This window comes from Talpa europaea (assembly GCF_964194135.1).
Source record: "Talpa europaea genome assembly, chromosome: 2".
NCBI lineage: Eukaryota > Metazoa > Chordata > Mammalia > Eulipotyphla > Talpidae > Talpa > Talpa europaea.
The window spans coordinates 151,617,131-151,689,219 of record NC_140068.1 but is presented as its reverse complement, the minus strand read 5'-3'; positions in this window follow the sequence as shown (position 1 = coordinate 151,689,219).

Below are 72,089 nucleotides of genomic sequence, written 5' to 3'. Positions count from 1 at the left end.
AAGAATGAAGGGCATATATGTAACATACATCAAATTAATGCAATATTCTAATGTGTGGCATAGTAGGTTTATTGTATTAGTAATCTATTATATTATTATTATAATACATTATATTAATATAACTTATTATAATGTTAATGAGTGAATACTTTATGGAATAAATAATTTTTTAAGATTTATTTTATTATTTTATTTATTTATGTATACAGGAGCTGGGGTGTAGGCAGAGGTGTGGGGGTGTGTGAGAGAATTCACCAGAGACAGAGTGGGGAGCAGAACAGGCAGATCTACTGAAATACACTGCTGAGGGGAGCAGTGGGTGAGACAGGAGAGGTCTGCTGTGCCATGTGGGTAGCTCCTTGGCCGGCTGGGGATTGAACTCATGCTCAGTGGCTGCTAATAGCTTGATAGCGCTGAGACTTAACCCCTTGTGCCACCGGGGAGGCCCTAAATAAATGTTTTAAATTTATAAGAGAGCCATGCTTGAACCGATGCTCTGTGTGCTGTGAACCAAGGATTATGATTAATTCAAATTGTGCATCTGAGGTTCAAAAAAGGAAAGAGTGAAGCAAGAGAAAGACACCTGCCTCCCAAAACTGTTGTTGAGTGGCTCAAGGAGAGGTGCGCAGGGTGTGGTGCTAGTAATTTCCCTTAGAACCATATAGAAATGTAAGGAACAGCTTACTGAACTATAGCGTCTCCTTTCCCAGGCATGAGACCCCAGGCCCCTAAAGATAACTTACACACTTATCTCTCCATCCTTCCAATGTGCCCTTGGCCTGCAATATATGACCGGCCTGGGTGACATTTTATTCATATTTCAGAGGGAGATGCCTGATGGTGTTTTGATTATTTCCAGTACTACACACTTAGAAATGGGAAGATCCTCTGGAGTTTTTCATTACGGGAAAGTGCTTTGCTGCCAAGTGTTTAATTCTAGCTTATAGACCCACTTTTGCTGTCATACGAAGTCTTGGGCTGTTAGAATGCACCCAAATGGATTAGATGCTTTGGGAGATGGTGGTTTCCAATAATGGGGCTGTTGAAATAGAATCAGGAGGCCATTTGGAAGATGTCACTGAGATCTGAATTGGAGACCTTTACGTAACTTCTAACTCAGGGTGTGAGTTCAAGTTCAAGCCTCTTCGAGAGGGCAAACAGAACACAGGCCCCTTTATTTAATTGTCACTCATACCTCAGGAACCTGCATGTAATTTTATCGTCATAGACTGTCCTATTGATTTGATTATAAACACAGATGAGATAGTGGCATGTGGTTATCTGAGCCTTGAAAATAAGAGTCACAAAATCACAAGACCAACACCATATTTAAGTATCTTCTACGCCCCACAACAAAATCACACATTCGCAGAAGTAAAGATGAAATATGAACGTGGTTGTTATCCTTTAGTCTGTGTATATTTTGAAGATGACAAATACTTTCAACTGATCTTGACAGACAACTATTCATTCAGTCTATTTTTAACTCCTAGGTTTTATTTGGCATCTTGTTCAGATTCCAAGTTTCTCTGGGCGAGCTTGTAATTTGATTATCTGATCAGGCAACATTACTCATTAAAAATAGATGTACAAAGAGTTTTGGAGATTGAAGTTTCATGTTTTATTTGTTGAAAAAAAAAAAGAGGTCATGTCAACTAATCAACTTCAACATTCATAAATGCAATTCCCAAGCCTCTGGATGCAGGCTTTAAAGAAAAGATTACAAATCCAACTTGTTAGCAAGTACTAAAGAAGATTCCTTGAATGTCAGGGTGTACTTGGCTCAGAGTGACCACCCACTTGGCCCTCCTAGGCTTATTGGTCCATTTGGGTTGGGTCCATTGTGATGATTGAGTTTGGAATACTTTACGAGCCTACATAGTTTAGTTGCATTTATTTTGTTGTTTGTATGGTGAAAATGGGGAATAACTTTCGGGGGGGGAAAACAATTGTAACTTTCTATTTATCTTTTTTAGTATTTTTTTTTCTCCTTTAATATGGTATTGAAGATTGGGAGGGGAAGAATAGGGTTTTAAATTATAAGATAAAAACAAAATGGAAGGCATTGTGCTAGGTGAAATAAGTCTAAGACAAAAACCATATGATCTCATTTAAATGTGGAATTTAAAAACAAACAAAACCAAGCTCATAGATACAGAGAACAGAGATTGGTGGGTTGTCAGGGGCAAGAGTTGGGGGGTGCAGGGCCTCTCCTGGTGGTGCAGCGGTTGAGCGCTGGGCTGTGAAGCTGCCCGCAGCCTCTGCAGCACCGGTTCGATCCCTGGCCACCTGCGAGGATCCCACATGACGCACAGACCTCTCCTGCCGCCTGCTGCTCCCTTCAGCAGTGTACTTCGTCAGTCTGTCTGTTCTGCTCCTGGCTCTGGCTCTGGCTCTGGCTCTGGTGAATTCTCTCACCCTCTCATGCTTCTGACTGTACCCAGAGCTTGTATAAATAAATAAATAAATAAATAAATCTTTAAAAAAAGAGTTGGGAGGTACAGGGGTGAGTGAAATGGGTGAAGGGGAGACAAAAAAGTTTCAACTTCCAGTTATAAACTAAGTCATGGGGGTGTAATGTAAAGCATGGTGATTATAATTAGTAATATACATTGTATATGTGAAAGTTGTTAAGAGAGTAGATTTTGTTGAAGTTACACTGCATCAACATTTCAGGTGTGCATTCCTGAGAATCAACATGTGTATATACTGTATTAAGTTCACTGCTAAATATCCAAATCTGTATTTAACCATGTGCCCTTTGTCCTGATTTACCCATCCTACTTCTTCATTCCCTTTTAATGGCCACTAATAGACCTTATAGTGCAAAAGTTTATTTTTGCTTTATTCAGTTCCTGATTGTTTTCATTATATATTATAAACAAGAGACTAGCTCTTAGAAGTTCTCATCACAAGAAAAAAATCGTAACTATGTATGATAACAGTTGTTAACTAGTCCTGTTGTGGTAAATATTTTGCAGTATATTCATATATCAAATCATTAGGTTTTATACCTGAAACTAATGTTATATGTCGATTATACCTTAATAAACAGAGGTAAAATGGGCTTCAGTCTAGTTCTGTACCAGTTTTGTGACATTGTAAGATATTTTATAGCTCTGTGGCTTGTCTTTGAAATCAGAAGAGTAATTATGTCTATCTTACAGGGCTGTGGGAGAAGTAAATGAAACCAGTTATTTATAGGCTTAGAATTTGCTTTCCTTTAAGAAATTATTTAAGGGGACTTATGATTAAGTATTAAACACATATGTGCATACCCATACATATCACATATAGGTACATGTGACTTATCCATTCGCCATACACAAATGCAGCGTGAGTTAAACACGCACATAAAGGATGAAGAAAAACAAAGATGGAAACATAATGAAGAGAGAAATTAGAATAAAAGTGTGAGTGGATACAAATTTCGTTCTCATCTTTAGAACAAAAAAAAAAAAATGGAAAGCGAGTTAACAGACCACTTCATGGTGTCCATAATATAATAAGGAATCAGTTGCCCAAGAGAACTACCAAATAACATTGGTTTTAAGATCAGGCAGTAAGCTTCTCCACGTAAAGAAGACTAGGTATCACTCAGGTAATAGACAAAATCTTTGACAATGATCTTACAGTAAATGAATGATGAACTTCAGAAGTCGGTTATTTATTTATTTATTTATTTTTACTATTTTAAAAAAAGACGTTTTCTAACATTGTTGTTGATTTTTTTGTACAGTAATTGGTTTCTCTCCTCAGTCTTTATTTTTGTAGTCCCCATAGTTCACCCACCACTGGATCACATGTGATCCATTGCCAGAGTCCCTTGTGCTCTTCCCTCTTCTGATTTTTATTTTTAAAGATTTATTTTTATTCATTTATGCATACAAGAACTGGGGTGTCAGCCAGAGGTGTGGGTGGGGTGGTGAGAGGAGTCACCAAAGACAGTGGGGACCAGAACAGGCAGATTTAGTGAAATACACTGCTGAGGGGAGCAGCAGGTGAGACAGGAGAGGTCTGCTGTGCCATGTGCGTCACATCCCTGGCCTGGGATCGAACTTGTGCCGCAGTGGCTGTGGATAGCTTCATAGTGCTGAGACATAACCCCTTGCACCACCGGGGAAGCCCCAAAGCTCATTATTTAAAAAAATATTCAGATTCAATCTCTATGCCTTGAGGTAGAAAGAGCTCTGAAAATCAAATAGTTGTGAGTAAAAGAAACAACAAAAAAAATGAATTCTTCAAACTGTGGGTTGCTCTGGAAAGAGATTGCCACCTGGGAAGCTGATCGATACAATCTGTTTCAATTCAGGAATGTTTGATAGTCAGGGCTGCTGTTACTCAGCTGTTCTGTGGAGAGGATCACAATAAGCAAGATGACATCTTTCAGTCCTTGCACGCACAATGTCCTCAGCTGAGGGAGACCACGATTACTTACCTGCCACTCTTTAATCCCTTATTTAAAAATATAGCAATCCCATAGTTATTTTAAGCTAATAGATCCTTTGTATTTAGCTGAAGGTCACGAATATTAACAAAAGCAAAAATCACACACAGATTGGTTCTATATATACTTCCAACTAAGGAAGAATTTTTTAGGGGCTGAAGTAATGTCTCTCTCAAGGGGTGTTGTTTTAATCAAATTTTTTTTTTTACCCATTGGACTTGGAGAAATCATTATTCACAAAGAGTAAGCATCACTGAGTAAAAGTTTGCAGAACCACTAAGTAGAAACATTCATTGATGGACCAAACTCTTTCTGAACAATTTGCTGGAATCTTGCTGAGTACAGGATGAGTCAGGAAAGAAAAAAATGAGGTTGTCAGTGATGATCAAATTAATAGCAGAGTGGGGAGCTGCCGAAAGGGCTAGGTCAGAAGGGGGTGTATCAATTGGGGAATTTGAATGGGGTAATTTAATATTAAGAGTTATTAAGCTGTGATAGAGTAATTATAAACGTGTAAAGACAACTCTACGGGAAACCATAGGTCTGAAGGAAAGCATCCATGGAAGGTCAAATTTGAGAAGTATCTTTCCCCAAGCCTGAGGTATAGAATTTTTGGAGAAGGTGTGGTGCAGCCCATTGGGTGGCAGGGAATGTTACTGGGTTGCCAGTTCCAGACCTCATCCATAGGTGCTCTCTGGGGTGCAGGTGAGCTGGGCAGATACACAGAGTGTTTTGAGGCACCATTGTGGGCACAAGGCTGGATTGTTTGGTGTCCACTTTGGGAGGGCCATGAGAAGGTGACCAGGCCCAGGTAGGGCTGCAAAGTCATTGAGGGCTGCTTATGTGCAGCTGGGGCAGACACCCCCAGGAGTTCCCACACAATACCCCACTAACAGCCGGTGCAACAGGAACAAGCGAGTTCAACAGCAAGCAACATGGAGCAAGAAGCAAGAAGAGAAATTTCCTTCTCCTTGCTGTGTTCTTGCCGTATCTCCTATTGACTAAGCTTGCATTGGCCTCTCTGCGAGAGCACTGCTTACAGAGTCCAGTCTACTCTGGCAGACCAGAGGTACTGAGGGTGAATTTGGAGCTGAGAGACTCACTTCAGTGGATACAGAGCATCTGCGAAAAGTGGTGAGGAGGTAGGAGTGGAGAGGGAGCCAGCGGTCCAACGCATCTCATATACCAAAGGACTAGACTTTGCACTGATGTTCAAATACTGAGCTTTGCAGAATCTGGTCTATATAATAAACAGGATAGAAAATAATGATGTACTGCTTGGGCAATGTATAGATTGTGCAGCCAATCTATATATTTAATGAATTACTTACCAAACAATTTTGTTTTTCTTTATTAAGGTAGCATTGATTTATGACAGGTGTGTATGATTTAGGGGAATACGTTCACACCTCCTCAGATGTATGTTATACCACCCCACCATCAAAATACCCATAGTTCTTTACCCGAAGCCACTGGACCACCTCACAACTTTGTTCCCACACTCATTTGCCCTCCCCTAGTAGCTTCAATTCTGCAGTCACATTTCTAGGCTCCCAAATGATTAATTTTGTTCCACTTAGCCTAAGTGAGAAGGGCCCACCTTGTGTATTATCATCACCAAAGAAAGAATCGATCAGATCAGCCAAGTCAGAGTAGAAGTGATGTTGGTTGCTGCAGGTCAGGGAGAAGCAACAATGAGTTGACATTTCAGTCTTAAGACAGCTGATGGAGAATTGATCAGACTGCTAACCTTTGGCAGCAGTTAAAGAGACCTCTGCCCTTTGGGAGGTCTGTAAGGAAGGGAGAGAGGGAGGACTCGAATGATTCTCACAATTGAAATTAAAACGGTCTGAGAATCAAAAGGAGTAGTTGTAACACCCACCCTGACATCTTATTATCTTGGCTACGTGGGATCACTCCACCTGTATTCCATTTGTAGACTCTCCTTGACATGGCCTAAACCTAAATTCATCTGGATGGCAATTCTAGAAGGGGAGGGAGTGGTGGTGGTCAGGACTCAGACTTGGGTCCTTATATTTCTTAGGAAATTGAGGGAAACTCACACTCTGTGTATGGATTTGAACTTTAGGTCTCCAGAAGCTATTTCTGCTCCCCAAGAGTTCTTGAAGCTACCTGTGACTTTGCCATTAAAATGTGTACTAAATTGGAAATGCATTGATTTTTAAAATTAAAATAAATTGGAAAAGTCACCAGAGGGGCTAATCATAAGCAGAACATGTGGGGAAATGCACTGCTTTCGGCAGCAGTCACCTGCCTTGGGGAGGGAGCAGAGAAATAGCCACACGCAGTTTCTGATGATAATGGGCCACAACAAACGTGTTGGGAAATTACACATCTCATGGATGCGGATCTTCCCAGGTTTACAGGTAGAAAAGTTCATACCAGCATTTAGAAAACAGTGGTAGGTCCCAGTGTCTCAGAGTGAGTCTATATAACATAAAGTGACAAGGTTTGTGGTAATTACTCCTTTAATATACTCAACTTAGGTAAATAATTTCAGATTTCCAAATTGTATGTGTACGTGTGTGTGTGTGTGTGTGTGTGTGTGTGTGTGTGGCTCCAGCATTGCCCTGACTATCCAAATAATTTCTTTTTTAAAGATTTTATTTTTGCATAGAAGAGCTGGGGTATAGGCCAGAGGTGTGGGGGTAAGAGGATTCACCAGAGACAGATTGGGGAGCAGAACAGGTGGATCTGATGAAACACACTGCTCAGGGGAGCAGCAGTTGAGACAGGAGAAGTCTGCTGCGCCATGTGTGTAGCTCCCTGACAGGGGATTGAACTCAGAACATCTGGTGATAGTTCTGAGACTTAATCCCTAAGCCACCAGAATTTGTTATTCTTCAAGAAATTCTTAACACAGAGTGGATATCTGAGTGAATAAAAGTATTATTGAAGTTCGGTTTTATCAGAGGGTATTTACAAGAAATGGTTAAGAATATTAAAAGGAATTTTTATACAACCATTAATTCAAACAAGATGAAGAAAGCCTATTTGTGTATATGTGACTTTCTATAAAGTGACTTTTGCAGTGACTTTCTGTTTATAAGCTGTGACCTGATTGATAACAGGATTTAGTAGGAACAGGGGTGTCCTTTATAAATGAATTACATTTAAAAGATAATTATGTTTAGAAGTCTTTTCTGTTTTCGGATTTTATTAAGCTCTATGGGGTCTCTCAGAATTACTTGTCTTGAATCATCAATGAATAGTAAAATGTAATTCCATGAAAGGGCTGACTATTCTTTCCCAAGACAAGAGGGTTGCGCCTGCGTGAGCTGTGCTGTTGAACTTCTGAGGGTGCTGGGAGACAGCAGCCACCAGGGAGAGTGTGCAGGAGCCCGGAGAAACTGGGGAGGCAAAGTCTGAACCATCACAGTTCCACATGCCACCCCATGTTTGAGCCTCACCACCAGTCTGAGAGGAGGTGATAAAAAAAAGCAGGAATTGTGGATTCCATTGAATGGATAAGGAAAAATTCCGAAAGGTCAAAGGATTTATATGGCCAAATTCACACAGCTGCCATGTAACAGAGCTGGGCTTAGAAACCTAGTCTTCTTCTACAAATGCTGCATTTGCATCTCATCACATGGACTCATTTCTGCCAAGTCCCATCTTGTTTTAATTTTTTTTAAGCCCATGGGTTTAATATAGGTGAATTAGTGGTGAATGGGTGATGCACTTCATTTTACAAGAATAAGTGACTTTTTTCTTTGCTAAATAATAGTAATAGATTGTAGACATTTTCATAAAAAATATTTAAATTAAAATGCCTGGTTCTTTTTAAAAAAGATTTATTCTTATTTACTTATATATATGGGAACTGGGATACAGACCAGAGGTGTGGGGGTGAGAGGATTCTCCAGAGACACAGTGGGGAACAGAACAGGTGGATTGACTGAAATACACTGCTGAGGGGAGCAGCAGACGAGACAGAAGAGGTCTGCTGCATCATGTGGCTCAGCTTCCTGGCTGGGGATCTAAGTCGTGCTGCAGTTGCTGCGGATAGCTTCATAATGCTGAGACTTTAACCCCGGGTGCCATCAGGGAGACCCAGAAGTTCTTTAGAAATCAGAATTAAATGACATAGGACAACAAAAAGGAGGGTGTTTGATCAGGCCTCACAGACAATAAGATTGGGCAATATTTCTAAGGAATTGTTAAATAAATGAAAGAGACTCTGTCTCCCTCTACCAAGTTAGCATGCTCTGTCAAAATTTAACCAAAATTGTTCCTGGAAAATAGTTGCCATGTCATGGACATAAGAAGTGTCATGTCTGGGCTCTCTTGGGATGTAGGGGAGATGGAAAAACAGAAAAGCATTTAACTCTTTTTAGTTTCTTGCATTGCTGAGAAACAAGAAGCTTGCAGAGAAACAAGCCTTCAGGAATGGCTGTAGGAAGCAGTGTTAGTAGAAACATAAAAGATACTGGTTTGCTTGGTAGTTGGAAATGAGTTGCCACCTTACTAGCTAGTGATTTTCAGAAGCAACCTGGATAAAAGTGATTTGGTCTGGACTACCACGCTGGGGGAGAAGAAAACTCAAGTCCTAGTCCCACTAACACCAGCAGCCAACAACTGCGTAGAACAAAGTGCATTTATTTAGTGCTTTCTGTATACTGGGCTGAGCCAGTCGCTTACATGGGAGAATGTGTTGACTTCAGAAGAAGCCTTTGAAGGAATTACCATTATTTTTTCCCTTCAATGAAGGAGAAGGTTGAGGTTCAGAATTGGCCTAGGATGTCATTTTCTAAAGCAGCTGGCCTATCATTTTATTTTTATAGTTGATTTAGTTTTTTTTTTTATTTCATGCTGTCTTAACAACTAGTCTCCAAGGATGTGGCAAAAACATTTGTTCTCTACTTTAAAATTAAAATATAAGTGAACTTCATGAATTTCCTACCAGGGAGTAGAATAATGATGATTGAATCTTAAAGAAATGGGAAATTCATGTCTGGAAGTCGTTTTTTTTTTTTTGAAAAAGGCGAGTTTGGGGAGAGGGTCGAAAAGTTCATGGGACTGGACTACCTGCTCTTCCATGTCCCTTCCAAATATTTGTGTTTCTTTGATTTCATATTGCTATATTCAGGATTAAAATGGAGAGTGAAGAAAGTTGGTTATAAGAAAGTGCTGAATAAATAGATGAATCACTTCCATGCAGTGTTATAAAACCAACTCATAACTTTTTTCTTGTTGACCTCCTATGGGACAATTTTATAAGAATTGAGGCTGGGAAGAGGTTGGTCAAAGGTGACTAGATGAAATTTTGGGGAAAGAGCAACCTGGGGATTCAATGACAGTCTGAAAGGGCAGGTAGTCAGGGAGGTTGGGCTGCCCCAGAAACCTGCCCCAGCCGTGGAAGTCAGGCAAAGCCAAGTCAACTGGTTCAAAGTGACAAACAAGAGACAGGACGGAGAAATTATTTGGGGAAAAAAAAAATAAAAGAGGGACTGAATGAGCCATTTGCAGGTTTCTTGTAACTTCACTTACAGAAAGAAGCAGCAATTACAGGTTCTCAGGCAGCCACATACATGGTCTTCGAAGTGAGTTTCTAATTACTGTCATGTCTAACTAATATGAACTCTGATTGCTTTTTAATTTTTGATATCTTCCTCCTAAAATAGGAGTATGTCATGACTTTAAAAAAGTTGAAGTGATTTAGACTTGCTTTGTAATGACTTCTGAGAATGTCAATATACCTTACCAGTGTCGGGACACCAGGGAAGTCACCCCTCATCCCTCTGGCAAGTATACCTCCTCCACGCATGGGGAAGACTCCACAGGATTTAGTAGCCCACCCATGTGGCTTCAGATGTCATCTTGCACAGCTCTAAGAAAGGGGATTTTGGAATGGGGGGGTAAGTGAAAATGGTTTAGGGAGGCTATTGTAGAAGGCATGGGGCAAAGCCATACAGATTAAGTTCTGCCTTCTCCATTGAATAGAGATAAGGTGATTAGGTCTTCCTACAAGGGATCCTTCCAGAAAGAAGTTTATACATAAATATATTTTTCAGACCACTCCTGTCTCGCCCGCTGCTCCCCTCAGCAGTGTTTTCAGTCCATCTGCCTGTTCTGCTCCCCACTCTTTCTCTGGTGAATTCTCTTGCCTTCCCCAGTTCTCTGGCCTGTACCCCAGTTCTTGACCTCCACCTAGCCTCCACCTAGACCTCCACCTCCTATAAAATAAACCTCTTTCCAAAAAGACATCAGTTGGGACAGCAGATTTTTGCTCTCCTGCACTAGATAACTCAAGACATCTGTTATATGTAGACTTCAAGAAACAGTTTTCCATCAGTGTTTTGTTCTTGGAAGCCATTAGTCAAACTTGATAAAGGACATCAGCATTTGAAATATTTTCACTGCTCTGTGTGAGATGGGTTGAAGGATTAAATGCATTGTTTGCTTTTCCTACCCCGAGCCCCTTGGAAGTCCTTGGAACACCTCCTAGAAACCTTAGACTCTGGGGAAAATAGTTTGAAAACTCCTTTCTTGAAGAAAGAAAATTTATTTGTTGGGTGACTCTGGAAAAATGTCTGAGAAATTATCTGTTACCTTGCCCTGAGAATTTGTACAATTTGTCTCACTTTTCACATGCCCAGAGGTATAATATATGCATAATTATGGATGAGCTGCCTTTGCATAAATTTTAAACTATTAAAGCAATTAATGATGAATGATTAGATTAGAGAAGATGCTCAGAGTCTTCTGGAATCTGAAACCCATTAGCCCTTCCCACAAACAGTAGATCAAAAGGACATTCAGGGTCTCCCTGGTGGTAGCGGGTTGAGCGCAGAGCTGTGAAGCTTCCGCAGCCTCTGCAGTGCTGATTCGATTCCCGGCCGGTCAGGGAGCACCCCACATGGTACAGCAGAAGTCTCCTGTCTCACCTGCTGCTCCCCTCAGCAATGTTTTCAGTCAGTCTGCCTGTTCTGCTCCCCACTCTGTCTCTGGTGAACTCACTTGCCTTCCTGCACCTCTGGCCTGTACCACAGTTCTTGTATAAATAAATTAAAAAATCTTTAAAAAACAAACAAACAAACCAAAGAACATTCAGGAAATAGGTGTCTGGCTAAGGGCAGAAGAGAGTTAGGAGGAAAAATTTCTGGTGTCAATGTTCCTTTTTTATCATTTTGGTGCCAAATATTTTATTTTAAGTTCAGATTTGACACATGCACAGTCTGATTAAAATAAAAAAAGGACAAACGAAAAAACAGTTACACTATCAGCCCAAGAAGAAAAGTATCTTAGAAATGACTATCTCTGTATATGCTAGCCAGATTAGATATGAATATTAAGAGTTTTAGAAATCTTAAGCTGGATTTGACTAGGCTCACACAGTGTAACTTTTACGTATCTGCATTTATTTACAGAGAATGTGTGAATACACATGTCGTTAGTTTAGTAGCCAGCCCACTAAAATAAGCAAAATGCTTCAGTTTTTTTCCTGTGCATTTTGAGTAAATAACCTGCAGATTGACCATAAACACAAGTGTTAAAATACTTCCTTATATCATAGCCAAGTTGTAGGTAGATAAGATACATTGAAGGAAAGTCACTTTTACCTTCCATCGTTTAATTTGAAAATGATTGCTGGTTCTCTTTTGTATTTGCACTTTTAAAAATATTTTGCTATTTCAGTCACACGGGCAATATTGGTGATACCACAGGTTCTTCGATACAGCTATATTAGAAGTCATTTATCCTATTTCAAACATCTGCTTTCTTTTCCATAACAAAGCCAATACAATGACAGAGTTATAAGGTGTTATTAGTGCAAGTCAATAGTCTTATCACATACCGGTGTTCCCTACAGTCACATTTCGAATTCTCCAATCATATCTTCACCTTCATGACACAAAAGAAGGTTTCTTAATTGTGTTTAGAAAGACTGGCCAGGGGTTGGTTTTCTCTCTGAATAACTATAAGCTCTCTGAGCTTCAGTTTCTTCCCAGCTGTAAAATGAGGGTTTGTGCTATCTACTTCCTACTGTTATTATGAGGATTAAATTAAATAAGGCATGTAAAAATGCCAGACACCCAAAGTACTATAAAAATGAATGGTGGAACTATAAAAGAGAAGCACAGCAGATAAGTCAGATTATAGCTACACAAGAAAAACCCCTTCAACTTTTGCTGCAACAGAGTCTGTTTCACCACTCAGGCTGAGGCACTCTAATGAAAATGTGTGGGAGACAGCTCTGGATTCCAGGTTTTGATGCAGCGTTTATGTCTTCAGTAAGCTCAGAGGAGCAGCTTGGGGAACTACTACAAATACCTCAGAACTAAAATGCTGGTCTATCTAGACAAAAGCATCCAAAGTTTTACAAGGTTTGCACAATAACTGTGTTCATTTCTGACATAAATAGAACAAGTCATGATCCAATTTCTTTTAACTCTTCCCCAAGGAAACACACAAAGTCATCTCATGAGATTTATAGAGGTTGTCTTTCAGCCTTATTGTCTCTCCCTCTCCTTTTGTCTAGTGGAAACAATGTGTTAGTCCATAAAGCAAAAACCTATTATCGAATTGATGCCAAGAATTCTGGTTTCTGTTTTTTAAGGTGTTTTCAAGTGATTATAGTAGAATATTCTGGGCTCTTCCTAGAAGAATACATGAAGTAGAAACAGAGGGAACCCAGTGTAATAGATGAATTGAATATTAGGCATTTAAAAAATTCAAGTTGCCATTTGGGGTGACCATGGTGATGAGTTTCAAAAAGAATAAGTGGTGGACCAGTTGCCTCCTACCTACTACTGTCATCTGAGTCTATGTTTATTCTAGAAGAGTTTTCTCCTGTCCCTCATGACCTGTCTAAAATTCTATCAGACTTCAAGACCCAGTTCTGGTTTCAGCTGCTAGGGCCACATGGACCTAGCATGAATTAATTCTTCCTCCTTAGAATATCAAACATTCTTTTCTGAATTACCCAGATGACTCAATCATGTTACACCTTTAATTGCTACGTTACTTTTCACATGCACATCTCTTAGCTGCTCAGTTTGGCCAAGGGTGTCTTGAGGACTGGAACAGGATATATTCTCCAAAGTTTCATATATGTAGCACAGCACACAGCCTTTACCTTAAAGTACATAGTACATGAAGTTTATAGTACAGTGGGCGTGCAATAAATAGCTCTTAAAATGGATTGAGTCAATAGAAATGTTTAAATGGTGGTTGGATAACATTTTCCAGCAGCTAAACATAAAATTCCAATCAGGATTTCACCACTTGGGATGTCAGAATGTGATCTCTGCTCGATAAAGTCATTAGCATGCAAGTCTCCCAGAGGGGACAGATAAGCAGCAGCAGGTTGAAGACAAGGAATTAAGAAACCGACCTGTTCTGCTTGCATGTTGAGGGATTGCATTTCTAACTTCCATGTGCAGCGTCAATTCCACCTTAGAGTTGGGAATAAACTGGATTTAGCAACGTACAAGGCAAAATTCTTCACAAATCTGATTTACAAGGTAAGAATAATTAGGAAGGAAACATTAAGCCCCAACTGGTTTTCTATAGTACAAATTTAAAGAGCACTGTTATTATCTGGTGGATTTGAGTTTCTAAGTGCCCATTGGAATCCGGACAAGACGTTTCCATGGAGAGTCCTGTTGAACAAGTGGTTTAATCAGAAGATCAAAGCATCCCCTGGCTTTTCAGTGTGAAGTTGCAGTTACTCGCTTTTCCTAGTGTTCTTTAGTCTCTTCATCTTCTGCTTTGTTTTCCAAAGACTTTCCAGCTCCCACTTTGATCTAACTTATGACTCTTTGGTGTAAACTGGCAGTTGATTCAGTTCAATTTGGAGCATCAGTTGACTTTTTTTAAAATTCAGATATAATTGACATGTAACATTATCTTAGTTTTGTTCCCGGAACCCAGCCACCTCAGCGGCAAGAGCCAGCAGCAGCAGTGGTGTCCTCTCACCCTGCTGCTGCACCCCAAGTCTGTTGTGTCAGTTGCTCCTCAAAGCCCAGTAACTTCCCTTTTGTCAGTGTGGCAGTTGCTCCTCAGAGCCCTTTTACGTAACTGCGTACTTTCTGGATCTTGGAATGGACCGATGAGGTGCAAGCTATGAGGTAATTGGTGCTAAATGGCCCAATCAGCCACAGGATTGAAAAATGGTCCAATCAGACTTGTGGGTGGGGCACCCTGAAAGAGGATATAAACCAGGGTCAGAGGCAACTACAAGTGAGACGTTTCTAGGCCCCAGAGAGGAGAGATGATGTCAGCCCATGAACAGAGACAGTTCTAGCCGTTGAAGGAAGAAGAAAGAGGGCGAAGACTCTGAAGAAAGAAGAAAAGAAGCATCCAATAGCCAAACTCCAAGGAGGGAAGAGAAGCTGAAACCCTTTGCAGAGACTGGCCCTCTGGTCTTGCCTCTCCATTGCCTGAAAGCAGCATCAGAGGCCCTGGGCCTGGTGTCTCAAAGAGCTGTTTGTTGGTGGTGTAGCCCAACAACTCACAAAGAGCTGCTAACACTTGCTGTCTCTGAAACCACCTCTGCTGGACCAATAGTGGCCATCACTACTGGCCAGTGCTGCCCAGGACTCCTGGTGACCCTGACACTGTCTGGGTGAGATAGCCAGCCACTTGTAGATGGAATAAACTTTGTGTTTCCCCTGTTTGTAAAATAATCCCCATGGTTGTTGTTCCTGGAGTCTGAGGTCTCTTGCAATTGTGCATGTGGGTGAGACCCACAGATAACCATCTGTATCAGGGACTGTCCTTTGGCTATAACCCATAGACCCCTATTGTGTGGGTGTTGTGTTGTTATAGCGCTTGGTTTGGGTCTGGGGCTTTTACCCTTTTGGATCTTTTTGGCAGCTCTCTTGTCATAGAGCCCGAGCAGGTGGTGGCCATTCCACCCTACTATCTGGCCTCCTGCCCTGCCTGCCCCTGGTTCAATTTCAGGTTTATGGCACAATGATCCAACATTTGTATACATTGTGAAATGAGCACTGCAATCAGCCTAGTTAACAGATTTCAAAATTTGTGTCTTTACTGTGTAATTTGGAAAGTTTCTTCTCTAGACCATTTTCCTTACCCCAGAATCTAAGAATTAGAAAGGTTTGTAACCAGCCCTGCATGATTCATGCAGCCCTCTGCCTGTCAGGGAGGCTGTGAGCCTCCAGCCCATGGGAAAAAAAAATAAAACCTATAGTAATTATATTTAGAATTACAGCTCCCCCTTCCCCCAATCCCAGAATAGTCTCTAATTAAACATTTAGCTTTCCATAGTCATAGAGAACAAGAGCACTGGAAATTCTTCACTTTTTTTTTTCTTGAACATTATTTTTTTCCTAATTCATTCTTAAACTGATGCTCTGATTTATTCTTAAAATTTTCCAGGAAAGAAAAATTTGCCATATTCTCTGGACTTGTTTTGCTATTTGACAGCACTTGAAATCAGCAATCTAAACTCTTGCTGCAGTCTGTGCTTGACCTCACTTGTTTTGTCTTAACTGGAGCCTGGAATATCAATTACTCGTGCATTAGATAGAATCAATTTGCAGGGACCTCTAGGGGTTTCAAAATTCTGGCATTGGCCATTTTGTTTGACTTTGACCTCTTCTCTGGAAATGAAGATGACTTTCTACCTGTATCTCTTGAGCTGTGCCAGACAACCACCTGCTCTGATCTGTCTTGTCTCCCCCTGTTCCCTGAACACCCAATTCTTGCTTTTTCCCCTTCTGTGCTGGGCTTATGTTATGTCCCCACTCGACACACTCTGCTTCTCTATCTCACCAGGCTGTATAGCAGGGACTTGTCTCTTTTGCTCACAGCAGCATCATTAGGAGTGTCTTTGTACATTCACACTGTACAATGTCAACGCTCCACACATACTGGAGACATAACATTTCATAATTAATATTCAACTCCTACCCAAACATCAAAGTTGTTTTGCAGAGAAAGAGAACAACATAACCCTCCATTTATTCAACACAATTAAGTGGGTGTCTACAGAATACCCAGTATTTGTGTACCTGTATTTATACTTTCAGATATATCTAGTTGTTTGGATTTCTAAATTGTGCCTCTGTTATGTTAAGAATGAGCTCCTGGGCCTCTCTGGTGGCCTAGGGGCTAAGTTTCAACTATCTCAGATGATGATAACTATCACCAATATGTCCTGAGTTCAATCCCTGGCCAGGGAGCTAAGCCACATATGGCAAAGCAGACCTCTCCTGTCTCGCCCTCAGCAATGTGTTTCAGTAAAATCCTCCTGTTCTGCTCCCCACTCTGTCTCTGGTGAATCCTCTCACCCCCTGAACTTCTGGTCCACACCCCAGTTTTTCTACCAAATTAAAAAAAAAAATCCTACAATTATTGATGAATGAAAATATCGGGCTCAATAACCCATCAAAGTCATACCCTACAATTCTAGACCCCAGTCAGAGTTAGACAATAGTCATTATTCACTGATAACAGATATATATTTATTTATTTATTTTGAAACACTCATATAGCACTTCTTGTGTGCAGACACATTTTAAAGGGCTTTATAAATATTACCTCATTTAATTATCTTAATCATCCTGTGAGCTGAGCTGATATCATCATTATTTCTGTTTCACAAGTGAGTTACAGAGAGGTTCAGTAACTTGCCCAGTCACATAATTATACAGGACTCAAACTCAGACAGATTGACTCTAAAGCCTCCACCTTCACTACTATCCTACATTGCTGCTTCTTGAATGTGACTTAAATCCAACTCTGTTGTTCTTACCTCTGCTTTCTGCTGAAGATCATTTATATGCACTAGAATGCATCCCCTCTACATGCAAGCACTGCTATTAAGACTCAAAAACTCTAAGTTGGCTGTTTCCATTCTCAACCCACATTCAACACTTTTAAGGCTTGCTTTCTTCCACTCCTTACTGTTATTTATGAACATGTGCCTCCTCCCTTCGACTAGAAGTGAATGTAGGCAGTAAATATGGCTTATCTCCCCTCCCACCAGAACAAAGTACAGTGACCTGGGCATAGGTGGCATTTAATGAGCATTTTCTAAACAAATATGTAGAGAGGACGAAATTGAACTCTTTTTAAAGCCAAACTGATCAAAGGCATTAAAAATTAAAAATGGCCATGCCAGCTGTGGGAACATAGGCCCACATAAGCATCACGAGGGCCTCTGAACCTAGAGACAGAGCGTTGTTTACAATATGGTGCCATTTTGCAGTGGTCCAGTGGCCAGTGGCCAAATGCATTTAGGGAGCAGGATAAAATACATTAGAAGACAGTTTCCTCTATGGTGGTTTTAATAACACAGTAAACAATATTTTATGGCCTTTTATGATAGTTCTTGTCTGAGAATATTAGTGGTTGGTTAAAGAGGGCCACAAATGCCACAAATGCCTTGCTTTTCCTCATTCAGCAGGGGAGTCTAATTTCCCTCTTCTTGAGTCCAAGGATGGATTTGGTGACTTGCCTGACCAGGAGAATGCAGCAGAAGTAATGGCACAGGACACCCATGTTCCGTGGAAGGAAAGACACCTTGGGCTTCCCCCTTGGCCTCTAGGAACCCTCACTCTTGGAACCAGCAACCATGCTGTGAGGAAGCCTAAGCAGCCCTGTGGAGCAGCCATCACGAATAGAAGCCAAGGCCTCTGGCTGAACCCAGAGCTGTCGTCAGCCTAGTTGGCCATGTGGATAAGTCATCGCAGAGTGGACACTCCCGCCCCAGGGGAACCATTACTGCTGATGCACAAAGAGAAGAGATACATTGTCTTGACAGAACCTTTTCAAATTCTTAAAAAGTTGCGAGCATGGGCCTCCCTGGTGGCGCAACGGGTTAAGCACAGCACTATGAAGCTATCTGCAGCCTCTGCAGCATGAGTTTGATCCCCGGCCCGGGAACTACCCACATGGCACAGCAGACCTCTCCTGTCTCGCCCGCTGCTCCCCTCAGCAGTGTATTTCAGTCAATCTGCCTGCTCTGCTCCCCACTCTGTCTCTGGTGAATCTGCTCACCCCCCGCACCTCTGGCCTGTACCCCAGTTCTTGTATGCCTAAATAAATAAATCTTTAAAAAAAAAGTTGTGAGCAAAATGAAATCGTTGTTTCAAGGTACAAGTTTAAAACATAGCAATAGGTAACACCAATGATGTCCTAAGTGGCACAGTGATAAACAGCCACAAATACAGCCCATCAAAGAGTTTTTCACTTCATATGTAATTTTCCCCAAAACATGCTCACTAGTACTACACATGTGATCTGCCCTCAGCCCTAGACCTGTGGAACTTTGGAATGAAACTCTTCACTTCATCGATCACCATTCAAAACTATGTCACAGGAAAGAAAATAAAACATGTGACTTATTCTAGAATTAAATTGTGGCAAAATTAAAATGTGACAGCCTGCACTTAAAATTCAACACACAATCCCACGGTTTCTTTAAGCCCAGATTTGTGATAATAAGAAAAATCTAGGCTTTTAACTAGATCAAATATTTCCTACCTCAATTATTTCAGAGACATGTTATAGAGCTAATGTTGGGGCACCCAGATACAATAGTCAGGACAAGAATATTTCCAGCCTCCAGTCCTCAGAGCCTACTATTAAAAGTTGAATTTTTGTCTTTATAGGATCCTCTTTTAAATGCAAATATACTGGAAGAGTTAACCCAGTAACAGCTAATAAGCTTGCAATTATTCACAAGTTAGACTGAGTTAGCAAAATTCCAGTGCATTGTGTCAGCTAAGGGAAAATGGGGTGACTGACTCTTTTTGAGGAGTCTGAGAGGCAGAGGATAAAATTTAGGAGGCAGCCAGGTGCACGAACAACAAGTGTCTGTGAATTTCTCCTACCTAACTGCCTTCTAGGTTGACAGGGTTCTGGGATTTAGGAGAAACTTTGATAAACATAAGCTCAGAAAGGACTAAACAAGACAGCCAAGAGTTCTGGGTTATTCCCTCCAATTATTACCTCTGTAGGGTCTTATAATATTCTGCCTTCTCCCGATTTCATCTCCATTCTGGCCCCTTTCAAAAGGGAGGGTCCCTTTAGTGCTCTTTGAAATTGGATTTACTTGACTTCTTTATGACTCTTATTCTCAGCTGAACAGGATATTCCTATCTTTTCTCTCTCCCCACGTGGCTGCAAATGCTCCTGGCCTTATAGTTTGTCAGCTCATTAGCAGAATATTCACAGAATAATCAGAAACCCTAAAAGAGATGGTGAAACAGATATTTCCCTCGGGCCCTGCACAAACATCTATAGATACTTTATACACTTTATATACTGCCCAAGTGCTTTGAGGACACCACAGCAAAAGTACCTAGTTATTTTTACAGAAAAGCTTAGATTAGAATATTGTCCATCCATCCATCCACCCATCCATCCATTGATCAATCAACTGGGGTTCAAATGCTTTGCTTATTGACTGTTTCATTTTCCCTTATGGCTAATTAGTCATGGGGCAAAGATTATTAAAAAGGAAAGGAGTGAATTTCCCTCTGCCACCTACACCTCATATGCTTCATGGGGGATTTTCTACAAATAGGGATCTCCTACAATGGTGTCTGTGTCTTTGAGGGAAGGGACAGGAGAAACCTGGAGTTTGAGGGTGTGTTTCTATTTTGTCCAACTTAATCTACTGTGGTGAGACTACCAATACCTGAGTTCTTCTATTTGGGGTACCACAATTCGACCTCTTTCCTGTCCTGTGGCATCTCTGTGAGGTTGTGTGACTGATTCCTGTTAGTGTATCTCCTCCTATTGAGAACTGTGGTGCGTATCCTAGACCCTCAATATTTCCTTACACATGAATTCAGAGAGTTCAGGCAGAGTCACAAGCTGCCTGGCAGTTGGGACCCTGAATGATTCCATGGAGCAGAGCTCTCTATTGACCACAGTAGAATGTGACTTGACCCAGAAACTGCACAGTATTAAGTCACATTGTTCTAGCAGTTAAGCCCACCCTGACTAGAGATTGCCAACCCTTTTCTCTTTCCTGTACCAATTCTTTTTTTATAATTTAATTTAAATTTATATATATTTTACATCGTTCTTCCTTTTTGTACAATGCATACTTTCTCCTTTAAGGCACAGTCCCTATTCTTTGTTGTTAAATACTTGTGTCACCCTCTGTGCTGAGGTTTTATTTTTATTTTTTTAAGATTTATTTACTTATACAAGCACTGGGGGGCAAGCCAGAGGCGTGGGAGATTGAGAGAATTCACCAGAGACAGAGCAGGGAGCAGAACAGGCAGAAGGACTGAATACACTGCTGAGCGGAACAGTGGGTAAGACAGGAGAGGTCTGCTGTGCCATGTGAGTATCTCCCTGGCCAGCTGGGAATCGAACTAGTGCTGCAGAGGCTGCGGACAGCTTCACAGCTCTACGCTCAACCTGCTGCGCCACCAGGGAGGCCTTGAGGTTTTATTTCTTAAATCTCCAAATGACTAACTTACCAAAAATTATTTGTTTTTGACTCTACCAAGCTGTACTGCTATCGTTTATTCAGTAATTAAATAAATGAGCGTGTAAGGTGTTTTAAATATGTGACTGAGACAGGTCCTTCTTCTGAAGTATTTAGCATCAAATTGGAGAGACAAGTTGTATACTTAGGTAAGGTAGTATATGAAAAGTGTCAATGGTGTGTACAATGTTATATATAGAAATTAGTTGCAACAGTAGACTGGAGGAGAGGATAATCAACAACTAGAGGTCATCTAGTGCTATAGGATAATTAAAATAGGCATCACAATTAAAACCTAATTGTGCATCGTTCTTCTAAAAGTTCTAATATCAGAAAGATTATTCATATCATGTTTTCACGTAATTTGGGAGTAGGCAATTCTGCTGCTTTTTATTTATATGACACACAAAGGCTTCTAGTGATATGACTCTCTACAGTGTATATGAACATAGTCTTTCCCATATGTCAGACATTTCCTCTGTTCTGTCCATCTTTGAGTAATTTAAACTTGTTGTTGCATTCCCATTGAGGATATTTCCTTTCATATGTTTGCCCCATGGATTACTGTCTGATTTTAACAACCTTTTCCCAAAGGGCTCTCATCCATCTCTCATCATAAGACATGGAGAAGTCTGAGAACAGCTATTAGAACAGAGTGTAAGCGGAGAAGATATTGACTGTCAGGGAAGACAAGAGTCCTGGGGCTGGTGGCTCACCAGGAGTTTCCAGATGTGGGATTCAGTAGGAAAGCTAAGGTCAAGCTCATCATTGTCCTAGAAGGAAGATAATTCCGTTGGAAAGAGATTCAGTCTTCAGGAGCGGGGGTGAAGGTAAAGGACTCTGGTGACTCCAAGATGAACCTAGTAAGAAACATCTTAGCAGATAGGATGGTTTTTCAAGTTCATTTTCAACCAGACCCATCCTTTTCCCATTCCCAGAAGCAGAGTGCCTCCTCCTCACCTTACCCAAAATCTCTGAAGAGCTCCAGGTTTTGTTATGGGAGCTGTATTTGGCAGAGTGTTGATAGTAGCGTGAAAACAAGAGAGAAGGGATATTTACACAGGAAACAGAGTGATGACATTATTTTCAAATTTTTATTTTATTCTCCAATGCACTTAGAAAATCATTAGTCTATTCCAGATGTGCTCAGTCCCCACAATTCCTGTCTCTTGGAGCACTTCAGATTCCTGCCACTATCTTGGCTTCAAACTTGTACTGAACTTCATTTCCTGCAAATGTTTTTTTCCTTCCTCTGTGATGTCCCTTCACCTTGGTACCTCATTTTTCTGATGCATCAGAACTGATACCAGTTTCTCTTACCAATAGATTATGAGCCTCCTTGATGGGGTGAGATTGTTCCTACAATTTCCATCTCCCCAGTTGATGGACCCCCTCTGGCTGATGATAGCACTTCAACCAACATTTGCTTTTTTTTATTTTTAAATTTTTTTAAGATTTATTTATTTATGCATACAATAACTGGGGTGTAGGCCAAAGGTATGGGGAGTGAGCGACAGAGTGGGGAGCAGAACAGGCAGATGTACTGAAATACACTGCTGAGGGGAGCAGCAGGTAAGTCAGGAGAGGTCTGTTGTGCCATGTGGGTTGCTCCCTGGTCGGCTGGGGATTGAACTCATGCTGCAGTGGCTGCGGATAGCTTCATAGTGCTGTGTCTTTAATCCCTGTGCCACCAGGGAGGCCCACCATTTGCTTTTTAAATGAGTGGTTGAAGGGATGGCTGAAAAAATAATTTCAGTTTCCTTGAGGACAGGGCTTGCGTTATATACCCCCTGTACTTTGTAGTGCTACTTAAACAGAATTTAAACTCAGCGGATGTTCTTTCAACATAATGTCCACTGGAATGCATGTTTAGGGGGGAAAATGTGAAATTTATGTGAATTATGTGAAAAATAAAATTCTTTATTTCTTTATTAATTGGGACCAACTTACTCCTCCAAAGGATTTAAAGTCTCTAAACATAAGGATTAGACTTTTTCCTCAAATATCTTACATCTTGCAGAATGACTCTCTTGAACTCTGAAGAGTCTACTGGTTTAATTGCCACTTTTATGAGGGAATCAGAAACCATCAGCTCATGAGCAATGGACTCTTGGGAGTGGGACTTGTATGTTTTAGATTTTAGCTCAAGCACATTCTACATCAGGAATGGGGCAGGAATGTGTGTAGTAAAAGGATAGTTTTTAATGTGTATGGAAGGAAAATGTAGTAAAAGGATAGTTTTTAACATCCTGACACAACTACATATTTAACTGGACTCTCAATAAAACAGGGATGTATTCTAAAAGTCACACATCAGTTTTGGACCCATTTCTATCAGCACTTTGAACTTTGAAATCACCACTTGTTCCTGAAGTAAAGCTTATTGTTTTGAGCTATGGGTGCAGTGAATGTCTCTCATCCCTTTCAAATTTATGGGATTATAAGGCCAGGTCTTCCCAGCCCTAAAACTTGGAGTCCAATTTACATCAAAATGGTTTTCTGACATAAGTCATGAGTGCTGACTGCCCAACTCACAACTTTCTCTTTTTACATGGAGTAAAATGTTCTTTATCTCAAGCTCACCCTTTCCCTTCATGTCCCTTGTCTTTCTCCTCACCTCAATAAAATCATCAACTTATTGAATAATTGCTGGGGAAACTTCATCAGGGCTGCTCCATTTTACTTTAAATATCACCCACCCAGGGCACCGCTGAGCTTCAACAGATGGGCTTTTCCTGGCTGATGGCCAGCCTCTGCCAAGCCATCGCTCCTGAGAGGACATTTTCACCTCCATGAGTTTATAACATGAAGACTAGCTCTTTCCAGAGAGTTCTTTTAATGACAGAAAAAAAAAATTTTTCTCTTTTTGCTTTAAATTGCCTGCCCCTTGTGCTGGAGCCACATCTGCATAATAGTCTCGAGGCAAGTAATGGGCTCTGTGGTATCCTGTGAGCCCCAGAAAGCAGCGATTTCATCTTCTATCTATAGGTCCAGGCACCTCCTTGCACCACCAGAAAGCGGATTCAAGTTGGATTTGACAAGCTCCCTATTTTCTCTTCTGCTTTTGCTTAGCCCTTCTCACCCACCCAGGGTTCTTCCAATCCCCTCTTGCTATAAATAGTGTCCTCCCAAAAAAGATATGTTGAGGTCCTAACTCCAGCACCTCAAAATATGACCTCGTTTAAAGACAGGGTCTTCACGGGGGTAACAAAGCTAGAATGAGGCCTTTAGGGGGGACCCTTATAAAGAGGTGAGGTTTGGGCAAAGAAACAGAGGTAGAAAAGGGGAGAAGATGTGAAGAGCCTGGAGACGGTCCAGTGACTAGCGTGAGGCTGCTATAGTCAGGCTACAGCAAGAATTGCCAGTGACACTAGGAGCTCAAAGAGGCAAGGAAGGGTCTCCCCTAAAGATGGCAGAGAGAGGAGGCCCTGCAGACACCTTGATTTTGGATTTCGAGCTTCCAGAACTTGGAGACAACATAGTAATAAATTTTTGTTGTCTTAAGCTACCAAGTTTTTGGTATGTTGTTAAAGCAACACTTGGGAATGAATACTCCTTTATTCCCACCACTGGCACCAGCCTTCTTCAAGCCTTGTTCTCGCCACCATCATAATCTATTCTGGCCATTCTTCCTGTCTTTCCTCTAGTCATCAACACCTGTCAGTCTTATGTCCCCCTGGGGTGATTAAATAATAATGAAGCAACTGCTCATGAATGATGGGCTGCCAGTTTTTGGGTTGTCTGTCCCATTGAAGTTCCTGTGAAGATATTTTCTTCCACAATTTCACCATCCAATACTAAGAACCTTGGTGTGTATAGATTTATTTAAAAGCCTCTTGTCCAGATCTCATCATAGGCAATGGAGAAAACTAAGAATATCTATTAGAACAGAGTCTGAGAACAGAAAGAGTTGACCGTATATCAAGAAAGGCCTCTGGGAGGAAAGGCTGAACGCTAACAAAGCGGGTTCTTAGCAGCAATGGGTCACCTTGTTGTTTTTCAAGGTGAAGTCTGAGGTTTCTTTGAGACCTGTTTATTTTGTGTTTTCGTCGATTGGCCAAACAATCCAACAGAATTAAATTTTAGTTCAAAAAATAAAAATTTCTGTGTTGCCAGGCTCGTTACTATTGAAATCAGTTTTTGCAGAAGACATTGTTTTTATTTGTATTTATGTATCTAGCTTTATTGAGGTATAATTGAGAAAAATTCCACATATTTGGGGTGGTCAAGGTGATGATTTGCTGTGCATGTACATTTTAAGAGGACATTATGTTTTTAATCAATTTTTGTCAAACTGGAGTTTGCAAGGCACTTTTTGTAAATGAGGTTATTTATTTCTCTGAATTGACAGACTGTTATAAATTAATAGACTGTTATAAATAAATGCCAGAAAAGAATCTGGGTTGAGAGGCCTGCAGGCACTGCCCAAGCTCAGCACTGTCCTGACACTGAGCTGAATCTTGGTTGATGCAGAGTCATATTTGTTAGGTCTTCATTATCTATTACATGTTCATATATATTTGCTTGAGGTTCTTGAAACACTATGAAAAGGTTACTCACCTGTCTTCTGACCACTTAAACTGCCTTTCTAAATGACATTCTCTTTCCCCTGCCACCTCTATTAAACAAATATGCTCTGAGTTACTTTAAAATCAATTATTCAGGGTCTTGGAGGCTGGAAGATGGAACATTAATCCCCTGGAGTATTTTGAAATAAACATCAGATTACAAATGAAGAGCTCTTTATAACTAGCCCAAGGGGGTGGGAGTTGGCACATGTGGGAATGGGCTGGACTCCAGTCCCTGCCTAACCTTCAGGAAAATTGCTCCCCCAGTATATGTCTGCATTTACATCCTGGGAAGGCACTTGGGAACCATTGGGGTAACCCATCTCTGAGTCTAAATGTGCTCTGAGGCACAAGTCATGTGCGTATATGTTGAAAGAATCTTCTTCTCCAGATGTGGTTTCCAATTTCTGCATATCATTGACCACTAATGATATTTTCTGCCTCTGCTAAGGTCGTAGGTAGGGCAGGTGGCCCAGAGCAAGGAGCAGAGGTGCACGTGTGTGTGTGCGTGTGTGTGTGTGTGTGTGTGTGTGTTTGGGGAGGGGGTGAACTTTGTTCACAAGAAGCCCTTCCTGAGGCCAGATTCCCCATGCCCATCCAGGGCAGAGTGGCCTCAGCAGCTGCCAGGAGCAAGATTTACATGAACAGGAGACAATTAGGGTATGAATATTTGATCTGAGATTTTTTTAGGGCCATGGAATGATAAGGTTATAATTAGATTCCTTCTTTTTTTCTAAGTTCCCAGAGTAGCCCAGATGCTTCCTGTGGATGAGGACTCCAGAAGGGCCTTCTAGAGGCCATTGGTCATTTGAGCATTGTAGAAGACAGTGAAGCCTGTAGGCCACCCCCAAGATGCCTTCTTACTGGACCACTGGAGACAGAGCAAATTGATTAGCTCTCAGTTAAGGAACGAGGGATTATATCATCTTTTGCCAGTGCTACTGATTCTAAAGAGTCTTTGTCTCGAATGCACCAACTAATCCCACATAAATTTGGAAGAGCCAGGGCCTCCCCGGTGGCACAGTGGGTTGAGCACAGCGCTGTGAAGCTGTCCACAGCCTCTGCGATTCTGGGACCACCAGGGAGATACCCACATGGCGCAGCAGACCTCTCCTGTCTCACCCACTGCTCCCCTCAGCAGTGCTTTTAATCCGTCTGCCTGTTCTTCTCCACACTCTGTCCCTGGTGAATCCTCTCACCCTCCTGCACCTCTGGCCTGTACCCCAGCTCTTGTATGAATAAAAAATTAATCTTTAAAAAAAAAAGCATAGTTCACTATTTAAAAAAATTTTTTGGAAGAGCCAATAACTGGTTTCAAGTGAAGACTGTGTATTATGGCTCACAAAATAGGAGAGGGGCAGCAACTGTCCTGTGTGACATTCTTGGCTGGAGAGTGGAAAAGTCCTGGTTTTATGGCTGATCACCAGCCAGGGAAGTAGGGGATTGGCTGGCTGGGATTTTGTGGTTTTCGATAACAGTAAGGTAACAACCAAGGACCAGGTTAACCCAATAAACAAGGACCCACAAACAAGGACCAGGTTCCACAGGCCCCGTAACACCAGTACTAGAAAATTCACCTTAAATACACACACACAAAATCTCCATAATGCTTAATTGAAACATAATACATACAAGAGTCCCTGTATTCTTTTATATGATATGATGTTTTCATCATGTGTATTCCATTTTAATTAAACATTAATGTGCATAAGGTTTCAGTTAAGGAAGATGGCTACTTCTGGAGATCTGCTATACAACAGTGAATGTGTAGACAGTAATATTATATTGTACGTTAAAATATTTGTTAAGTGGGTAGATCTCATGTCAAGCATTCTTACCATAATAAGACAAAGTACATGCATAGAAAAGTAAGCTTTTGCTTCTTCCAGATCTTCAAGTTTTCTCTTCAGGGCACCAATAAATCCTTCCAAATATAGTTCTATTGACAAAAAAATGTACATGCATCAGAGAAGGCATATTTTTGCACACATGGGTTCCCAAAATTTGGGATCTCACTTTATTTACTTAACATATTGCGGAACAGTTTTCATGCCTACACAGAATGATCTAACTCATTTTTAAAATCTTTTTACTGTAGTCACTGCAGTGAACATTTCATAAATACATCTTTTTTTGGATGTGCAGGTTTATTTGCTAGCTATATACCTAGCAGTGGAATGGTTTGATCAACGGCATATGAATCTTTTATTTTGATAGATACGGACAAATAGCCCTCTAAAGAGAACATGTTGATCTATATTCCTTGCCTCTCTGCACTCTTACTATTGCTGCGTATTTTCAAACTTCCTGATCTTTGCAAAATGTATACTTTAACAAATGTATCTCCAGTGATTTTCTTGCTTCCAGTCTTGCTCTCTTCAATTCACTGTCAGCCTGCAGCTAGTGTGATCTTTCTCAAATGTGAATTGACCCTATAACTCAATTGTATAAATCTCTTCCATGGCTCCTTTTTGCCCTTGAGATGAAGTTCTCCTTCTTTGACTGGTTTATGCCAAACAAAGTTCTTAGATCCCTGCTTTAGATCCACGATCATCCTCCATCTCTTCTCACCTTGCACTTCTTGTTTCAACTATTCTGCCATCCTGAGACTGGCTGTGTGTTCCTTCACCTCCACCCTGTGTTCCTTTTTGCCTGTAGACACTGTTTTCTTTTCCTTTTTTTCCCATCTTGGCTCACTCATTCTGGTTTGAGCTTCGATATGCTACTCATTAGATTATAAAGGGGTACCTCTGCAGCCTCCTGTACTTCAACTTTTAAGTTATCCAACATTTATTATATACATAAAATAACATATATAATGAGCTATATAGTATATATAAAATAATGTATATAGTGAGTTATAAAGTATAACTATATAGTAAGTCATGAAGCATAATTATAAAAACAAATACTTATGCACCTACAAACCCACCTTAAGAACCAGAAGTCTACCAACACTGTAATACATGCTGCTTTCCTGCCCATCACTAGTCATATCACATGGAGTAGTAATGACCTCTATACTTTATTTCTCATAGTAGTTTCAATCCTGGAAGCACAGGTCTGGGTCTGACTTGTGCATAGTGATATCCCAGGATCAAGAGTAGGGCCTGACAAGTTGCAATCACTTCAAAAATATTTTAACATTTAAGACTGAATTAATAATGTCCAGAAAGAAGGATATTTAACAACAAAAAAAAGTGGGCTCAGAGATAATGCGTCAGTTGTAAAGACCCTACTGTCAGTTAACTTTGGATCACTTTTCTAATGTCAGGGATTCAGATTTTGTCCAAAGATAAGCAGATTCATTTACCGTCCAAAGCTAGAAATCTCATTCTTGATGCTAATTTTACAAATTAAATGCTACCACCTACTTGAATTAAATAAGGAAACATAATCGCTCATGGAATTTAGATCAAGATAATTATAGTAACTGAAATTGGATGAGGGCTGCCCATGTGCCAGGCACACTGTAGATTTCATTTATGGATTTCATTATAATCCTACAAAGACAGGAATGGTTATTTCCATTTTCAGGTGAGATCCTGGATGGTCAGTGACTACAGGGCTAAATCAAAGGTGCTGAACTTCGGACCCAAGTCTTTGTCTTCCCCAAACCAAAACCCAATTCTTTCTCCCATATCGCACTGCAACTTAGACCAAAGCAGAACTAAAGAAATAGCACAAAATCTATTTTTAAAGTATTTTATCTTATTCTTTCCATTTGCCCTGATCCATGATTTTAAAAATATTTTTTACTATTTTTGAATCACAGTATTTGCTATTTTTTACATGGTATTGAATACTTACTAAAAGGAATAGAAAAAAGGAGAGAAAATCACTTTACTTTTACTCTTGCCTCTCTATATTGTCACTTATTAATTCATCTGACAGATATTTGAGTTCATAGTGTATACCATGCATTATTTTACATTAGTAAAACAGACAAAAATCCCTGTTCTTATGCAGCTTACATTGTAATGAGGAGACACTGGTAAAAGATCTGAAGCAATAAGTGCTAAAGGAAAAATTAAAGCAAGATAAAATGAGGAGAAAGGACAAGTCTAGATATTTCTTTTTAAAAAAGGACTTCCAAGGAGGTCTCCATGGTAGTGGAATATTTGAGCAGAGACTTCAATGAAGGGAAGGAAAGAATCAGTGTGGATAATGGAGGTGAACAGGTTAGGAAGGATTCCCTGGACAGTGTATACGAGACTCTGTGTGCACATTTTATCTAATTTATAGAATTTCCCAAACTATAATGTAGATGTTTACATTTTATAACAGATCCCCTTGTATGCTATAGAACATACGGTTTGAAAATACTACCTTACATTCTCAAAGAATTAGTTCTTTATTTTTAGGCCCTTAATTGCTCCTGGAACTTCACTGAAAATGAAACTTCACCCTTGCCTGTTGGCTTTGAATGAGAAGATTGTTTGGTCACCCACTTTCACTTACCAAGGCTTAATGAGATGGAAACCCAAGCAGACATACTTGCATGGAAGTTTATTGCTGTTTTGGTTGTCTTATGTCCTTATTCTCTGGAAGTCATGTGCACTCAGCATGGTTATATGTGCCAAACAGAAAGATGTCATCTTTTTTATTAGGAATAAAAACATTCAAAGTGCATGTGTATTTCTATTCCTCTGAGCAAGCTAGGGCATGTTGCACCAAACACCATGGGATGGTCTGAGTAGAAAGGAAAATCTTCAAGCAGTTCTCTCTATGGGGTAGTCATCAAAGACAAAGGTTGTCCAGGGCCAGACATCAAGTGGCCTGAAAGTGACACCAGAGAAAAGAAAGACAGGATTTCCACACAGGATGGGTGGAGGGGAAGGGCAGGAAGCTACTTAGTGGGAAATAAAACAAACGCATCCAGCATGAAACTGCTTAATGAAAGTGTCAACTAGACAGTGTCAACTAGAAAACAAGTGAAGTGTGCAATGCCAATTGGCAAGTCAATCAAGAAAGATTATTGACGAAAAGACCCATGACTTACAAAGTAGCTGGACTTCAGAGCAGCCAGGATGATAGAGGTCTGGCTGAAGTGGGTGGAAACTACATCCCAGCCAGGTTCACAGTCATGCAAAAACAGGTTTGGGGTGGTGAGAAAAACTAGAAAGGAAATAAACTGCTGTTCATACTCTGTCAACTCATGCATGCTGCCTCAATGCAGCCTTGTTAACAAGCACCGACCTGTGGAAAGATGAGTGGTGTTTTGCATTCAATCATTAAGATACTTTCCCAAGGGAACCATCTGTCAATAAGACACATTTGAAATGATGGGGAGAGACAACAGACTATTAAATAATGGAACCATGTAAACTTCCACTGACTCTCAAGGTCTCGGAGAACAATTAAAATAGAATATTTTTCTTCAAAGCCTTTAGGAGGCCCCACTTTGTTGAATTTCTCTCTCTCTCCCCAAGGGTTATCGTTGAGATAAATATAGTGGAAGAATACATTATGGAAATATGTGGTCTTGTTGAAGACCACAGAGTGCTTGGCTATTATACACCCCCATTTTATAGATGAGAAAGTGGTTGAAGCTCAGGTATTAGAACTTAGAAGTGTTCAGAACAGCAGAGTGTTAGCTGCTGGACCCTTTATCCCCCTCTGTTTTGCCCCCAACCCCAGTCAAGGAGTGCTGCAAGCACCAGCATGCAGCCTCACGCTCAGTTGCAACACTAAGTGTCCCAGACCACTCACTTATTGTTCCCACACATAGGAATCTCCTTATGACTCATGGGGCAGGGAGACAAAGCCATGGCTCCATCAATCACAGTAAGCCCTAAATGCCTTGCTCATAGGCAACAGTAAAAAAGGATCCCTTGACCTCTACTGTCAGCTTCCCAGAGGTTGGGGTCTTTGTTCTTAATGTAGAGTCAGGTCCCCTTGGACACCAGTTCTGTGCCCTATACTTCCTTCTGCACCCCACCCTTTTCCTCTTTCCAGAACACAAACCCTTTGAACCAGCATTTCTCAAAGTATTTAGCAGAATATTCTGGGAAGATGTCACGAGGCACTAGGCTAGTGGAGGCGTTGGTGGGAGATGTTGTGATTGAATGAGTTTGGGAAATGCTCTTAAAGATTTATATGCACATTAGTATATTAAAGTTTCTGAGAAATCTCACAGTAAAGAACTATTTAATTTTATTTCTGTGGTTCTGAGCCTCTCTTTTCTGTTACCCTATCAATGTCTAGTGGAGCATTTCTTTACTCATTAGCGAATTGTATAATTATGCAACACTCCGAAATATATCAGGGAATAGAATGTCCTAGAAATGCCTAGCTCTCTGAATATGTGCAGTAGAAACTACTTGTTGAAACTTTGAGGTATCTTATAAATCTTTAAGGATCAAGGCACACTATTTATATAAAAGAATGAAACTTTGACCAATTAAAACATATTCATTTGGCAATGGTATAGCTCAATGTTTCTCTAACTTTGTGATATTTAGAAGACACCAGAGAGCTTTAAAGTCTGTGATACTACACTGTACCCAGACCCATTAAATTAGAAGCCCTAGGTGTGCTCCAGGAATTAGCATTTTAGAAGATTATTAGGTGGTTTCAATGTGCAAGCAAAGTTGAGAACCTAAGGTACAAAGAATTATCCTAAGGCAAAGAGCAGATGTAAGACTGGGAAGAATTTCTGGGGTTTTCTTTGGGCCACTAGAAAACTGAGTTTATGAAATATCTACCCTCCTATCAAGAACAACACAAATCGTAGAGATTTGGCTTATTGTTTTACAATTCTAATTAGTAAACCTGTGTTTCTAATATGCCCTGTGACTGGTTTAATTATACACAAGTAAGTTTGGTTTATGTATATTGCAGAAGGCTGCAGTTGTGACGTCTTAATTATCACATCCACGGAAATTCAGTTCAAGGTGGAAGAATACAGATTACAATGACAGGCACTAAAGAATTGGTTTGTAAAGTGAGTGTTTTACACTATGCTACACAATTGGCTTATGAACCCACTACTAAATTTCATGTTGTATACTCTGGAAAAGATTCCCCTTCAAAAGCTACTTATAGATCATAGATACATGTTAATAGCGGCTGAAAGCAAATAATCAGTGTTTTTTGATGATTCAGAAGAGCCGTGGAGAAAGAGGAGACACTTTAAATGGGATGGGGTTAGGAAATTTATAGCACTTATAACTCTTAAGGAAGGTTAGAACATATTGACTTCTAGGTAGTCAGGCATGAAGTAACATCAGCAATAGCTAGACTTAACAGAACATTTCCTACCTGCTGGGCTGTTCCTAAGTGTTTTACCTGTCACTTCACTTAATTTGCATCTGTGAAGGATGCACTATCATTATCCCCATTTTCCTGATGAGGAAACTGTGGAGACTAAATGAGCTCATGCATGCTAAGGGTTTGGTGTTCTACCTAGCACATGGCAATATTTGAGTGTTGGCTCCAAATATTTGGATAATAGAGTGTTAAGAGTTGGAGAGACTTTAGAGATTGTCAATGAGATTCTGCTTCCTACAAAGAAGGTGAACATATAATGCAAAACTATAGCAATAGTTGAATTCCATAAGTGGGGTCAACTGGAGATTTTTTTTTTATAGATTTATTTATTCATGCACAAAAGAGCTGGTGTACAGGCCAGAGCTGTGGGGGTGAGAGGATTCACCAGAGACAGTGGGGAACAGAACAGGCAGACTGACTGAAATACACTGCTGAGGGGAGCAGCGGGTGAGACAGGAGAGGTCTGCTGTGCCATACATGGTTGCTCTCTGGCCTGCCGGGGATCAAACTCATGCTGCAGAGGCTGCGGATTGCTTCACAGCACTGCGCTCAACCCCCTGCACCACCAGGAAGGCCCCTCAATGGGACATTTAACTGTGATTAAGGGTGCTGGCAAAATGCTGTTTACTAAATACCTCCTGTAAAGATAACAGTGTTCTTTGCTCCTGGTAGCTGGTATCTCACAAATAGGGTCCCCACAAGTCCTTTAAGCTGTGACCACACAGTAACATTATTTTGACCACCAGCGTTGGGTCACCTGGGGTGGGGACTTTCTGGTGGGAAGCTCTGACATGGAAGACTGAGAAGAAATATTTCCTACTTCCCCAAACATCCATGGGGCCAAACGGACGTAATTTTAGAATGACGAAGCATAAACCGGCATGTCAGTTAACAAGGGATAAAGGAATTGGCTAATTTGTTTTTTCATTCACTCAGCAACGATGGGGCAGGGCTAACATTCATTGAGCAATCTTCATGTGGTAGATTCTGTCATTTGCCTCCCTGATCCTCCATCAGGAATGGAAGATTTATTATTCCAGCTGCGATTATTCCAGATTTGCTACTCCAGGGGTGCCATTGGTAGGGAGACTTCAACTGTCAGCCCCCTTAGCGAAGGCCTTGAATCAAAAGCTATCTTGCCCAAAGCTGTACTCCCAATCCATCCTAAAGTTGCCCTCAACAGGGCATTGAATTCAGTGACTGATTGAATGTGGGGGAGATATTGGAGAAGAAGGGGCAGGAAAAATAAAGACACTGCCCCCTTGCACATTCTGGAACAGCTCTAGAATGTTAACCAACGTTTAGAACTCTCTGGAGGGTTGGCCATTGTTTTCAACCTCTCCCCATTCCCATAAGTAGCCCATTCACTTAATCATTTATTCAAAAATTATGTGCAGGGCCTCCCCTGGTGGTGCAGCAGTTGAGCGCTGGGCTGTGAAGCTGCCCTCGGCATCTGCAGCACTGGTTCGATCCCCAGCCACCAGGTGAGGGTCCCACATGGCACACCGACCTCTCCTGCCGCCCGCTGCTCCCCTCAGCAGTGTATTTCATCATTCTGCCTGCTCTGCTCCCCGCTCTGGCTCTGGTGAATTCTCTCACCCTCCTGCGCCTCTGACTGTACCCAGTGCTTGTATAAATAAATAAAGAAATCTTAAAAAAAAAATTATGTGCAAGAGTCTGTAGGCAAAATACATCAGAAACAAAAAATGGACTCTACATCATATTTAAGATGAAAATAATCTAGCAGAATATTAATATAAATTCCTTGCTTCGCTTCATAGATTCTTGCTGGAAGAACAGAGTATACAGAGTTCTATTAAATCATCTGATAGAGACAAATAATAGGTAATAGACCATATCTTATTAAATGCATTAATTCTTCCAGAACTAATTGAAAAAGGAATTGTAAATAGACGCCATCACTGGAACATAATGACTACGTTGGTAGAGTTCCCAGGTAGCATTTGAAGTCTATTTGTGGGGGATATGCTTTGTTGTCTTATTCTATAAAAATGGGAATGTAATATTCCAAGTTCAAAGGCAAGGTCAATTGAATGCTTATTCACACTGTGAACTGTAGGAATTAATATCAGGAATAATACTAATACAAGTCTATGTACAAATAGTAGATAAAACATGTTATTATGTGTGTGAAAGTATTTTAGTAAAATACCTTAGTATATATTAAAAAATAAACATCATGAAAGCAACAATGTTGATCAACTAATATTATGATTTCTTCATAGTTTTCCCTTTTTTTTCCCTGAATTTTATGCTTCTTCATTATTTTATTTTCATAATGAATTAGCTATTAAAGTTATTCAAGGAGAGGCAAAAGAAAATGTCCATTTCATTTGGTGCTCTAGAAAAAAAATTTCTGTGATCAATAAGAAAATTTAATAGTGTCTGTTCTTAAGGATGTCATCATGAAGATGACACTGCCTAATCTTTGTATTGTAGTTTAAGAATGTTCCAGCAATTCAGGCACACTGCCAACAGTGACAGGCAACTAGAGTCGCTTTGCTCAAGCTCCTAGTGTTTCTGTCTTCCTGTGATTCAAGCTAATGGCTCTCTAATTAATTCACCCTTTCTGTAAAGAATAATAATACATTTCAAATGATGCATAAACTATATATTTTCTAAAATATAAAAATAAGCTATCTTAATGCAAACTCTACTGAAAGATAATACCTTAGAAGCAGGATTTGGAAAACTTTTTTCCAGAGTAAATATTTTAGTGCTCTTGAGTCATGCAGGCTCTGTAATAATGCAACTACTCAACTCTGCTGCTATAATGTGGAAGCAAAGGTGATGATAGCAAGGCACTATGTAATGGAGTGGGTGTTGCTATATGCCAATAAAGCTTTATTTACAAAGCTGGGTGGTAGGCTGGATTTGGCCCATGGACCAGGTTTACTGATCCCTGCCTTAAAATAAGCATTGGAAATCCAGTTGCTTACAGTGAAGCCAGTTGGGTGCGGTCTGTGACAAACCAGGGAGCACATCTTCCATCTAATAGCGGACCCCACTCAACTACAGCTGACAGTTGCCATGCAGAATAGGATCCCAGTAGGGCCAGATTTTTCTGTTTTTCAAATGCAGCTAGAAATACAGCTAGATTTTCATGGAAAGTTTCCAATTTTTTTTAAATTCGGCAATTAAGTCAGACAACAACCACCTTGGTTGTCCAGTAGAACAACTTGGCAGACTGCATTTGGCCCTGGGGTGCAGCTTCTGCTACAGAGCAATCTTGGAAATTAACCAATATGCTCAAGATACCAATGTGGGGCTTCCCCTGGTGGCGCAGCGGTTGAGCGCTGGGCTGCAAAGCTGCCTGCAGCCTCTGCAGCGACAGTTCGATCCCCCGCTGCCGGTGAGGGTCCCACATGGCATGACAGACCTCTCCCGTCTTGCCCACTGCTCCCCTCAGCAGTGTATTTCATCAGACTGCTTGTTCTGTTCCCAGCTCTGGCTCTGGTGAATTCTCTCACCCTCCTGTGCTTCTGACTGTACCCAGTGCTTGTATAAATAAATAAATATTTTTTTTTTTTAAAAAAGATACCAATGTGGCAATTTCAATTATCATCTATTGTAATAGAAATAGATACATAACACTGATTAAGTGGGAGGCCCTGTTCTAAGTGCTTTATATATATATATATATATATATATATATATATATATATATATAGTAGACCTTGAACAATGAGGGCATAAGTGGTATGGGGTCTTTAGCAGTCAAAAACCCACATATAACTTTTGATGCCCCCAAGACTTAACTACTAATAACTGCTATTGGACAGACAACATACCTATAACAATCTATTACTATATTTTGCATCCTCTATGTACTATCTATTGCATTCTTTCAATAAAGAAAGAATGGTCCACCCTGGCAGCCTCTAGGGTGGGTCTGGGGCCTTCCTTCTGGTTGACAAGGGTAGCCTCCAGGCTGGGGTGGGAACTGGCCTTCATTCAACCAGGGCAGCCACCAAGCAGTAGCTGGGGCCAGCCTACTGGTCGACCCCCACAGCTTCCAGGCTGGTGCTATGGCCGGTCTTCTGTTTGAACCTGGCAACCTCCAGGCTGGGTCTGGGCCTGGGGCAGGCCTTCTGATCGACTCTGGTAGACTCCAGGCTGAGGCTGAGGCTGTCCTTGACGTGGACCTTGACAAATCTCATGCCGAGGACTATTCAGGATGCTAGTCTATCTCAACAGCCTCTTTGCTGATCAATGTTCCAGAAGAGAACATATGTAGTCCTGTACTGTATTCACCAATATCTCATCTCTACAAAAAAATCAAGTTCAAGCACTTGTTGTTCAAGGGTCAACTTGAACACAACAACCTTGCAGAGCAGATGCTACTACTATTTCACCTCAGGCCAGGAGAGGTCAGTGACTTACCCAAGGTAGCAAGAGCTGATAGAGCAGGGACGTGACCCACTCTGTTATAATTGCCTCCCCTCTGGGGCTTTTTAACGCTGCACTGAGCTTCAGCAATAGTAAAGGAAGGAGACAGAAAGATTCTGTCCTTTTTTCTGACTGGACTCAGGACTCCAGAGTCAAGATCCCTTCCCAGTCAACTTATCTTGGCATTCTAACGTGGACTAGGTGGCTTTGGAGGAAGGTCATGTCTGAGATGCTATTGTCTCAGCCCATTGGGTCATTTGTGTCTTCTGTTTATATTTTATTATTATTATTATTATTATTATTATTATTTTGGTAAGACCCCTCTCTACTCTGGAGTTTGGATTAATTTTATTTACAGTATTTGATTTAATTATTCACTTTGTGTTTCTAACGTGTTCTGGCAAGTCCCAAGCAAAATGACTTCAGATATGTGTGGAAAAATTTCTCCTTAAAGTCAGACTAGCAAATTTTGGAAAAGTAAATGAAACAGAAATGAAAAAAATGGAACGAGCAGTAAGAATTCATACCTAACTTTACTAGTGGAAAGTGTGGTTTTTAGAGAGAAGTGTAAACTTGTATTTTCTCTAGTAAACATAAAATAAATTGCAAATTAGGTACTTATATCCCTTTTCTGCAATGTAGCTACAAGTTTTACATTGATTTTTGAAGATAGTCTAATTTCAGCTGCAGAGGAAATGCAGGAGGCTAAACAAATTATAGATGCACTTTTAAAAAATGCAAATACCTCTTGGGGGCTGAGTGGGCTATTGGTTACACACACTGTAATCTGCAGTGCCTTATTCAGCAAGGCATCCCTTCTAAAGCCCAGGGAAGCTCATTCTACTGGGAAAGGAAAACAGATAGTTTGGAGTTCAGGGGTCACGGAAGGCTTAAGGCAAGAATGGATGTGGTTCCGTAATAGAAGTAGGGTCTTCCTGGAACTGTCCCATTTTTACTTTATTGTCTTTCATTTTCTTTACTTAAAAACTCATTATGTATGTATATACATGTATATATTAATTTGTAAAATTATTATATAAATATGTAGTTATATATAAAAATAAAAATTATAATTAATTTATAAAATTAATTAAATAAATATTGATTTATTTTTAATTGAGGCGATGTTTGGATACCCTCATTAGGCATTATTACCATAGTGCAACCACCACCAAATCACCCCTAGTCCACTACCATTGTCCCAGTTTTAAAACTGAAAGTGCCAAGTCCCAGGAATCCAGAGTTTCAGGCAAAGAGGGACATTTGGTAACCTTAAAGCCTTTGGACAACTTATCTAATTTCCCATCATGCTTCCTGCTCCCACAGCTCTGTTCTCCTCACAGCCAAGCCCTCTTAACCTCTACTAGTCCCTAGGCTTGGAATCATTGACTGCTGTGTTCTCTAAACTTCCGCAATTGCAAAATCACCTGCTGCTTGTAGAAACACAGATTCCCAGGGTGTACTCCTAGATATTCTCACTCAGAGGCTTGTGGTAATTCCTGGGAATCTGTAAACACACCACCAACACATGGGAGAAGTTTGGGAAGCCCTCACCAGACCCATTTGTTACAAAGACCTTAGTTCAACAATCAGGAGACCCAGCAGCGTGCTGGCCAGACTTGGATCTTGGCCTACTGCAGGCAACCAGGTTTCCAGGTGACTCTGCACTCACAGATGTCAGACTCTGAAATTGAATCTTTGTTCAGAGGCTGACCTGCCCTACCCACAGCCAGAGTTCTCTGGTGTACTGTGCCTTTCTGAATCTTTTAAAGAGTTTGCACATGTTTTGTCCCTGTTCTCGAACATCACCTTCCTGCCCAGAAGTCACCTCCCTGTCGGGTTCTCTGTGCACAAATGCCAATGGAACATCTGCCCATCTCCACCCACCATGGCCTCTCTGTGAGAGTCTCTAGGGGTCCTGGCCTCTTCTAGCTTTCCCAGAGTGTTTAACCCTTTTCTGTCCAGATGATTTAGGTCATTCAACAATCTAAGTACAATACAAAAGGCAGGAGAGATTGCTGAAGGGGGTAAACCCCTAAGCTGACTGCTGAGCTTGAATTCCAGCTGTGTTATCTTGTGTTCTTAATTGGTAAAATGGAATAATATTAGTACTGATGTCATTACCTTGTTGACAGAGTCAAATGAGAGGATATCAATGAAGATATAGTGTAGTGTACATATTAAACTCTCCGTCAATGTTGGCTGTCATCCTCATTGTTAGCGCTAGTGTTTTATTTTCATTATTGTTGCAATTATTACATTTACAGGAAGTAGGAGAAGGGCATAGAAGATAAGGTCGGAAGGAATCCTATAACTTTTAAAATAATTGTCAAGCGCTTCCTTTATAGCTTGGAACTTTGAAGAAACATTCTCTATCCTCTTCACCTCCTCATCCTTCGTGGCCATACCAAAAAATTAGAATAGCCATATTTTCAAAATGAACATCAGGGAATATGATCTGGTCATTTGCATGGGAAGGAATTAATATCTAAAGCCTTCTAGAAATTCTGGATTGCATTATCACTGTACATTTGACTTCTGTTTGGAGGACCAAGAATTTGGGTTAAGATTATTAGTAAAGTAACAATAAAATGGGCCTCCCTGGTGGCACAGCAGTTGAGCCCTGGGCTGCGAAGCTGCCTGCAGCCTCTGCAACGCCGGTTCAATCCCCAGCCGCCGGCGAGGGTCCCACATGGCGCGTAGACCTCTCCTGCTGTGCCTGCTGCTCCCCTCAGCAGTGTATTTCATCAGTCTGCCTGTTCTGTTCCCCCCTCTGGCTCTGGTGAATTCTCTCACCCTCCCGCACTTCTGACTGTACCCAGTGCTTGTATAGAATGGGGGGATTGCAATTGTATGGGGAATATAAAAATAAAATTTATTAATTAAAAAAAATAAATAAAAATAAATAAATAAATAAATAGATCTTTTTAAAAAAAGTAACAATAAAGTAACAATATATTGAGTGTATGGAAGCATTGGTGGGGTGCTCTATAAATCCTATCCCCTTTTGAGTTGTGAAGTGCTAAGAGCCAACTAACAACTGAATTTTAAGGATATAACCTATTGCTAGACAACTACTGAATGTATTTGTATCCCTCTTTGGCCTACAACAGTGCATTAGACTGTACTTCAAAGGCAAACACATTTACATGCATCAATTTATCTTTCATTTTGTATCAAAGAAAGCCAACCAGATTATTTCACCTAGGGAATTTACAATGAGAGGAACAATTTTGCCTTTTAGCCCCTACTCATTGATGAAAAGGAGTCTTCTTATTTAGAACACTAACATGAAAGGCCCTCTGCAGATGAAAGAAAGCCAACTGCCTTGGCAGAACACTTGACAAGTGTACAACCACGGTCGGCCATGCGGCTGGTTTTCCAAAGTCTGTCTCATGTAAGGGCTAGAACAAAGCAATTACCAGTTGCACTGTTAATTCAAGAACCATCAAGTGCTCCAGAGTGTGGCTGAGCAATACACATTCTTGACCTTGTGCATTACTAATATCCTCATCAACAGGTCTGGTTTTCAATAGTGTAGAAGTATTTTAAGAATGTGCTTTGCAGTGTTCACACCACAGCTAGTCGTGCTTAGCTGTTGCCAATGTAGATGAGATCAGCTCCCCGTTGGCACAATGGATGCTCTGGTCTGTACCTTTAAGGTGAGTAAAGGAGATGAGATGATTTGGCTTCCTCTGTGGGTTCTCATGAATTCCAGATCTCAAGGAATTTCACCGAAATGACAGGCAAAGTTGTTTTGGTCAGAATCAGGAGCTGAGACACAGTCAGTAATAAGGCACGTGGGTGTCACCAGTGATGTGACAGTGTCTTTGTGGGAATGAAGAGGCTAGGCTCTTCCAGGCAGTGTTTCAGCACTGTGGGAGTCTGTGCCTCCCCTGGGAATCTGCAATAGCTCACTTGCATTGGGGGCTGTTGTGGGGTCTACTCAGACCTCTTCCACACTGGCCTCCTCAACCTTGGCAGCTCTACCTCACACCAGAGAGCTTAGCCACATACCTGCCCATGGGTAAATAAGCTATTGTGAAGAATGTTGTGATAAGCATGAAGAATGCTGTGATATGGGGCCTCCTTGGTGGCAGAAGGGGTTAAGTCTCAGCACTATGAAGCTATCTGCAGCCTCTACAGCATGAGTTCCATCCTGGGCTGGCCAGGGAGCTGACCCACATGGCAGAGCCAACCTCTCCTGTCTCGCCTGCTGCTCCCCTCAGCAGCGTATTTCAGTCAGTCTGCCTGTTCTGCTCCCCACTCTGTCTCTGGTGAGTCCTCTCACCCCCTGCACCTCTGGCCTGTACCCCAGTTCTTGTATGCATAAATAAATAACATAAATCTTTTTGAAAAAAGAATGCTGTGACATCTTTCTGAACTGTTTTCATATTCTCCTGCAAATACCCAGCATGACGTAATCCCTATTGTAAAAAGTCATATTCTTCAATCATAACGAGCGATGTGATATTGTGATATGTGCTATTATTATTTGTGACTCGCCTCCCTCTTCTTCCTCTTTCTGTTTCTCTTGCTTGCTATCGTCTTGGGGAAGCAGACTGAAGGAGAAACCAAGGCATAAAGGACTGTGAGGTCGTGGAATGAGGAGAACATCCTGTGTTCTCCTAACTGAAAGGTCAATGCAGGGGCCAGGTATGAGGAAGCCCACATAGAAAAAAACAAGATGGGCCTGACACCAGGGCCACTGATACCATCAAACCGAAACTGAAGCCATCAACAGGAGAAAAACAACTTGGCTCCATGAAAAAACAACTTTGTTCTGCCTAAACTTGTTTCTGCCCCCCACCCACCCCCACTGCCAACCCAGTTTTCCTGCCTAACCTCTCCTCACCCTATAAAAGGACATCTCCCCCCACAACGGGCGCGACTTCTCTGACCCCCACGGGGCGCAATGAAGTTTCTGCCTGTGAGAAATTGGCCTGGCTCTCCTTCTCTTTACAGCGCCAAACCCTTCACTAACCCTTGCTCAGGTGGCCCTCTTCACTGCTGTCTTCATGTGTGCATAAAGCCAAGTGACACCCATGGAGTCAGATCCAGAGTCAGAACCTCCCATCACTTTCAAGTAGTTCAGGTGGTGAAATGATGCTGTGTGCCTGGGGCAGAACCTGCTGGAAGCTCTGAGCTGAGTGGGGATGTGGAGGGGCTGAGGGATTTCCCCTTTACTCATCTGGGCTGAGCCCCAGGCAGCTTCCCTGAGTGGTTATTAACCCCCATGGAAATGGGAGCCTGGAGGGAGGGTGCCTCCAGAAATGATTGCACCCCAAGCCTTCTCAGATGCATCCTGCAGAATCTGCGAGGCACCCAGCAATGTAATTGAATCAGGAGTGAGTTGGGCCCACGACGGGCCAGAAATGCCGAAGGCAGCACATCCAGGAAAAGACAGGAAAGATGAAATCTATTTCTAGCAATTTAAAGTGGAATTATGCTTGCTCTGGTCTCCCGCCCTATTCCCACTTAGCCTTTCAGCAAGAATGTTGTGGAAATGTTCCCCTCTCTCTAATGGGCTCTAATATGTGGCATTTGCAGCACATAAAATTGCTATGCAGGGATTTTGGACATTGGTCTCTGAGGAGACAGATGTCCCACCAGGGGGTCAGCACAGGCCTTCCCCCACCACCACCCCATAACTCCCCCACACCGTGACTCCCCACCCCCCGGGAAGGCAGCCAGCACTTGCGACCAGCCTGGCTCACCCTCCTGCTGGCACCTTAGTGAAGCAACTCATTTTATTTTAACTCACAGTCGTATGTTTATCTGCTCTCCCTCTCCCTTAGCTGTATATTTTTTCCCAATATATTCATTTTAATTCAAAAGGAATAATAGGGGAGAAATCAAATCATCACATCACTATGAAACCAACAGGACTTGAAGAGGTTTGAAAGTGTTCCTCATTAGAGGACAGGGAAAAAAAAACTGTGACAGGCAGGCCACAGGGAAATGTTTTCATTTATTCAGAACGTCCCCTAATAGAAGGAACCACAATCTGTCAGAAATACTAAGCGGGCATTGATGTGGATTGGGAACCAAGGCCATGGTCATGAACAGGGGCCCCCACCCCTCGGTGGATCTGAGCTGGAGGGCAGCTCTGTTTATTGAGGGCTCAGCAGCCTGGGCTGCAGTGATGCCCAGGTCGGTTAGGCTGGATTGAGTCATTTTCCTCGAATCCTTTGTGCCTGGGACACCTGTCTGCTAGAGATAAGAGGCCTGGGAAGGCTCTTGGCTTGGCTAGACCAGATATGGAGGTTGGTTTTCCTAATGGAGCGGAGGCTTTCCTCCCCCGGAACAGTGATTTAGACTGCCCTCTGCCAGCACCATGTACCCAGTACTAGATACACGCAAACCTCATGAAATCCTCACGGCCAGCTGGGTGGTGGCAGCTACTGACATTTTCTTCACTTCACAGATGAGCAAACGGTCTAGTGACATTCAGCACCAACTAAAAGCTGTGAGTTTGGATGCAGAGAGTCTGGATTCCAAGATAAAGTGGTTATCAGTGCAGGAAGGTTTATTTTTTTAATTATTTGTTTATTTACTTATTTAAAAAATTTATTTATTTATATATATTTTACATCAGCGTTCATTTTTGAAAAATGTTTGCTTTCTTCTCTCAGGTGAAGTCCCCATAAAATTCCCACCACCAAGTCACCCGTGCGCCATCACTGTTGTTTTTTGGAGTCTGTGGGTTTGGAGTGCCAGGTCCTTGAGTTCACTCTGGAAAAGGTGTCACCAGAGCTCACATTTCAGCATCATATGGCAAGTTCCTCAGGCGAGCTTCCCCAGGCGAGCTTCTCCACGAGACAAATACGTTAGTTATATTTAAAGGGCAGGTTTCTTAGGGAAAGAGACGGAAGAGTAAAAGACACTTGCATAGACACAAGCAGGCAGGAAGAGCTGCCCCCAAGGGACAGGTTTGCTGAGAGAGGCCTGCGTGGTTGCAGGCGGGCGGCCTTGAGGAGAGCGGCCTCCGCCTGGCAGGTACAGGCCACCAGCCAGGAGGCTGCTGCCCTGCAGAGGACAGAGTTGGTGAAAAGTAGCACCTGCATAATTACAGGTGGGCAAAGGGCGTGCTGCCCTGACCCAGTGCAGACACTGCAGAGATATAGTCTTCTCCTTGGGAGGGGTCACTCCTTGTGAGCCTTGGGATTAGTTGCTGATTTGGGATAATTCTGCAGAATCTGAAAGAAACTGGAGATTCCACAATGGGCTCCAACTCCACATCTTGACCTTTGGATGTGCCTCCTGATACCTGCTTGGATGTTAGGCTTTGTGATCTAGTCGTCGGCGCTGAAGGATCTTGGTGTCCACGGCTGTGTCAATGGCTGTGCTAATCCCTTCTACCCCCACCTCTCTGCGTGAGCCAGGGTTCTGGTCTTGGGGTGCCTCTTTTTCTGTCTTTTCAATTCCTGTCCTCTGTCAATCACCACAGTCCCTTGTGCTCTTCCCTCCCTTGTTTTGATCCTTCTCCCTTCCCCTCCTGCAGAATTTACTTCACTGAGCATAATCTCTTCCGGGAAGGTTTTTTAAATCATGGAAATAGCAGAATTCATTCTTCCCAGGAACATTTCTTGAGATTCTGTTCTGTGTTGGGTGGGATGCCCGGGCAGGAGAGGGGGGCGTGTAGAGGAAGTGGATCAAGCGTCAATAAAACAGAGCTTCTGGCCACCAGGAGCCACCTCTGGAGAGGACAGACACAGGCAGTGATGTGGGGGGGGGGCAGGGAGAGCTCTAGGTCTTATTTTCTGATGCAGCCTGGTGGGAGTGGTGTTGTTCCAGAGCAGGGAGAGGGACACCCCAGACCCTGCAAACCTGCCTGCTCTAAATAGGTTCTGCCATCCACCGCCTCAACACAAAACAAATGAGACTTTAATGGGAAGGAACTTTAATACAATTAGGAAACAATACAGGAAAGGCACAGAATATAGTTTCTAAATCAAGCACCCAAAGTGACCCGTGCCCTCGGGGGTAAAAGTCCACCCAGGCAGGACTGGCCCAGAGCAAGGCCCCAAAGCCTGTCACAGTCTAAAGCACCTTCCAGTGGGGACCCGCAGAAAAGGATCAGAAACAACCAGATAAGCTCAGAAGGAAAAGAGCAAAATCAACATCAAGATAAAAGCTGCCATTGTCCCCTCCCCACGGGTCTCACCCACATCTGTGTCACCCCATCCACGACCAAAAGGCAAGCGCAGTTACTTAACGTGTCTCTCGGCTCCATGCGCCTCCTCCAGGTCTCCTTCTGGCTCCATCCTGCTTCCCTCCTTCCTCAGTCTCCTCTGTAGCCTCTTCTCACTGCTCAGCTCCACCCTCCCTTGGGTGGGGCAGGAAACCTGGACCCTCCCCCTTCCCTGGGGACCCCCCTGTGACAGTATCAGGAAGGGCTTCCTGGTACCAGGGGGCATCCATGGGCAGAGCACTGGGGATGGATGTACGGCAGGTGGGTGAGGGGAGTGGTGTGTGGTAGGCGAGGTACAGGGAGGTATGTAGTGAAGTGTGTGTAGTATGAGGTATGTGTGTGTTTGTGTGATGTAAGTATGTACGTGTGAGTAGCATGTGAGGTCTATAGGTGTGTTTATGTGACTGTCTTTGAGATATTTAAGAAGGGGATCAGATTATATCTCCCTCCCCCACCCCAAACGTGCTGTTGCAGAAATAAATTCTAGCCTTTTACCCAGGCAGGGGAAGAACAAGCGGTACTTCAGGAACGGTGAGGCCAGGAGAAGCTTTATGACTCCTGCATGAGGTCTCAGACCTGGGTTGCCCTGTAAGGTCTGAGCAGTGGCCTAGAGACAAAGAGTTTCTTTTATGCACAACCGCTTTGCATTGACAAGGTTGGTTAGTTAGCACACAGATTCTTGACACAGAACAGGGGAAGGATGCAGATCTTGGAGGATGGCCTGGGCCTGGGAGATCCATCAGGCTGCCAGACCTTGTTGAGATATGCTTATTAAGGAAGCAAACCTGCTATTTACTTTACATTTCCAGGTCTGTGACTCTTTAACAGGGAAAGATTTCCTTTTCTTAGCAGTTCCCTTTCGATGCTAGTTGGCACTAGGATTACTTCGACCTAAAGGCAAATGAGAAGCAGCAGCCACAAGAAAAATCCCTCTGTCCTTCCTCCTCACCCCCAACTTGGAAGCAGAGTATAAAATTCCCTTTACGAAGGGGTCTCCTCTCTCCTAGACCAGAAGGGGAGAGTGAATCTGCTCACAGAAGACAGGGCTGAGATGAGTCGATATAAACAAATAGCCCTTATCTTCCCTTAGTTTTCCCTCATTTATTTGCCTTCTCACAATTTACCAACCCTAAATGCCTAAACAGCTTTTCCTTTATCTTGTCATTTCTACACAAATTTATTGCTCATTGTGAAAGTGATAAATAAGTCCCTGGGCCTGGCTGCGGCTTTGGGTCTTCATTATTTCCCTATGAAGGCCTCTGTGCGCATATGCAAAAAGTCGTTTCCCTTGTTAACTTGTATTTTATCATTTTAATTCCTAGATCCCAGTCACAGAGGCTAAGAGGATAGAAAAGAAATATTTTCCTATTATGTGTGTGGTGCGTATTAAAGGTAACTGTGTGCACTACGTGAAGACTGTGTATGTTTATGTGCTTGCCTCTGAGGTGTATACATGGGATATGTGTGTGTGAGAGGTGTAGAAGAGTATGTGCTGATGTGTGATATGATGAGTATGTGTGAGGTGTGTGTGTGAGGTGTATGTGTGTTTGAGAGGTGTGTGTGAGGTATGTGTGTGTGAGGAGTGTAAGGTGTGTGTGTGTATGTGAGGAGTATTGTGAGCTATGTGTGAGTGTTGTGTGTGAGGTGTGTGTGTGAGAGGAATATGTGAGTCGTGTGTGTGTGAGGGATATGTGAGGGGTGTGTGTGAGGTGTATGTTTGAGAGGGAGTATGTGTGTTTAGTATTGTTATGGCAACTTCCCAGAGAAATCAGATGGCACTCAGAGAGGTGGAGAGGGAGATTTACTTGTCACACCAGCGGGCTGGGTGGGATTGCTCCCAAAAGACTGAGCACCTAAGAATACAAATGGCAGGGTTTTATACAGTTTCTGTGAGGAAATTTGCTGTCCCATCCATCATAGCATAAGCATTCTGTATTGCTTGGGAACGGGGTCAAGGTAGCCTTGGCTTCCACTGTGAACAAGCAGTGCAGTGCACCCAGCAACTTCTCTGCTCCAGCAAGCGGCAGAATCTAAGGAGCAGACTCCCCCAAGCAGCAGACTTGGGAAACCTCCTGCTTCACTATGAGACATGGGTGCATCTCTGGGGTGCACGCATGGGTCGAATGTGTGTATGAGGTATAGATGTGTTGGTGTGAGGTGTGAGGGGGGCCCTGTGTGTATAGTATGAGAGGTATGTGTGTCTCTGAGATGTAGCTGTGGGTGTGGTTTTGGTGGAAGCAGTCAGTTCAAATCCTGCTTTAACAGGGGCCACCCTAGAATAATTTCCTGATATAACCAAATAGAAGTAGAGTGATACAGAGGAAGTCTGCCCTAGGCAAAAAACCCAAAGAAACAAACAAAAAAAACCCCACATGCAACAAAAACCCAGCACAACAGTAAATTTACTAATTCCTACCTAAAAGAATGCTTCAGTTTGAATGCCTTTTGTTTGTGTTTTAGCAAGTCACTTCACAGGGCTGACTGACTCTAGCACACCACAGGTGGTCTCCAGTGATCTCAGTGGGGTTTATGAAATTCTCAAAAGAAGTGAATTTTAGTTAACTTTAACTTAAATATTTGTACAAGTTTCAAGGGATAGGTAAGGCGACAACGGCACATTCTAAATTTTAATATATTTTATTTAAAAAATTTATTTACTTATATATATTTTTACATAATTGTTCATTTTTGTACAATATATGCATTTTCTTTTTTTAAATTAATTAATTTATTTATACAAGCACTGGGTACAGTCAGAAGTACGGGAGGGTGAGAGAATTCACCAGAGCCAGAGCGGGGAACAGAACAGGCAGACTGACGAAGTACACTGCTGAGGGGAGCAGCGGGCGGCAGGAGAGGTCTGCGCGCCATGTGGGACCCTCACCCGGGGGCCAGGGATTGAACTGGCGCTGCAGAGGCTGCCGGCAGCTTCGCAGCCCAGCACTCAACCGCTGCGCCACCAGGGGAGGCCCACAATGTATGCATTTTCATCTCAGGCGTAGTCCCCATAAAATTTCCATCACCAATTTATCCGTGTACCATCACCATAGTCCCTTGTGCTCTTCACTCCCCTGTTTTGATCACTCTCCGCCCCCTCTGCTGCAGAATGTCTCAGATTTTGTTTATTTATTTATTTATCTATCTATCTATTTATTTATTTATTTATTTTTTATTATTAGTTTTCCTGAGCCCTTACTTGGTTCCCCTATATTCCTGCTATAAGTGAAACCATCCTATATTTTTCTTTTTCCTTCTGACTTATTTCATTAAGCATAATCCCTTCAGCTCCATTCACGTTGCTGCAAATGGCATGAGTTTATCTTTTTTAATTGCTGAATAGTATTCCATTGTGTATCTATACCACATCTTCTCGATCCTGTCATTGATTTTTGGGCATGTGAGTTGTTTCCATATGTTACTTATTGTAAAAAGTGCTGTGGTAAACATAGGAGTGCAGGTATCCTTGTGAATTAATGTTTTTGTGTTCTTTGGGTAGATTCCTAAATCCTCAATAAAATCCTAGCCAACAGAATCTAACAATGCATCAAAAGGATTATAACCACAACCAAGTGGGATTTATTCCAGGGGCATAAGGATGGCTCAACATCTGAAAATCAATTAATGTCATCCAAGACATCAACAAAAAGAAATATAAAAGCCATATGATCATATAAGTAGATGCTGAGAAAGCATTTGACAAAGTTCAACATCTGTTTACGATGAAGGTCCTTGGAATTCTCAGGATAGAAGGAAAATACCGTAAGATAATAAAAGCCATATACAACAAACCCATTGTTCTCAATGGTGAAGACCCGAAAATCTTTCCTTTAGGATCTGGAACAAGACAAGGATGTCCTCTCTCACCACTGCTTTTCAACATAATACTGGAGGTCCTAGCCAGAGCAATAAGACAAGAGAAAGACATACAAGGAATCCAAGTAGGGAAAGAAGTAAAACTATCACTATTTGTAGATGATACTATAATTTTAATACATTTTAAGGAGTCAAGACCCATCATGTCACCCTCCTCAAAGCTTCAAAAATGTTAGCTTAGGAATCACTGTTCTGTAGTTCAAAGCATTGAGATCTGAAGTATTTTATATAGAAGATGAATGAGAAGACCACTCATTCAACTGAGAGATCCTTAGATACCTATGTGGCATTTCTTCTAACCATTTTTCTTTGAGAAGGATAGGGGGTTATGCTTTCTGGGTCAAGAGGTTGAAATGGAGAAATATGGTGGGAATTTTGGTGTTTGCCAATTTGAAAATAAAAGACTTTTATTCCCAGAGAAAGACTAATTTAGAGCATTTTAAATAAATTGTAGGTTGGACGTGACATAATTGCAAAGGTCCATTCTCACTTTAGATTTTATTTATTTATTTATACAAGCACTGGGTACAGTCAGAAGTGCAGGAGGGTGAGAGAATTCACCAGAGCCAGAGCGGGGAACAGAGCAGGCAGAAGGACCGAAGTACACTGCTGAGGGGAGCAGCGGGCAGCAGGAGAGGTCTGTGCGCCATGTGGGACCCTCGCCTGGTGGCCGGGGATCGAACCGGCGCTGCAGAGGCTGCGGGCAGCTTTGCAGTCCAGTGCTCAACTGCTGCGCCACCAGGGGAGGTCCCGCTCTCACTTTAGAAGAGCTGCATTGCTTTAAGAAAGAATGTGCATTGCAATTAATTTTATAGACAATCAAACTAAGGTGTGAAACAGTTTGGCATTTCATCAAGTCTCTGGCCTAGAAGAAATTATAAATCAGGCAAAGCATATTGAGAAGATATATCAGTTATCTACTGCTGTATAACAAATTATCCCATATTTTAACTGCTTCAAACAACAAGCATTTATTATTTCATGTGATTTTTGAAGGCCAGGACATCTGGGTGGTTCTGACCAGGGTCTCTTATGAGACTCTAGATGGGATATTGATATAAGCCAGGACTGTGGTCATCTGAAGATTTGTTTAAGCTTGGAAGATCCACTTCTGAACTCACTCAGGAGGCTGTTTACTGGTGGCCTCACTTCCTTACCAGGTGGTCTTCAGTGTAGGGCTGCTCATATCCTGGCAGCTGGCTTCTCCCAGATCAAGTTATCTGGGAGTGACATCAATACAGAAGCCACAAGTTCATTTATAGTCTAATATTGGAAGGGAAACACCATCCCTTCTGCTGTGTTCTATTGGCCTCACATAACAGCCCTAGCATAACAGACTTGGGGAAGTTCATGGGTGTGAATTCCAGGAAGTATAATGATTGCACTTACTCTTGCTAGATCCCTTTGAAGCCTGGCTCAGCCAAGTATTACTTGCACAACCTTAGGCAAGTTACTTAAACTTTTTCAGTTCTCCATTTTCCCATTTATAAGATAGGAATACTCGTATCATTTTAAGTTACTACATGCAAGGCACCAAGAGCAATGCTGGTTTATTGTGAATACCATATATATGTGTGAACTGTTACTATCAGTTTCCACCCTCATGGCTTTATATTTTAGTTCTTCCTCAATTCTTTGGTTGTTCATGCTGTGTTTCCTTATCTTCTCTTTTGGAAAAAACTACTCTACCTTACAATGCCTTGTATATACTGATTGGTAACAGTGTTATACCTTCCTTGATAAGTTTTCATAAACTGGGAATAATGTCTTGAGCTTAAGGTTTAAGCTGTCAGCCGTGTACATGGAAACAGTAGGTTGCGGGGGGGCAGGAAATGTGGTTAGACTTTCCTTGAAATTTCCTTTTTGAAATACATATATATCTATTTTATATATATATGTATATATATGTATATGTATATATATGTATATGCGTGTATATATATATATATATATATATATATATATATATATATAAAAACCCTTGGTGGTGCAAGGGGTTAAGCACAGCACTGTGAAGCTATCTACAGCATTTTCAGCATGAGTTTGATCCCCGGCCAGGGAGGTGACCCACATGGCACAGCAGACCTCTCCTGTCTCGCCCACTGCTCTCCTCAGCAGTGTATTTCACTCAAATCTGCCTGTTCTGCTCCCCACTCTGTCTCTGGTGAATCCTCCCACCCCCTGCACCTCTGAACTGTACCCCAGTTCTCGTATGCATAAATAAATCTTTAAAAAAGATATATATTTATATTTTTATATAATTTATATATATAAAACGAAGGTGAATATTGTCTATGATGAATATAATCTAGGAACTGATAACTGTGATTAAAAGACATTCAGAAGTGTCTTAGAAATTTGTGTAGATTCAACAAGAGAACTAGTTATAATATAATTTTTTAAATTAGAATCATGACTAGGGCCTCCCCTGATGGCACAGCGGTTGAGCGCTGGGTTGTGAGGCTGCCTACAGCCTCTGCAGTGCTGGTTCAATCCCCGGCCACTGGGTGAGGGTCTCATATGGCGCGCAGACCTCTCCTGCTGCGCCTGCTGCTCCCCTCAGCAGTGTATTTCGTCAGTCTGCCTGCTCTGCTCTCCCCTCTGGCTCTGGTGAATTCTCTCACCCTCCCACATTTCTGACTTACCCAGTGCTTGTATAAATAAATAAATAAATCTTAGAATCATGACTAAATCATCCTTAACATCACCTCCATATAGAACTATAAGGCTAGCTAGTAATGTCAGTGTTTTGCTAGGGCTAAGCAATGTTCATAGAAGAAAAAATAGGCATTTGTTCAGCTGATCTTTAGGTATATGAATAAGATTGAAGTTTCTTAACTTAGTGCATCTTAAACTACAGTTGTGTGTGTGTGTGTGTAGTCTCTGTGTATCTTTAACTAGGAATAATTAATTAATATTAATCAATTAATTAATTAAATTAATAACTTATGTGCATCAAAGGACATATTCAACAGAGTTAAAAGGCAACATATAGAATGGGAGAAAATGTAAGTCATATTTCTAACAGGGAGATAATAATCAATATATAAAGAACTCCTTTAATTCAACAACACAAAAAGCAAATAACCCACTTAAAAATAAGAGAAGTACTTGAATAAGCTTTTCTCCAAAGAAGATATACAAATGACTAACAAGTACATGAAAAGATGCTTAACATCATTAATCACTAGGGCAATTCAAATCAAAGCCATGGTGATAAACCACTTCACATATCTTTGGATGACAAAAAAAATAACATCAATAAATAGCAAGTGTTGATGAGACTGTAGAGAAATTAGAAGCCAGAGGTGGGGTAGGGTGTAAAATGGTGTAGCCATTATAGAAAATAGTATAATGGTTAAAAAAAAAAAAACAGAATTGCAGAATAGAATTCTATAAAAATAAAAATAGAATTACCTATGTGTAGACATTTGCTGATTATACATTAAAAAATATTGAAAACAATGTCTCAAACACATATTTCTATAGCCATGTTTATAATACACTTACAAATGGTGAAGATGGCAATTTTTATGTATATTTTACCACAAGAATAGAAAGAGTTAAAATATGTCTTAAGTTGGAAAGATCAACATAAGTTGAAATTAAGGTCAGTTTTCCAGAAAAAATAGGTTTAAAAACAAAAATCTAATTACATTGGAAAAATAGTTGCTAAATTGTTAATGACTAACAAAGCAGACTTCTAAAAATAATTGTTATTGACAGGGAAAGTCAATATTTTGAATTTGAGTTAAAGGAAAATTTATTTATTTGACTTTCCATGTGCTTTTTATTTTTTTAATTTAAATTTTATTTTTATATTCCCCATATAATTACAACCCCCTTATTTTTACCCCAAGCCCTCCTTTCCCTGCCCCCCACCCCCCATAGAGTGTCTCTTGTTCATAGTTATTTGTTGATTTTGATATTTTCTTTCTTATAGTTATTCTTTTTCCTGGTCCCTTATTTAAGTTTTCTGGATTCCTGCTATGAGTGAGACATCCGGTATTTTTCTTTTTCTTTCTGGCTTATTTTGCTGAGCATGATCCCTTCCAGCGCCATCCATGTGGCTGCAAATTGCATGTGTTTATCTTTTTTGAATGCTGAGTAATATTCCATGGTGTATATGTACCACATCTTCTTGATCTAGTCATCTTTTTTGGGCATTTGGGTTGTTTCCAAGGCTTAGCTATTGTAAACAGTGCTGCTATAAACATAGGGGTGCAGGTGCTCTTTGGAATGGATGTTTCTGTGTCCTTTGGGTAAATACCTAGGAGTGGAATCGCTGGATCATGTGGAAGCTCTATGTTTAGTAGGTCCAGAAATCTCCCCACAGCTCTCCATAGTGGTTGGACCAGTTTGCACTCCCACCAACAGTGCAGGAGAGTTCTAAAGGAAAATTTAAAACAGATAAGGGCCAGGCTGAAATATAGTCAACCTAGACTATATATATTTTTTTTTAAGGAGAGCTATTGAATGTTTAAACAGAGACTAAGAAAAAACATTTCACACAACAGGAGCCTATGTACAAATATGTACTTTCTCCAGCTCCCATTATAAGTTAGGAAAAAGGGAAAATAAGATAGGAAAGGCGAGGTGATCAAGTGAAGGCAGGTGACATGGAAGCAGAGGGTTTTGAAGGAGCCAGTTGAGATGGTCTTTGAACCTCTTTCAACTTTCAGTTATTTAACCAGTGCCCACACTTCTAACAATAAAGCCCAAAAAGATTCCTGAGATCAAGTGTCAGCTGGGAACACCTTATCTTTCTTGACCTGCCTTCAGGTTCTTTGCAAAAACAGAACAATTATCTTGTGCAACTTTGAAGCTTTGAACATTTCTCTGCCTTGTTCCACCTCATTTTTTAAGTGTTTTGGGCTAAGAAAATATTCCTGCCACCCCTACCCCACCCCTACTGTTTCCAGATCTCACTATGGCAACCAATGACTTGACCAGTAGTTTAAAAAAGTGATCTGATTTCACCGCAGTGACTGTAATTACTTAAGCTTGTCCTGCTGAGGTGCAATTTAGTGACTTTTTAGCAGGAGGATGGCAGCTGTGAGGCCCTTGGCTTTTCCAGAGAGCTGTCTAGAGTGGACTAGTTGCTCCTGTGATAGTTCGCTCCCTTTGATAAAGCCCCATACCTGCTTGCCTGGGCTCCCACTGTGAAGGGTCCAATGAAGCCTTTCAGTTCTGACAGGCACCCCATTCCACCCCTAACCCAAATTGCCTTTCCTAGCACACACACAGGATTGATTGCACAGCCCAGGGAAATCACAGAAGGGCTGTAATAACAATACCACCTCATGTCTGTGTGATATCTGCATAACTATATAATAGTCATATTATTTATATTATCTAATGGAGCGCAAGAATAAAAAAAGCACTGAAAAGGAGGTGCTTCACAAGACCAGAAACCTGGCTCACACAAGGAGGTGGGGGCAGAAGAGATTAGCATGGCCCTTGACACAGCTATGGAAACCAAGATCCTTCAGGGTAGACATACAGTTGTGGAAACTAATATCCTTAGGTGCCGACTATGATCCTGAGGTGCAGACGCCTAGATTACAAAGCATAACATCCAAGCAGGTATCCCAGGGAGGGCGCATCCAAAGGTAAAGATATGGAGATTGAACCCATTGTAGAATCTCCTGTCCCTTTCAAATTTTACATAGTTATCCAAAATTAGCAACCAACTGATGGTTCACAAGGAGTGGCCCCACCCAAAGAGAAGAAGACTCTATCAGTGCAGTCTCTGCACAGGCTAGGGGCAGCTCTCCCTCTGCCCACCTGTGACTATGCAGGTGCTTCTTCTTACCAACTCCCTCCTGCAGGGCAGCAGCCTCCTGCCTGCCCGTACCTGTACCTGTAGCTGCTCCTCACTGACCTCCCTCAGCGGAGGCCACTCTCTTCAAGGCCACCCGCCTGCAACCATGTAGGCCTCTCTCAGCAAACCTGTCCCTTTGGGGCACCTCTTCCTGCCTGCTTGCGTCTATGCAAGTGTACTTTACTTTTCTGTTCTTTTCCTAATAAACCTGACCTTTAAATATATCTAACGCCTTTGTCTCGTGGAGAAACTCGCCTGGAAAACTCACCATGGGTCGCCAAAATGGGAGCTCTGTTGAAATCTTTCCCAGAGTAAACCCAAGGACCTGGCACTCCAAACCCACAGACTACAAAAACGACAACATTATCATATATTATCTTATTTTGAAACAAGGCAGCAAGGGACACCCAAAACCGGCCAAGGATGCGGTTGGAATAGTTTTCCTGTCATTGTCTGACTTCTTCACCCGCACACACAAGGGTAAGTCTACTCAGCCTCAGAGAACAGCAACAATGGGATTTATTTAACAAGCCAGAGAAAAACGAAGAGTTACTAAGGCCAAAAATGGCCTTTACCTCACCTGAAGCTGCTGAGAGGCCCCAGCACAACAGCAGACAAGCAACACTCAAAACAGCAATTGAACAACCGGACAAAAGGCCACACTCACGCAACTCAGCTAGGCCTCTGGCTCCAGGTCTTTGTCTTCCCTGCCAGGCTGTAACGCAGAAAAACTGGGAACAGTCTCAGTAGCTCGGCTACTTGCAAAGCCTCCAAACTTTTCCTCTCTGAGGTTGGCCGCTGGAGGCCTCTCCACGTCCTTCAGAGGCCCACAGCAGCCTTCTGGAACATCGGCGCCATGGGGGCCAAGATCACTGACTCTAGAATCGCTGAAGATCTGAAAACGTTGAATCCAAAAGTTGAATGCGCAAATGTTAAATCCCAAACACTGAATACTGGGGGCTGCTTCTGCAGTCCCACATATTTCTTCTCAGAGTCTCCACCCAAAATGCAATACTTTTTAGCATTTTCCCTGGGGCTATATATCTCACCAGCAACCCCTTCCCGCGTGCACCACCTGTAACAGTCTTTGGCTTCAACCACTGGTTATAATTTAAGAACAACAGAAACCCAAGTTCCACAGGGTCGGTGTCATTACCATTTTTTGAATAAAGACTGTAAAAGGAGGCTCATAGAGGACAAGCAAAATTTTTTTAAAGATATATTTATTTATGCATGAAAGAACTGGGGTACAGGCCAGAGACAGAGTGGGGAGGAGAAGAGGCAGATCTACTGAAATACAGTGCTGAGGGGAGCAGTAGGCGAGTCAGGAGAGGTCTGCTGCACCATGTGGGTAGCTCCCTGGCCAGCCTGGGATTGAACTCATGACACAGAGGCTGCATATAGTTTCATAGTGCTGTGCTTAACCTCTTGCACCACCAGGGAGACCCGAGGACAAGCAAATTGTAATGACTTACCCAAGCCCACTCATGGAGTTCCAGAGAAGGAGCCAGACCTTTGTCCTCTTGACCCCGCTTCAAAGTTAGCCAGAGCAGGAGCCTAAGAGAATTCTTGGCATTTCCTTACCAACATTGAGAGAGAGTAAAAAATGTGCTGTAGAAAACAGTTTCAAATGATGAAATAACATTTTTCCCCCCTTCTGTCCTGCATGAAATGGGAATAAGTTATTTAGTTCCTATGCCAAAATTTAGGGGCCATTTATTGTGCTGAGGACCCAGTATCCAAGGTCCACATTGCGGCTTTTTATTCCTCAGTGGATTTACTGTTCCTGAGCAGCATCTCTCCTTAGTCTTCTCTGGTCACTAGGAAAAATGTTAATGGTTGGTGGGTTACTTGGTGGGCAACTGTCTCTCACAAATAGAATTGTTGCATTTAGAAAATAAAAATAGTTATATTTGAATTTCAGATCAATCGTAAATAATTTGTTAGCAGTATGTCCTGAATACTGTACTTTACCTGGTAACCCTACTCAAAAATAAAAAAGAACAATGGCTATTTGGAGTTGTTTGCTGGCATTTAAGAGCTGTTATGGCAGGCAATATCCTTCAGATTAGATATCGAGGGAATACCTCTTGCTTTAAAAATATTTTTATCGTCTTGACTCTAATAAGGCAATCTTAAGTTTCAGATAATTACATTGAAATTGAAACTCTGATCTTCAGAATTCAGGCTTGCTGAAGATGTTTCCCTCTACATCTGAATTAATTGAATATTGAATTAGGAGGTGTCTAGTTAATTCATCAAGAGAAATTGAATTTCATTGTTGATGTGAGTCCTTTTAAACATATTGCTCTAAATTCACCTAAGTTAAGATCAAAACTTACACAGAAAAGGAAAAATAAAAGAGCTTATTGACAAGATGGACAGAACGGTGTGCTGTTTACACAATTAAATGAGATGGATGTGATTGTCTCTATGGTAACAAGTCATGTGGAGGCATTCACAGTAAGGGGGGAATCAAATGTTTGATAGGATAGAAGGTTTACATACAGAGATTTTAAAAACTGAAAAAATCGTGTAATTTATAACATAAGGTAGTCAAGCTGATACTTATTTAGAGTAGTAAATAAGTAGGAAAAATGTTGGTGGTTGGTGGGTTACTTGGTGGGCAACTGTCTCTCACAATGCCCTTAACATTGCTCATTAGCAGAAGACTGCATTTTTCTTGAAATGCAAGGTTGAGAAATGTGCAGGAGGATCCTAATAGGCTATAATGCGTGCCCATGAGGGTGGAGAACATCTTTAAAGCCTGGTGTTTTATGCCAAGCCCGGTGGTAGTCAGCTCTGACTCAACTTTGCTCATCCTCACTGCACTATGATTTATGTGAAGTCATATTTTATTGCTTCACACTTAGCTATAACCGTATATAGTATGAACACTTCAAATTCAAGTCCACCTCACTCCAAGTTAGGAAAGCACAGAGGATATTTATTACCCACAATAGACTCCACTTTGGAGAAGAGAATCAATGAATCGCTGTAGCCATGGAGATGGTGCTGTGATTGGACCATCTCCATGGCCACAGGGATTCATCGATCATCAAGTCAACAAATATTCAGTGAGAGTCCTCTAGGCATTAGACACTATTTCCAGACACTGGGATTTGTCAGCTAAAGGCAAAAAACAAAATGGTGTTTCAAAATCCCCACTCTAGTGGAAGGATTATCAATCCAGTGAGGGATTGACAATCAAGCCCATTCATTCCATAAGCAAATAGTCACTGAGTTCCTGTGTGTCAGGCACTGTTGTAGACATCGGCACATAGAGACAGACAGACAATGATTTCTGGCTCATGAAGCTTATGGTATACTAGGAGGAGCTAGACAATATACTTAACAAATTGGTTGGGGGGAAAAAAAGAGCAATATAAAGGGAAATAAGGACTTTGAGGTGGAAGAGGTTGAGGGGTACAATTTTAGATGGATGTCCAGGGAAGGCCTCACTGACAAGGGGACCTGGGGGGTTGAAGGGAGGGAGACAGCCACAAGCGTGCCTGGATGGACATGTAATCCAGGGCAAGCAATCACAGTCTTTGAAATTTTCAACCAAAGTGGACTAAAACCACCATTTTTTCTCTGTTTCTAAAGTAGTAGAGAGGGGAGCATGAAATAAAATCATGCCGCCTACAACATGAGAAAATGATGATGGAGTAAAGGGAATGAAGAGACAGAAAAATGGTTCCGGACATGAGGGGTCTGGATACTCTGGTTCCTGTGGACCCAAGGGCCAGGGTGTGATCAACATTTATTAGCAGTAATTCGCCCTAGTGTCCTGTTCCCAATAGCTGGAGCCTCTTACAGTAGAGCAACTTCTTCCCTTAAGGCCTTCACGGAGTAATGTTTCCTACATGTTTAATATTTAGGGCTTATACATTTTCAGGAAGAAAAGGGCAAGTTGGGCTGCCAACTTTTTATTTAGTCCACTGAGGTTATGAGAAAACAAATAAACCAGCTCCCAACCACCTTCACTGTCATTATGTACAAGGTGGCGGCATGTTCAAACAGTCCAGAATAAAGGATAGTATTGTGAATGGAATAAAATAGCACTAAGAAAGACTCAGTTTATTTTCCCGTTTCCAAAGGACTGGGGGACGCTCCTCAGAGACCAGCTCCAGCACATGGTCCAGTGTTCAGAACTGCTGTCCTCCACTGCCTGTGACTTAGACCTTCCAGGATAAAACCAAGACAAAGGGCCAAGTTAATCTTTCCAATTAGGTGACTATTTAACGAGACACTAAATTCTATGGGCCAAAGCATTGTGATTGGCCCAGAATCACCTTGACTTTGATAGAAGAATACTGACTTTCTGTTGTGAGTGAGAGAGAGAGATGGGACATAGCATTTTGCTGATTTGAGATCCTTGTTCCCCAGAGTGGGCCTTTTAAGAGTTTGCTCAGCCTCCTTGAAGAAGACACTCCAATTCCTGATGAACTTTATATGACCTTTCTTACTGGTAACCAGGGTGCAGATGATGTCCCATAGCTATGCTGTGCTACCTCCTTAGAATTTTCCTTTTCTTTACCACTGTATTTTTCTGAGAACTGCATTGTACTAGCCCCAACGTTGGCAGTTATTCTGTAAAGGGCCAGACAGTAAATGCTGTAGGTTTCTTCGGTCATGCAGCCTCCATTGCAGCCACTCACTCTGTTGATAGTGTGCAAAAGCAGCCCTCAGATGATATATAAACACAAGGGATATCTGTGTTCCAATAAAAAATTATTTACAAAAGCAGATGGAAGGTCAGATTTGTCCAGAGGCCAGAGTTTGCTGACTTGTGCTAAGATCTTATTTCAAAACATACAATTTAGTCCTTCCCTTTTTGTTAAGGATGCTGATGTGGTTTGTTACAGGCACCTAGGGGTGGAGGGAGGGTAAGCTAAGTTATTGTACTCTTATATACCCTAGAATCTGGGACTTGCCTTGCTTTTTATTACGGGGACTGGATGGCACATTTATTCTCTGCAAAACAGACCCACAATCCTTTCATTTTGGCGGGTTTAACATGTGAATTTAAAAGATATCTCAAACCAGTAAAATTCAAAATTCTCATTATGGGTCAAATTTATACCTCCTTTGAAATTTGTTGAATTCCTAACTCTCCAGTGCCTCAGAATACGACTGTATGTGATTTGGAACATGGGCTATTACAGATGTAATTAATTAAGTTAAAATAAGGTGTCACTGGAGCAGGTTGGGCCATAATCCAATATGGGTGTTGTCCTTATGAAAGGGGGAGATGGGAAGTTTGGACACAGACACACAAGACTGGACTTGTGCTGCCATTAGCCAAGGAACTTCCAGAAGCTTGGAGAGAGACCTGGGGCAGATCTTTCCTACAGCCTGAAAGGGAAGAACAGTCCTGTGGATACTGATCTTAGACTTCCAGCCTCCAGAATTTTGAGAAATTGTATGTCTGTGGCACTCAGGGTGTGACACTGGTGACAGCCCTATGAAATAAACACAGCCCTGTTATGCAAAAAGTCTGACACGGGGTAGACCAATCATGGATCTGGCTTCTCATAATGATGTGTCAGTAACAGGATGGACAGCTGGGCCTTCTGTAGAGAGTATAACCTGGGGTTGTAGATTGAAGAGGGGCTGGTGGTGACCTCCTGGGTTGATGCAGCTTTATGAATTGATGCCTGTAGGGTAAATAATTTCAGGTTTTTCTGCCCTCCTGCCATTAGGATTGCCCTGCCTGATGGGGTACCTCCATTTTGTTGCATTGTTATATTTAGTTGTGTTGTTTACTTCTGTGGGCCATCACTGCAGTGTTGATATATTCGCCAAGAGAAGCAGAGGCAGGAGAAGAACAGGAGAGAGAAGGTGAGAAAGAGCACCAGAGAGCCCAGAATGAAGACTTGCTGGGGGCTTAGAGGCCTGCCGACCTCCTGGCCCCCTGGCACACCCTACCTGCCATGTACCTGGTTGCTGCACTACATGTAAAAGCTCAATAAAAGCCTGAGAAAGCCACCGAGGGCTCCAGGATTTTCCTTTACCCTTCTGCTTAGGATCTTAGAGAACCAGCTCTGTGCCTTCCTGGCACTACAATGCCAGGACGCCCTTGTAAGGAAGGAGCACTTCATTCCTGAGAGTGAGGCCTTTCAGGGCTTTCTGGTCACACAGGTGAGCTCACACCCAGGTTTCCCTGGAACAGCTCTGGGCTGTAGCTCTGCTCGGGCCTGGCCCTCATCTGGTCCATTCGCCTGGTTTTCATCAGTTGCTCTGTCTTTCTGACCTGGGCTTACTTCTTTCAGCTTACGGTATTCTTTGGTATCATTAATTTTTTTTTTTCAAATTCCTGCTGATACCATGATACACAGAAGTTGTCCAAAACAAGGTGGAGTGAACTTAAATGTGAGTCACACAATCAAGTCTATTTTTGAAATCGAACAGATTCTTGGTCTTTCTCACTTGTATGCATGCATTCTTCACACAAGTCTTCTGCCCACACCAGAGGAAGGAGAAATTCATTCAGATTTATTCTTCCCTTAAAACATGTACTAGGGACAAATCCTTCAACAGTAACATTCTACCTTCTTCAGGCCTCGCTGGACAATTTCTCAGCAGCCACCGGAATTCCAAACACCAATAACTATTCCAAAATAAGACTACAAGTGGTCCTCTAGATGGGAAGTCCATAGAACTGGTGCACCATTGTCATTCTTCTGTCTAAAAATGTTAACCAAACTTCTAACACATGAAGACAACTTCCTTCCTGTTCCCACCGCCATTTTGTAAGTATTCCATGGAGCATGATAAAAGGGTGTATATGCCAACATGCTCTGATGGCAAAGGGTATGGGAGATGAAGAAAAATCAACAAAGGTTCCCGAGAATGGGTGACCCACAAGGTAGAAGGAAATCCAGGAGTGTGTTGTGTTGTCCTAGAAGACAACATCCCAAGTGTTATCAGGAACCTGTAATTCTAGGACATGTAACAATGTGAGGAAAGGACTAGATGTCCATCATAAGCTCACACATAGATGATTAGAGTCTACTGTTGCCTGAAGCTCCTGAGAGTACAGGGTGGGGCTGGTATTGGGCTCAGGTGGGGAGGAAGACCTGGGTAGATGTTGCTTATGAATTTATCCTTTAGCACTTTCTAGGCAGGTTATACCTGGGACTGACAGGCTAAGGATCTCCAATGAGGTTTGAGTCAGAGATCAAGACAGAATTTGATGAAAGAAAAGAAAATTAACATTTTGGATCAAAACTCATCTCAACTACAAGCTATTAGTTTTTATTCCTGTGTTTTTTCACACACACTTAATCATTTGTTCATCAAAAACATGCTGCTGGATAATTCCTACAAGGATCGGCTGTTCCCCAGATTCTTTTGAAATGCAGAGCTCTAAGATATGAAAGCTGTGTCTTCTAGAAGGACATCTGAAGATGAAAGTCAGCCCCTCTCCCCCTCAGCAATGAATTATGTTGGCCTCTCTTATTATTCCCTTATTTTTAAGAAATGGAAACTCTTTCACAATGTTTAATGGGCTCTTCACATGTTATTTCACGCACCATTAACATAACTGGATAATAAAATTGATGTTTAAAATACCCTGCTTACTCCATGTGAGGTGTGAATATGCAGTGACTGTGATTAACCTAAGTCAGAAGAAGGCAGCAGGAGCGAAGCCTCTTGATGAGAAGCAAGAAGAGTTCTGAAGCAGAGGAAGCCTCACTTCTGGGGAAAAAGTAGTGATCATAATAGCTATCATCTATGCCCTATGTCCGTCCTCTTACTTGGTCTTCACATAAATGTTAAGAGGCAATGTTGTCCATATTTTTTTCTTTTTATAAAAAAATTATGAATATTTTTTAAATGAAGTACCATTATTTTACAATCTTCTTAATTTTTCAAAAAGATTTATTTATTTATTTATTTATTTATTTATTTATTTATTTATTTATTTATTTATACAAGCACTGGGTACAGTCAGAAGCACGGGAGGGTGCAAGAATTCACCAGAGCCAGAGCGGGGAACAGAACAGGCAGACTGACGAAGTACACTGCTGAGGGGAGCAGCAGGTGGTGGGAGAGGTCTGCACGCCATGTGGGACCCTCACTGGGGATTGGGGATCAAACTGGCACTGCAGAGGCTGTGGGCAGCTTCGCAACCCAGTGCTCAAACGCTGGGCCACCGGGGAGGCCCTGTGTTCAAATTTTCTTGAAGAGGAATTTCAGATTAGGTCAATTAGTTAGGTCCCCTGTCAGAATGGGTATGCTATGTTAATTTCTTTTAAGGTTTATTTATTTATGCATACAAGAGCTGGGGTACAGGCCAGAGATGCAGGGTGGGGGAGGTGTAAGAGGACTCACCAGAGACAAAGCAGGGAGCAGAACAGGCAAATCTACTGAAATACACTGCTGAGGGGAGCAGCAGGCGAGACAGGAGAGGTCTGCTGTGCCATGTGGGTAGCTCCTTGGCCGGCTGGGGATCGAACTTGTGATGCAGAGGCCATGGACCTCCCCATAGTGCGGTGCTTAACCCCCTGCACCACCAGGGAGGCCCAAACTGGGTATGCTATGGATTGAACTGTTTCCCTAAAATTTGTATGTTGAAGTCTTAACTTCCAGTACCTAAGAATGTAAATATATTTGGAATTACAGTTTGTAGAGCAACTTGACCTTCCATTGTCGAGCAGAAAAGACATGCAGGAGTGACTCTGAGTGGAGACCAGAGAGATAAAAGCTAAACTGCTTGGTCATGTCTGTGTTCCGTGTTTAACCTCCTGCCCCTCCATTCTGCCTCCTCCCAGTAAGGCCTCTTTGCTCTATCTTGTGTGAATGGGCTTCTCTTCCTTGCAGACAAATACCCTCTCACTGAATCAGACGTCAATTCCATGCTCTTTCCTTTCGGCCTTGTGACCCCCACAACCCAGAGACATTCTGAAACGTGGGTGATCTCTCTTGCTTAGTACAACTCCGCTAATCCTGCAAATGAGTATTTGATGTGGTATTAGTCAGGGTTTTCCAGAGAAATAGAATCAGCAGTTCATATAGTCCTTAGAGGAGGTGGGAGAGAGGCTTGGCAATTTATGGCAGGGTTTGGGATTAGCTATAATGGCAGCCTGAACTCTGGTGATGAAAAGGAGATATAAACTAAAACGTGAGTAAGATAAAATTTCATCGATTACTGAGAATGCACTGTGAAATGTTCTGGAAATGAATGGCCCCTCTCTACTCCAGCAGGTAAGAGAACAAAGTCATCTACATAAACTTGAAGTCTGCGAAATAGCTATGTAAAATCTGTTGCCTGTCTTTTCAAAATCCCATTAAAGACCTAAGAGCAGAATAAAGAAGCTATAATGGGAACCGAACTTTTGCATATCTAGGGCATATTCTTTAGAGAGAAAGAGATTAAATCCCCAGCACTGGCTTCCTCTGCATTTAATAGCATTAACATATTGTTAGGTTAAAACTACTGAGAACCACTAGCACCCTGTCAAGAAGAATTACATATTTCTTGTCAATGACTCACTGTTCCTTCCTATATAAACTAAACTCAATCTTAGTTTGTTGAAACAGATATGAAAGAATAAAATCTGTCAGACTACTTCCCAGGTTCAAATCCATATTTTGATTAGCTGGTAAGTCCTTTGTCTACCTATTGTTGAGAACTTTATGCCAGTTCACACTATAAGGGAGCAGCCAGTGTGACTGGGATTCTGAGGCCACACTGAATAAATGTTAGTGCCAGTCACAGGCACTATCTGGTTCTGAAGGGAAGAAGGAGGTACATGCAGGGTTGGACTTGTGCTTCACATAGTACATTCTGACCCGTGCTCACTAAGGTAGGCTGCCCTGAACTTTGCTTTTTCTCCCTTTACGACTGTTCTGTCTTCACCAATCTCATCACTATTAACCATCTCAGTCAGTCCTTCAATAATCTGCCAGGGGCAGATCTAGGTTTTTTTGCAGATTGAAACGTATTCAACTGGAGGGTCCCTTTTTGAGGAAAAGAAAAAGCACAAAATTAAAATTAACAGGGTCTGGGGGCCTCCCCGGTGGCACAGTGGGTTGAGCGCAGTGCTGTGAAGCAGTCCGCAGCCTCTGCAGTGTGGGTTCGATCCCCAGCTGGGGAGATACCCACATGGCACAGCAGACCTCTCCTGTCTCACCTGCTGCTCCCCTCAGCAGTGTTTGTGGTCTGTCTGCCTGTTCTGCTCCCCACTCTGTTTCTGGTGAATCCTCTCACCCTCCCGCACCTCTGGCCTGTACCCCAGCTCTTGTATAAATAGAAAACAAATCTTAACAAATCTTAAAAAAAAGTAAAATTAACAGGGTCTGGAAGGGCCCATAAAAGTGGGGAGACATGAAGCTTGAGCTCTGTGTTATACTATGTATATTATATTGAATGTAACTTTGGATACCTCATCCACTATTACACATGTTCGCTACCCATGCTCTTACTGATTTGGAGAATTCTCTGTTTTCCTCTTGAGGAGAAGCTCCTGAAAAGCAAGAAAGATGCTGTATGACAGGTTCATGGGTAACATTTATCTAATATCCTAGATTTGCCTGTTTATGACCAGAGGTTGAAACAGACTTTTGGGACCTAAAAGTCCCTGAATCTTACAAGAGGGTTAGGAATGGCAACAATAGACCTTTAGGCATAGGAGACCCAAAAATAAGATGCAGTGTGGGACTGACAACTGAAGCTCAATGGCAGAGGTGACATTGAATGCCAATAAGGAAGACATTGACAAGGGGAGGCAGGCGGGGAGGGGGAAATCCTAAAATGGCAGAGAAAGCAGAAATAATTGGGAGTGGAGGTTCTTGCATAAAGATGGAATTCCAAAGAAAAAGTTAACACAACTAGTTAGCTACATATGAAGGCTGAAAGCACAAGGATAAAACCCCAGCTGCTCTTCTGCCAAGACCCTACTGGAAAATTTTTATGTGTAATCACCCTGCTTGTAGTTGGTAAGCTCAAAAGAATACTTGCTAAGGTATGCCCAAGAATCACTCTTGAAAACTCTCAGGTATCTTCAATTTATTCTTTTTTAAAAAAGATTTATTTATTTCTGCATATGAGAGCTGGGGTACAAGCCAGAGGTGTGGGAGGTGAGAGGATTCACCAGAGACAGAGTGGGGAGCAGAACAGGCAGACTGACTGAAACACACTGCTGAGGGGAGCAGCGGGTGAGACAGGAGAGGTCTGCTGCACCATGTGGGTAGCGCCCTGGCTAGGGATCGAACTCGTGCTACAGTTGGCTGGTGATAGCTTCATAGGTTACATCTTGTAACTCCCTGCGCCACCAGGGAGACCCCTACTCTTATTATTTATGGCATGTAACAGATATCTTCAATCGAATCTTATTTCTTAGGAAGTCTTGAAGACTTGATGAGAAGTGTCTCTCATAATTAACATGTCTAACTCCTGAAGTGTATAGAGCATGTATTCTTTTATTTGATAGAACAATGAGAAAATGGTATATGTCTTCCCTGTCTTTCTCCAAAGGAAAATAAAAGTATTCATGATTCTGGTAGATTACTTGAAGGTTTAAGGAGCTTTCTGTTTTTGTTAATTTTGTACCCTGTCACCCCCCCTACCCCAACACACACACACACACAACTCTTGCCTTGACTAAAATCTCCTCTTTCCTTCCCCACCCTCTTCTTCTACATCCTTTCAACTGATTCTCCTTTCACAGCAAGGGCTGTGGCTCTTAAATCATCTTTGCTGCAGCCACTCTGTTCCCCCCACATGCTGAGTAGTTGCCTTTTCTACTAATATTGCCATTTTATTCATTTCTCCAAAGCTCAATGTCACATCCAGGCGGTCAGGAATTAGCCCACATCTGGCTACACAGCGTTTCTATGCTGATCTAATGCCTCACAGGGCTTTTGACCCAATCATTTTTCTGTATGTGTTTCTGTCTTGAATGTCTTGTTAAACTGTAAACTCCTCGAAAGCAAGAATTTTGCCTTAATTATCTCTGTGTCCCCACAATGCCTGGCAGGAACAGGTACTTAGTAAAGAACAGGTATTTAACAAATCATTGTTGAATACACTAATAATGAGAGAAAGGAGAGCAAAAGAAATTTCTGACAAGCTTAAAAAATATGAAATTTAACTTGAATGCTAAGGGGGTGGAATAGCTTGATGTGTATTTTAAAGGGGGTACATGGATCCCTAAAGGGCCAGATAGCAAATATTTTACACTTTATGGGTCTGTGGTCCACTACTCAACTCTGCCATTGTATTGGGAAAGCAACCTCAGATAATATGTAAATGAATGGGTATGGTTGTGTTTCAATAAAACTTTATTTACAAGCACTGAATTTTGAATTTCACGTAAGTTACATGTGCTATGAAATACTGTTTGTAAATATTTTCCAGGCTTTTGCAACTTTGAAAACTATCATTAGTCTGCAGGAAGTAGAGAAATGGGGTGGGTAGATTTGTCTCAGTCCATAGTTTGCTGACCCTTGATTTAGGACAATAATTAAAATGTTGCAGTGAAAGAAGATTTACATCAAAGTTTTTATTTTGGTCGAAAGGACAATGACTGAGTAAATTATGGTATAATCACTCATAAAATTCTTTGCAGCCAATTAAGATAATATAAAGACTATGTAGCAACATGAAAAATGCTATGATAAATTGCAAGTTGAAAAAGCAGACTTGAAAATTATCTCTACCCTGATTAAACTATGTTGAATGATTCTTGAACAAACCATGCACAAATTATGTATGCACAGGGATTGAAAGGGAAAATGAAAGCTGTTTGATTTGTATGAAGTTGGGACTGTGGATAATTTGTTTTTGCCTAAATGTGAGTATCACACTTCCTTCCAATTCTCATATTCTATGATGCTGTTACTGCAGATATTTAGCTCAAATTGGTTTATCATGAGAGTTCCCTTTGCAGGCAATGAAGTGAGAGGGCATAATTTAGAATGATCAAAGGTCAGGAGAATTTTAAGAAGTGTCCCAAATAACCATCACTGCATAACAAACCATTCCACAGTCAGTGACCTAAAGCAACCATTTTACTTTACTCACTGCATCTGTGGGCCAACAAGTCAATCAAGGCACAGTAGTGATGACATGTTTCTACTCTACGGTGTGTGTGACCTCATCTGGAAAGCCCAGAATGTTCCCAGGTGACCAAAGAGTTTGGGAACTGGATAACTTACTTCTTTTAAATTTTTTTTTTATTTATACAAGAACTGGGGTACAGACCAGAGGTGCGGGAGGGCAAACAAATTTATCAGAGACAGAGCAGGGAGCAGAACAGGCAGATTGACCGAAATACACTGCTGAGGGGAGCAGCAGGTGAGACAGGTGAGGTCTGCCGCACCACATGGTTTTCTCCTTGGCCAGTGGGGAATCGAACTCAAACTGCAGAGACTGTGGACAGTGTCATGGTGCTATGCTCAACCTGCTGCGCAACTGGGGAGGCCCTGGATAACCCACTTCTAAGCTGGTCTCTTCGTTCCCTACCTGGAGCCTCCAAGGATGGTTTATTCGTGTGCTAGGGTGGCCATAACAAAGTACTATAAACCAGATCCCTTAGACATCAGAAACCTGTTGTCTCATTGTTCTAGAGGCTGGAAGTTCCAGATCAAGGTGTTGGCAGGGCTGGTTCCCTGAAAACCATGAGGGAGAATTTGTCCCACTTCTCTCTTTTGCCTTCTTGTGAGTTGCTGGTCATTGTTGATGTCCCTTGGCTGTAGTTACTGCAACCCAAGCTCTGCTTTCATATTCACGTGGTGTCCTTCTGTTCTCATGTCTGTCTCTGTGTCCAAATCCCCTCTTTTACAAGAACACTAGTCATACTGGATTAGGGTTCACCCTGATGAACTCACCTCACCTGGATCCGCAAAGAGCCATTTCCAAACCAGGTCACCCTCACCAGTAAAGAAGGTTAGGACTTCAACATCTTTGGGGGGATGCAATTTAGTTCACTACAGCTGGGCTCACCTGGGACTATCCACTATCTCTTTATACACAGCTGGTTCACATGGCCTGGAGTCCCCCCCCAAACAAGCATACAAGTGAACCGACTCAGAGCTGCTTGGCCTTTTATGAGCCAACTTTGAAGCCGCACTGCATTGGTAGAAGCAGTCGCAAGTTTGCTCAGATTAAATAGAAGAGACAGAAGCCTTACCCCTGGATGGGAAGAAGACAATCAAAGAATATGTAGCTATTTTTTAAAGGCCACTACAAATAGGGACTTTTAGGCCAGAGTTTATGGACACATTGGGAATCCACAGCCAGCTTCCAGAGGGTCTGAGGAGCACAGAAGCTTTACAACATGGTGTATGGGCTCAATTTCTTTTTTCTGAGGCATGGATCCTCAGCGCTGAGTCCCTGCTCAAATGGGTCTATGACCTACAAAATGATTAGAAAGTACTGGAAAATTGGGCCCATCTGCTGCTTCTGGACAGAAAAGGGCACGCCTCCCTTTCTCTAGCTCAGAGAAAATGTGTTCTCTCTGGTTTGGCATCAGAGCCGAGCTTTCTCCTTCCCCGAGGCAGCTTCTGCCATCTGCCAAATGGTGTTTTTCTGTGACCCTGGTGTCCTTGAAGCTGTTCTGAAGCCTTAGAGGGAGTCCTTAGCGATCCCAGAATGCTGTGGCTCCTTGTTGCACAGCAATGCGTGGAGTATCAAGCCTGTCCCATGCCCCAGACTTGGGGGGCTGTGAGACTCCCCCCACCACCATTACTAGGGAGCCAGTATAGGCGTGGACTCATTCAACAGCTGTGGCCCTTCCTGAGCTGCTTCCAACCTGTTCGTGCCTCTGCTATTTGTGTACCTGCCTACCTCCTTTGCCAGCTAGCAAATTCCTTTGGGAGCAAGTACCTCTCTTTATATTAACAATATGTAGTGTTATAATTTGCATATCTGATAATGTTCAAATCGGTTGGGAATTTAAAACATCAAAGCTGAGCTGCAGAAAGTTGGAACAGGTCCTCAGGGACTCTGGTTATTCATGTTAGAACACAGGACTTTAAGGACTCGCCCTGCTCAGAAAGGTCTCCACTGGGGGAAGGTGCCAGCTGCAAATGTGAACGACAGCGGGCTGAGCAGAGAAAGGATTTTGAAGAAGGGCATTGCGGAAGTAAAATGTAGAGCAGGCTGGGATAACAACCCTCATTCATCACCAGGACTGTGGCCAAGTCCTTTCTGTATGGCATGGGAGAACCTGGTGTGAATCTTGGCTCTCCCACTGCTATAAAAACATCTCCACGGAGGTGGGAGGAGCACTGAATAGGCATCATTTTCCCTGCCCTCGTTTGCATGCAGGAGCCTTGATTCTAAGTCCTAGCATGCCACGAACCAAACTTCCTGAATTGTGGGAGAGAGGGAAGCTGAGAAGGTGCAGGATGGATATTTAAATGGAAGTGGAATGAAAGGGGACCAGGAAGGCCTGGGAGGAGAGACATGTACAGGCACTTGCAAGAGACACGTGGGTGAGACACATGTGGGGAGAGATAATGACAGACATTATCCTGACTTCACGGTGGGTTATTATGTGGTTGCCTTTTGAATTTTGAATATCTCCTTCTATTTTCTGCTGGATCTTCCTTATCCCTTTCCTGCTATTCCCCGCCAGAAGGTGCCTTAGACATGTCCTCAGTGGCCCTACTTCAGGCAGAACCTGTTTGTCTGGGCATTGTCCCATGAGGGGATGGGTAATTTGGGGATTTTTATTGGAAAACTATTATTTGAAATCCTTTCTTCATTCTCTCTCTCTCTCTCTGCCTATCAAATCTATTAAAAATCTTTCACACTAAGAGTTTGCTTCCTTTGCCTTTGTGCACACATATGACAAGACCCTTTTCAGAGTATGCACCCCGTAACAGCTTGGGATCCCCAGGTACCCCTCAATTGTGCAATAACACCATGCAGGCACTGACAAAGAGGTAGTGTTCTGGGTTATGTCTGATCCATGAAGCCAAAATGCCTGGGTTTGTGGTCTGGCTTCTCTGATTGCCTATGACCTTGGGTATTAATTAGCCTCCTGAAGCCTCATGGTTCTCTTATAACACACTATGAGATCACCAGCCTGCAGCAAGTGCCTCTGATGTGATGGGCACTCTTCTAGGTGCTCTCCATGTATTCATTCATTCCATCCTCAAACAAACCTACTACCTGGGTAGTGTAATTATCCCATTCACCAACGGTGCAACTGAAGCAGAGAGAGGGGTAATTTGCCACAGCCAACCAACTGTCAAGAGGCACAGCTGACATTTGAATCAGGCAGTCTTGCTCTCTGAGTCTCGGCCCTAAGCCACTACATTATGACAACAGTTCCTTAAGTGGATGCACCTAAGTTGTTTAGCACAGAGTAGGAGCTCAACAGGTGCTAGTCGTTAGTAAAGATTATTTCAATTTTCACAGTCCCATCTTGAAGGTGGGAATGACACTGCCTGATTCATGGGCGGAGTTGACATGGGCAAAGCACCATGTTCTACACCGGAGACTGGGACTCCTGTGTTTGCTGCCTCTGGGTCTGTCCACATGGCAAATTATGGGCCACTGCCTTGATGACATGACTCAGGAACCAGGACCTCTCACTGCATGCTAGGCCTACATTGTTGGTGTTTTCTAGCATGCAAAGTGACTGGCTCATTGCAGATACTAAAATGCAGATACTATGAATTTCCCCAAGAAATTAGAGAATTCCTAACACTCTTGTGGAGTGAGGACCCTCCAGGTGACAGGCACTTTTCTAAGAGCTCCCCATGTATTCACTCTTTGTGTAGCTCTGGAAGAAGGTGTGAGAGAGAGGGCATCCCAGTGCTGGGGAAGAAATAATAATGTGTTGCAACAGCAACTTGGTTGCCCTTTTGCAGTGGAAACACGATGAGGGACAGAGCAGTCATGGAGCAGGTTTATAAGGCAAGACCGCTACTTGAGCAGAAGTTGTTGTGAAAGCACACGGGCTAGTAAAAGTGATCATGCGACAGTGGTATGAGGAATAAAGTCCCAAGGGTGGGATAGGAATGGAGGACAAAGTTTTAGAAGGGATGGAAGGGGACATCATGACATATGTCAAGTATTTGATGTTATCTCAGGCAGA